Consider the following 72,089-nt stretch of genomic DNA (forward strand, 5'->3'; position numbering starts at 1 on the left):
TCCCCTGAATAGATATGTGGACACAGTTGGCAATGGGGTTTGTTGCAAGATAGGTTCCTGGGTTAGTGGTTCTGTTGTGTGGTGTGTGGTTGCTGATGAGTATTTGCTTCAGATTGGGGGGCTGTCTGTAAGCAAGGACTGGCCTGTCTCCCAAGATCTGTGAGAGTGATGGGTCGTCCTTCAGGATAGGTTGTAGATCCTTGATGATGCATTGGAGAGGTTTTAGTTGGGGGCTGAAGGTGATGGCTAGTGGCGATCTGTTATTTTCTTTGTTGGGCCTGTCCTGTAGTAGGTGACTCCTGGTTACTCTTCTGGCTCTGTCAATCTGTTTCTTCACTTCAACAGGTGGGTATTGTAGTTGTAAGAATGCTTGATAGAGATCTTGTAGGTGTTTATCTCTGTCTGAGGGGTTGGAGCAAATGCAGTTGTATCGTAGAGCTTGGCTGTAGATAATGGATCGTGTGGTGTGATCTGGGTGAAAGCTGGAGGCATGTAGGTAGGAATAGCGGTCAGTAGGTTTCCAGTATAAGGTGGTATTTATGTGACCATCACTTATGAGCACTGTAGTGTCCAAGAAGTGGATCTCTTCTGTGGACTGGTCCAGGCTGAGGTTGATGGTGGGATGGAAATTATTGAAATCATGGTGGAATAGAGACCGGGAGTTGATGAGTCATTACACAAAGTAAAACTATTTCCCCATTTTATTTCCCCCCTCCCTCCACCCTCACTGTTCCTCAGACGTTCTTGTCAACTGCTGGAAATGGCCCACCTTGATTATCACTACAAAGGTTTTCTTCCTCTCCCCCTCCCCCCACATTCCTGCTGGTAATAGCTCATCTTAAGTGATCACTCTCCTTACAGAGTGTATGATAACACTCATTGTTTCATGTTCTCTGTGTATATAAATCTCCCCACTGTATTTTCCACTGAATGCATCCGATGAAGTGAGCTGTAGCTCACAAAAACTTAAGCTCAAATAAATTTGTTAGTTTCTAAGGTGCCACAAGTACTCCTTTTCTTTTTGCGAATACAGAGTAACACGGCTGCTACTCTGGAACTAAATACAGTAGAATTTAAACTATTTTCCAATTTTGTCTAACCCGAAGTATTATTCTCCCCATTAATGCAGAAGTCACAGATTTCTCATTGCAAAGAATAATCTGTTTTCCTACTAAAAAAGACTGTGAAACCCATCGTTGTCATAATTAGAACGTTTAAGTAATCTAAGTATTAAAATACAGTGTTTTCATGCGGGTAATTCTACTGCATAAACTTTTTTGTCTGTCCCCCCCCCAAAAATTAGTGCAACAATCTTTCTTCTGTATTTTTTTTAGCTTAAAAATGTGCAAATAGTAAATCTAAGCTAAATAAACATAAGATTTACCATAGTAAAAGGAATATATCAGGACAAACAATACTGAATCAAACTTCCAACCACTAAATAAATCAGGATGAGAATCATTCAATTAATTATGGTTTTAATTTTATTTTTCTTACCAAAAGAAAAAAAAGAGTCATGAATTCTTATCAAGTTTCCTTAAAGACAGGTTGGCATTGGCTCTGACTTCTTAAAATTAAAATTATATTGATTTTTCAAATTTATTAAATAAATGTTCCTCCTCGAGTTTGCTTTATGAAAAGAAAAATGTTTTCAGTGCAGTTTCCCTTTTCAGCCATTGCCTGTACTTTGAATGTGGAATGCATAGCTGTGTCTTTCAAATTACCTGTACAAAGAGATTCCTGAAAAAGTGACTTATTTAAAATTTGCAATCAGCAGAACTGAAGTTTTAGTCTCCTCTGTGTTAGGCAAATAAGCAAACCTCAGTTAGTGGCAAGTTATCCCACATGATGTTTTATTATTTTGAAAATTGTGGATGAAATACTAAATATAAAATACATGCTGTTTGAGGTACCTGTTGTGTGAGTGGTGATGAATGTTCAATTGGCTCCTGAACTACTCGGTTCCTCTTTTTAATTCTTTCACCCCAATACAAAACAGTAATCTTGTTTTAATTGAGGTAGTCAAGATAGCAAGTATTATGGAGAGGCCATAGTCTTGCCATAGTAAAGATTGCATCCAGCTTCATTATATAGCTCTGGGTTAGCACCCCTAGAATTCTGGCTTGCAAAACTGGTTAGGCCTGAAAATTTTCAGATTTGTTCTGAAAGCAAATGGAAAAAGCTTCTATAAAGTCTGGAGGCCTTTTCAACTTACAGCATTAAAAATTATACTGTTTTGAAAGGTTGACTTGTGTAACATTTTTGTCTCCCACTAGCTCAAAAACAGCTTGTCACTACCACTGCACAATTTTCATATAGTATTATGTCTTTGAAAACTTATATACTGGCTAGCTTATAAGAAAATTGATTTTAATTAAGCAAAAGTTATTAATGATTTTTGTTGATAGCCTGTAGGCACTTGGTCTCATTCATTTCAGCTTGGAGTTATGGTATCAGTCCTGCTCCTATAGAGTTCACTGAGATTGGGATCAATCACTATATAGGTATATATCTATATCTATATGTATCTTAAATTTTATTGCAGTTTAGGAAGACCATAATGAACATAATGACCCTTCTATAACTGGCAGCTAATAAAGTTCTTCCTTTACCTCAGTGGTAGAAGCCTGTTTTTTTTTTGGCGGGGGGAGGGGAACGGGATGGAGACTGTATGGGATGGGGACTATAGGATCAAGGTTCTAACCTAGTCTTTTTAGGTGCTTGTTGTTTGTCCTGGAGAATTGGTAGCTTCTGAAGTGAACGTTGCAATGAGACTGATTTTAACCCCTCTTGTTGATCTTTTAAAAAAGTTCTCATACTGTTGTGTGTATGAATGTGTGGCCAATTTAACTGTATAGTAAATGTGTACCCTGGCAGGTGAATGCTGAATAAACTCAGGGCTTTAAAGAAACTTTTCCCATGGCCAGTCATGTTTTAAAATTAATAATGTGGTACCCTGCCCCTCCTATCATCTGTTCCAAAGGGAAAAAATGAAAAATATTAAAATACAACCAATGGGAAATTCCAAAAGAAAAATTTTTGTTTCAAAAGCCTGTTAACATTGCTTAGTGACATAAATATATTTCTCCCATCATGTAATTTACAAAACCCAAGCACTTAAAAGCAAGGAAATGAATAATTAAGAACATCCTAAATCTTACACTGCCCACATGATAAAGAAACGCATCAATCTTATAAAGTGCAAGGAAGTACCCATTTCATCACAATGCAAGAACTTCCACTTTGACTCAAAGCACATACTCTTGTTTCATCAGTAATTCCCAAACGTAAACTCAACACAAAACCCTTCTGAAAAACATAACAATTGTCTATATACACACTTATGCGATATATTGATCAGCCTCAAATATATACGTCCACCTGAATACCTAATTTGACCATCATGTCTTCCACTTTTCTTATTTCAACAGCATTTGCACTGTTTGTAGGATTTTACTAAAAATTTTTCATCAGTTGATAAAGATATCATCTGATGTTTCCAGTTTAACAGAATTTCATGAGAAAAAGTTTTAGATACCCAAAATCAGGATAAAAATAATGCATAGAACTGCCCAACATTCCAAAGGCCAGAGCTAAGGTTGTTGTGTTGTGATGAAATAAACATTTATGTGTAGCTGTTGTAATAATAATGGATGAAATCCTGATTCAACTGAAATCAATGGAAAAATTCCCATTGACTTCAATGGAGCCAGGGTTACAACCAATGTGACTCTCATATGATCCAGCCTCCTTGCAAATTTCAGGCAGTGGAAAGGTAGTAGGTTCTGGTCGTTGTGGATGAAAATACTCTACTGGGGTAAATCTGGTGGAGGTGGCTTCTGTGTCAGCTGCCCCAATTCCAGAGTACTGAGTACCTCTGGGACAGGGCATGGCTGACTAGAACTCTGCTCAACATTCCTTCACTGATGTAAGATCATGTAAAGTCTGCCTCGGTTGCTCAAACTGACATTGGGCTGGCACAGAATAAGGGAGTAATAACTGGCTTCCTGTAGCCCCTCTTTCCCGGTGTAGTGAGCCAGGCTTGAACACTGACAGAGAAATGAGTTTTTGTTTATCCAGTGGGCATTGTAAAACTAATGGCATTCTTATCTGTTCATTTCTTTATTTTTAAGTGTCTGGGGTTTTGTAAATGATCTGATAGGGTAAATATACATATGCTACTTAGCAATCTTAATTGGCTTAGGAAACAAAGTTTCTGTTTTTGTATTAATTTGTGTGAGACAGCTCATGGCATCAGGAAACGAGATGTGTAAAATCATTGTGCTGAGATCCTGATCTCCTCTTGCAAAGAACTGAGGTGTTTTTTTTCGTAGAGGTAAAATAATTCCACAAGATCAAATTTGGAAGTGTCTGCGGCATTGTAGAAGATAAATATAATTCTAGTTTTTGAAAGAATCATAATTCATTTACAGACTCTTTCCTCTTCACTGGAATTACATAAGAAAACACCTTTCTTGTGATATTTTTACAGGAAATACCAGGAAACTGAGCATTCCTACCTTATGGTATTTCCATAAAAACACACACTCTTGCTTTATTTTATTGAGAAATGCTGAAAAATAACCTTTCTTGTGTTACAGCAAAAGACCCCAAGAATGCCCTTTCCTTAACTACTGACAATACGAACTTTCCAAATTTCGTACCATTACCCTCAGACTTAGTTTATTTCTCAAGAAAGCTCACAATCCACTAGCTTGCAGCTCTGTGGAAAGCTTGTTCCAACACTGCACTCATAAGTAGAATGTTCAGCTTGGCTTCTGGGATTCCTAGGTTTATAAGGATGGTGTAATGTCCACAGCTGGTGGTCACCAACAGGTTTCATGGGGTCATGAAGAGGTTTCAGGAGATTGCAACTATCCTGTTTTTGATTTGTTTTTTAATGACTAGATGGAAACTATTTCTAACATTTTTTGTGTTGTAACATAGGGCCATATTATGGAAAATGTTGAAAACTGCTCTCCTAGGCTGATATCTTAGCATCCAAAATCATGGATGTTATAATAAGTAGTTTCTCATCCTTTCTCCTTTCAGATCCCTGCCTCTTTCCCTGGGTCTCTCTTTCTTTTGAAGGCTGCCAAGTTCCTTTTTCTTCTACATACCAGTCTTCTTTCCCCTTCTCTCATTAGGCCACTCTTTCTCTTGCTTGCTTCCCCCACCTGTATTATAAGATTCTTAGTCTGCCTTCAGACTACTCTTGATGTTCTCTGTCCTTGCCTCACAGTCTTGTTTTAAACATTGACATAATTTGTTCATAAAAGCCCAGGACTAAGGCCTTGTCTATACTACGACTTTGGGATATATTTAAAAATGTTTCAAACATGGTCATGCCCTAAACTCTTTTTGAAAACAGTTGGGTGCAGGAGTGTTGGAACAATTTTTATAGTGAGGGTGCTGATGATGGAAGCCGCGTAGTTGGTGTTTGTTACTACTTCAAGCGAGGGGGTGTGGTAGCACCTCCAGCACCCCTGGTTGGATGGGCCTATGAGTGGGTCTAAACCAGGAGTGAAAATTTAAGCCCTTTGAAGTCAATGGGAATTTTACCATTGACTTCATTAGAGCCAGAATTTGAGCTGTAGCTCACGAAAGCTTATGCTCAAATAAATTTGTTAGTCTCTAAGGTGCCACAAGTACTCCCTGAGTGTACAAAGTTTCAGAAGGACATAGTCCTGTGCCTGGAACATGATTTGGCCTCATCTGCATGCCTGGACAAACTATGCAAAACTGTCTGGAGGAAGCTGAATTTGGGAAAGTATTCAGCCAGAGGTGGCAGCATAACTGTACTGGGTGGACCCCAGGTATTGGGTGTCAGGGACACAATAGGCTGTGTTCAACTAAATAAGCATATTTATATAAACATTCACTACGCTTCTAGACACGTGGAATAGATTGAAGATTTGAAGCACCAAATTAAATGTTTACTAGTCAAACACTGGCGGTAATGTATGGAAGCAGTGTGAAGATTTCTTTACACAGTTCTCCTAATGCATTGAAGTCCTATTGTTATATCAGCTCTTCTCTGGCAATTTCTCCCGTGCTATGGGATGGAAGACCTGGGGGCCCGGAGGGACTTTCATTACACAAGGTGAATCAGCTAAGGGCTGGTAAGCAAATTCATGAAAATGTCTAAGGTGAAATTCCGTTCCCATTGAGGACAATAGGACTTTTGCCAGGGACTTTAATGGGGCCACGTTTCCAACTAGAAAGTTCTTAGCTCACAAATCTCACTTGATCACATCCTCCCAGACAAAGTGACAGTGAAGACTTGGATTGTTTATGCTGCAGGCCATTAGAGCTTCTCATACCTCAGGTGACTTTATGGATATCTTATTTGACAAATTGGAGTTAAATGCATGTTGAAAAATGACTTTGTACTGTCAAAGCTCATTAGGTTTTATGCACAAAACAAAATCATTATTCAGAAATTTGGTATTGCTTTACTAAAGTGGGCATCTATTGAATATCCCCAATGCAATTGTTCCTTCTAATATGGTAATTCGTTATCTGTATTTAATTATCTGCAAGGTGAAAGGTTGCTGGGCAGAGTTGTTCAGCCAGAGCCCAATGGAAATTTTTAAGTACTTTCACTCTGGGCTTGCTGTCTTTACAAATCAATCTTTCTACTAATGACAACCAATACTTTCATATGTGATTACAGACTAGCTCCATCTTTTCATGAGCCGAGACTCTTTGGAATCATATGTATTGATCTTTTTAATAGAAGTCAAGAAAAATGAAATTACTGTGGCTTCTTGTTGCAAAACTATGACAAATGGGAACTTGGAAAGTTATGGAAGAAATTTTTTTCCTGCTGTGGAATATTTTAATCACTAAAAATGATGGTCTTTTTAATAATGTTTGTCTTTCCATTACGCACATAAGCAGCAAAGCCAAATATTATTTTTATATTACTTTATGTAACCACATTTGAGCAGAGATATGTCAGAGCTACCTGCTGGGAAACTCAGGTAATGCCAAAGAGGATGTGGGCAGATTTGTATTTTGTTGGCATCTGCAACAAATTCAAAGCAATTTTTATAACAGCAATGTTTTAAAGGTCCACTCATAAGTACTTGTTTTTTGTATATGTTTTACCCTCCATTGCTTGTAATACTCTCTTGCAATCTCAAAAGGAATATTTCTTTCCCCATTAACTTAGTTCTTTTCCAAGTGGCACCCATGAGTTCCCCACCCCCGCTTCTTGTTTTCACTGTGTGGGAGAAAGTATTGTTGATCTGACCCCATCCCATTCTGTGACAAGATCTATGCAGCATAGGCAAGAGCGGTAACGCAAGAGGCCTACAGGCCTGCATCCTGTAAGACTTAGCTTAAGCTAGGAGCATTTGCATATGCTGGGCTGTGGTATTTTGACCCAGATAACGAACTAGGCCAACCTCTAGCCTAGCTCAGGTCCCTAGCTGTCCATCATATGCAGCCCCCCCCAAACCTGCAAAAGCCACTAGACAAAATGCTGCCGCAAGCAAACTATAGATCTTGATAATAACGAAGTGCGTCAGCACAGTGCTAATTATGAAACTGTTTATTTTAGCTCCTTATAAGGCTTTATTAACAATGCTTGAGTGATAAAAAATTAAGGAAATGTATCATTTGACTTGGATGTAAAAAAGTATATAAGACTGGTATTATAGGGGCAAGACAGAAAGAGACCAGGGTGGCACTTGCGTGTGACCATCTCTATCTCCCTTTCCCTGCATGCTTGTATTCAATAAAAGGACCTCAGACTGTTTGAACCAAACAGATGGTGTGACTCGTTTTCCACAACAACTGGAAATAAAATTAACCTGGCTTTGATTTAGGTTTCATTTTTCCCCTTGTTTGTAAACCAAGGGCTTGATCCATTAGTCTTTATACAGCAAAACTCGTATTGTATTCAAAGTGTAAAAACTGTAGGATTGGACCCCAACATTAGATTATGCTCTAAATACTGTTTGTACACCTCTGCAAACAAAATTGTATATCTTAATTTCTCATTCTTGTGCTATTTAGATGGCCAGCAAAAACATATTGAAGGTCCTACATAAACTGCAGTGATTCCATTAGTTGATTAAGATAAATCTCAGTGATTTAGTGGCCAACAAAAAAATGTGGCCAAATCCTGAGTGGTGCAAAGGATATATAATTCCCATTGATATTAATGGTAGTTGAGAGTTGCCAAGCACCAATTAGGATATGGTAGATAGATATTTAGAATATGGAAACTTCTCATCAAATTATACAAATCATGTTTGGGAATCAGGCTATTTTAAAGATCTTTTATAGATCGAGATGTATTGCAGGTGGAATGTGTTAGGTGACAACATGCTGTGACATTCTGTATCTAGCTAAAGAAACTACACTATTCCCAAATTTTTTTAGAGAAACCTCTGTTGAAGAGAGCTCACTGCTAATAATTGTTGTGAATATCTTTAATTATTTTCATAGCAAATAGTGAAAGATGATTCAGGATGTCTTGAAACCATCCATACAAAGCAAGTACCACCAATATTTTCTGTATCATTCTTAGGCTTCAATTCTGCAAGCACTTAATACACACGAATAACTTCCCACCCATGGTTCAATGAGAATATTCACCTCTGTGAAGTTATTCTTATTCAGACATGTTTGCAGAGCTGGAGCCCAAACCACTGATTATATCTGACGTGGAAAAGTCAAATTGATCTGCCTGGGCCATTTTAGTCACAAAATGAACGACTTTGGAAAAAAATCATATGGGCTCTGATGGCTTGTTTTGAACCGTAGGAGCTCATTTTGTCAGCTTGTTTAAATACAGCATCATGCTGCAATTATATGCTGCAAGGTAATAAATATTGTTAATGAAGTTCTGCGAAACTGTGTCTTTGTCAGTGTTTTCTGTTAGTACAAAAATCAGACACCAGCTCCCTATTGTTCTATGCTTAATGAGGGGAAAAACAGGACAAGAAGAACACTAATGTTCCTCCATGCTGTTTATTTTAGTTCAGCAACCTTCTGGCATACATCTGTTCAAACTACAATGTATTTTTCTACCATTCGTGGCAGAATATATATATAATGCAATATATTACAGTGTCACAATAGTTAGGGATGAAATAATACTTTTATTGTAATGCCTCAATTCTGCAAACATTTAGGGTATGTCTACACCGCAAAAAACAAGACAGAAAAATCCCCACAGCCGCCAGTCTCCGAGCCTGGGTCAAACTGACTTGGGGTAGTGCTATGGGGCAAAGAATAGCAGTGTAGACATTCGAGCTCAGGCTGGAGACAGGCTCTGAGGCCTGGTGAGGGGGGAGCTCAGAACCCTGCTCCAGCCTGAGCCTAAATGTCTATGCTGCTATTTTTAGCCCTACAGCAAAGCCCAAGTCAGTTGACCCAGGCTCTGAGACTCGCTGCTGTGGGGTTTATTTTTGTGTGTAGATGTACCCTTAGATACATGAGTGTTTTTAGTCAGGCAAATAGTTCCACTGAGCTCAAAGGGTCTATTTGCCTTAGTAAAATTACTCAGGTGTGTAAGTTTTGGCAGGATCCCTTGAATAGTCCTTATTTACTTGAGCAGTCTCACTGAAATCAACAGTGGTACTTGAGTCAGTATACAGGGAATATGTGCATGTATAAGGGTTTGCAGGGCTGGGCTTGTTTTGAATTTCTGAACTTTTTTACCCCCAGTAAGTCAAACCTTTGGGCTTGATCCTGAAAACCATTACATGTATGAGTAGTCCTTATTCATGTATAAGGGTTTGCAGAATCAGCCTTGTGATATTTTTCCCAGGGTGATTCTGTTTACAAACTTAACAAGAAAGGAAGAGTGTGCTACTTATTAGAGATAGAAGAACAGTCCAAAAACAAAGCAGGCATAAGTGGGTGGCCCATATGGGATATGTTGTATTTTCAAAATGTTATATCATATATGACTTCATATGAAGTTTTTCCTCTACTTCTCTCTACTTCTTTCAAAGTCAGTCTGCACAATTTTTCTTTCACTCTGTTCTTCTCCTCAATAAAATTATTAGCCTCTTCCTTAACTAGATAAAGAACAGGAGTAGCATTGTCTAATTGATTCACTGTTGTGAGACACAATTCTGCTTCTCACTTCAAAACTAGTTCATTAGCTCAGTGAAACAAGTAACGCCATTTACCTAGAAGTACCACAGTTTCACCTATTTAGATCTTAAATTTAGGTCATTGGATCCTTAGCTTTTCACCGTGTGTGACATCTTATTCATAAAGTCTATTTTTATTTAGATTTTATGGATATCATTATCCCTTGTATAGAGCTGCACATTTACACAGCACTTTATAAATATACCATAGTTGCTGTTAGAAAGTCAGCATTGCGTTGTAGGTACCACACAGGGGCACTTAAGATATCATAGGTTTCAGAGTAGCAGCCGTGTTAATCTGTATCCGTAAAAAGAAAAGGAGGACTTGTGGCACCTTAGAGACTAACAAATTTATTAGAGCATAGCTTCATGAGCTACAGCTCAATTCACTGTAGCTCACGAAAGCTTATGCTCTAATAAATTTGTTAGTTTCTAAGGTGCCACAAGTACTCCTTTAAGATATCACAGTTATTTTATTTCCTATTTGAAGTATAGAGAGAAACTGTGTTACCGTAGGTGACATTTGTGTGGTAACTTTTGACTAATGCTAAATTTTTAACGTTAACCAGTGTATAATAAGACATTCTCTTATCCTGAAGTGCTTACAATCAAAGGCAGACCCAGACAAACCAAGAATGAGAAGATATGAAACAATAATTCTGGGTAGAAAGACTACTGTGGAAGGGGAGATAGGTAGTACTCTTGGAAAAAGTAGCTATTATGTAGGGATTTGAAGGAAGAGAGGAGAGAGTGAATGCTTAACAGAGAAGTTTCAGAGTAGCAGCCGTGTTAGTCTGTATTCGCAAAAAGAAAAGGAGTACTTGTGGCACCTTAGAGACTAACAAATTGCTTATGCTCTAATAAATTCGTTAGTCTCTAAGGTGCCACAAGTACTCCTTTTCTTTTAACAGAGAAGAGAACTTAAACTGTTCTAGGTAGAGGAGGTGACAGGAGCTATGGCTTTGGTGATTTTTGTGTGTACTGCAAGTGAGTGGATGTGATAGTGAAGAGATTAACCAATTTTCACTGAGAATCTTGAATGTTGTCCACTGTTGTTGGATGGAAGACTGAAAGTTAGTGAAAACAGTTCAGTGACATGAAGTGCCAGATTCTGTGAACTCTCACAAAGAGTTTCAATTCATCTGAGCTAATTGGGTTTTTCCCCATTTCAGGGTGAAAGAGTCTTTGAAAAGAAGTTGGTCAGGGTTTACAAAGGTTGGGTCTAGACATTTATACTGTGGTCATCTTTGTGGTATCTGATACCTTCTGGTATGGCAGAATTAGTTAAATCTCTCCTTATTATCACAGAATGACCAAAATTCTAGTTATCTAAAATGGGAAAATATTTGGGCTTGTTGAAAATTTTTTGCTGAAACTGTTTTGTGATGGAAAATTGGTGTTTTGAGCAAAAAAACCCACCCATTTTTTCATGAAATGTTTGTCTACTTTCTCTGGAAAATTTTATGTTGAAAACCCAAATACCCTAACGCTAAAAAAGATTTGTTCCGGGTTTTTTTGGGTATGGGTGGGGTAAAGTGGGGGAAAGTCAGTCAAAACCCAAATATTTTAATTTGGAAATGCTGACATGGTGTCTCATGAGAATTGCAGTTCAAATGCCTCACACTCCCATTCTCCTCTGTGGACTGGGTTCCCCAGCTGGACTATCTCCCATGATGCACCATGATGACTCAGCAATAGGAGTAACTGTGCTATATTGTGGGAGATGTAGTCTTGCCAACGGGTCCAGTGTATAGTGGAGAGTGGGGATCTGAGGCACACTGGCAGCATTTCCAAATAATTTTTTTTGTTTTGGCTGAAAAATTTCAGTTTTCAGCAAAAAGTGTTTGGTTTTTCACTGAAAATTTTCAGTCTTTGATTTTCAGCCAATTTCCAAATTTTCTGCTGGATTTTTTCCCCCCAAACACCTCTAGAAAATACAAACACCCATGACATTTTGATTTAAAAACCTGAAAAACTCTAGTACCATCATGGTTGCCTTTTTGGCCTTTGACCATCCTTTGACATTTCCTAAAAATTGCCTAGCTAAAATAACAATCTTAGGGTTAATGTTCTGCTGACTAGCCTTAAATCATTCCCATTGACAGCTAAACATCAAAGCTATCAGTGACATGGGGACTATTTATTCCTTTATATACTCAACCAAATTAACAAAGATCATAGTAGCAACATAAAGCTTATCAAACCTCTATCTCTATTTAAGATTCTAATCCTGCTTCTGTTGAAGTCCATGGCAACTTTCTGACTACAGTAGAAACAGGATTGGGTCCGAGAGCTTGCATGGATGTCCTGTATGCAATGGAAAGTGAGTGTCAATGTACTGAAGGTTGCCGATGGCCAACAATGAGAAATTCATGTCTGTAAATGGAAGTGTGATAGTTGGCAATGGTTTCTCTAACAGAAATTGTTTTCCCTCTGGAATTTGATAACTGTTAATTCTTCATATACTTGGTTTCTGCCAACGTACATTGTACTTTTCACTGATAGGAAATTATATTGTTAAACTCCACATGAACTCCAAGTATTAATGTATAATACTTACCAGCAAAAACAAACTGCAAATGTCAGAGAAAATTTAATAATTAAGGGTAATAAAATAAGCTTGTTTTTGAAATCTTGCTTTATACATTTTGGATGGAACAATCAGTCTTGTTAAAATTAAGCCAGGAGTGAAACGCAGTGCATTGTTAATTGTCAAAGAATCAATTGATTTAACAAGGACATTGAAAATACTGCTTGGAAAAAACTTTAAATGTAAGTTTAGAGTATGGTTGATTTAATATTATCTCTCTCTCTCTCGAGCTGTCAATATATGCATATGATATATGAGGAAGAGAGTACTTGTTACTGTAATATGGTATGGGATTGTTATCTGTGTGAATTTGGGGTAGCTGTCTTATTCATGACTGAGCGAGGCTGGTCATCCTAACTGAATGTTAATAAAACCTTTGCAGGACATCACAGCATATCATCATGTCTTCTGTATTTGTCATATATTAAAATATTTTAGAAATTATGTATAACATTTAAAATGTTAGTGGGCCTTTATTTGATATTTCTCCACCTATAAAGCTAGATGACTTAATGACCAGAGGCCATGACCTCTTTCTATGAAAGACAATGGAATAACTCTCATTAGGCCAGATTCTCAGCTTCAGGCAAGGATCATTCAGCAAAACTTAGGGGAAGGGAGCAGAGCTGCCTATTCACTTTCCCACACCTCTCGCTGAAATGCGGTAGGTTGGCCTGCAGACACAAGTTAGAACAGCCTACAGAGAGGAGCAAGGAAGATGAAGAATGAAAGATCAGGAAGGTGGAGAAGATAAGGAATAAAAGTGGAAAGGTCATAGTGCTTTGGTTCTGCTGACTGAAAAGATGAGCAATGATGTGAAAGGAACAACAACATTTAAGATCTTAGCAGAAGAGATGTGACACATGGGTTATGAAAGGTGTGGGGAAAGGAGGGATGGAGGAAACAGCAAATGAAAAAGATTGGAGATGGAGAGAATCATTCTGGTCACTGGTAGCTGGCAAAGGAGAAATACAGAAGGAGACAGAATTGGGGATAGTGGAAGGGAATCAAGAAGGAAAGAGAAAGGGTAATAACGTCAGGAAGTTTGATAAGCATAAATGGTAACGTGCAAGGACTGAAAACGATTGTTAGGATGGCAACCTGGAGGAAATGATCAGATTAAGAGGTGTGAGATGATAGAACTCATCTATTGGACAACTAGCTATCAAAGGCAGGTTTATTGTCTGGGAGACTTTGAAGAAAGATGAGGGCAGCTGGTGAGGAAGATATGAAGTGGAGGAAGAAAATAGGACACAAGACAAATTGATGTGAGACAAAGGAAGGGGCGGGACCGACTGAAATTAGGGGAAAAGGATGGCTGTTTGGAGTAGAGCTAGAAAAATGGGTCTAGGGGGATCCTTTGCCATGTCCTGCTGGAGATTGAGCTCTATGTGAAATGCTGTAGCTGGCATCAGAGCAGTGCGTGCACAATGCTGGAGAATGTAGAGGTTTTGGCACGCTGCCACAAACACGCTGGATCCAGCAACTCACAGGTAGGAAATGGCAATTTAACAGCTGATAACTTGGCCAAACTAGGAGGCCACTGAAACTGCACAAACATTTAATTATTCTTGAATACTGTTGCTCTCTCTTTTTTGAGGCAGTTTGACAAACTGTGGATACTAGCAAAATATATATTGATGGAGCAAGTGGCAGTCTACTCAGAAAAGCTTCCTAGCAAGCTGTGTTCCACTTCAGAGTTTTTCCTGGGACATCTCAGAACTCTTGTGGACAATAAAGTGGCCAGATGTTCCTGAAGAGATGTCAGAGTTTTGATTTGAAGGAAGATGTCTTTGTATTTTTGTTCTAATGATTTCCATATGCCCTCTCAAATGAAGCAGTGTTTTTCATCTGTTTCTTTGGCCATCCACCAACTAATTCTGTATTAATCTTGAGTAAGTGTGACAGGTATCTCGCCAGAATCTTTATTATGATGAAGCAGTGCTGAAGAGGACTTCACTCAACTGTGAGATGAGAATGTGTTGGAGGGATGGATGGACTAATCTTGGCATTTTACAAAGTTCTGTGTTTATGAATGTGCAACATAAATGTACCGTAATCCAAGAAACTGGGACATATGTGGCTTCAGAATATCTATTGTGTGCCCTAATGTGCTATTTCAAATTCTGGCCCAGCTATACAGTTAGAGTGGGGGGGGGGGGGAAAGAGAAGGAGGAAGGGAGAATTGCAGAAAACTTTTATTAGTTGAAAAATGCAGATTCAGGTCAATCAAAATGTTTAGGAAATTCATGTTGATTTTGATGAATTGTTTTGGCTGGGAAAAAAAGAGAAATGTTTGTTGGACATGTCAAATGGGTCTTTTTCAAAACCGTTTTGATTTTTTAGGCATGGATTCACAAAGGGTCTTAAGCATCTAACTGCAACATTTAGGTGCCACTGGAACTCACAAAACTGAGGAGAAGTTGGCAGCAGCTGGTCCCTATTACCAATAGCACAGTGGTTAGGGCACTCCCCTGAGCGGTGGAGACCCAGCTGTGACACCTAACCACCAGGCCATCGAGTCATTCTCTCTTTGAGTCTCTCTAGCCTAATGAATATTTGTAATTGTGTAATACAATGTGGAACAGTTTCAACAGGAGAGACTGCGAGTAACCTACCCAAGAACAGCCAATAGCCTGGTGGTTAGGGCACCCACGTGAGATGTGGCAGAATTAGGTTCAAGTCTTCCCTTCAGAGCAATGATTCACACCCAAGTCTCCCAGAACCAAAGGGAGTGCCCTCACCACTGGGCTGTTGTGCATAAGAGTGCACCATTGCCAGGTTGTCTTCTTCAATTCTGTGAATGGTGCACAAAGTCCCCTTGTGACTCCAGACTTTTGTTTCCAGATCTCTTTGCTTTTATTAAAAAATGGATAAAAAGACTTGAAATCCAAGAGAAACACTTCATTTGACCTGAAACTTTTTTTTTGATTTTTAGAACTGTTAGTGAACCAGTTATTCACACCCAGCTCTAGTTCTTAGAGCCTGTGAGGATCCAGTTGCAGGACTAGGGCCTTTCTGAATAGTTGTAAATTTTGAATGATCACCCCAGTGTTGAAACTAGTGACTTTCTTATAGCTGCTTCTAAGTTTAGGCTCCTGCAGGATCATAAATAAGGCTGAGATTCTGTCATGGAAGTCATGGATTCCATGACTTTTTGTGACCTTTCTTACTTCCGCAGCAGCTGCTGCAGCTGACTTCAGGGCCGACTGAGCAGCTGGCTCTAGGGCCAGCTGCTCGGGCACCCCACAGCCATCTGCACTGGCTGCTGCTGGAGCGACCTGGGGCCAGCTGCTCCAGCAGTCCCCAGGGCCAGCCACCCCAGCTGCTGCTTGGGCGGTCCTGGGCAGCTGGCTCTGGGGACTGCGTGAGCAGCGTCTGGTGTGGCTGGTCCCAGGGACTGCACAAGCAGCAGTCCTGGGCAGCATCTGAGCAGCGGTCCCAGGGGCTGCACTGGAGCCAGCCACACCGGCACTGCTCGGCAGCCCCGGGCAGCTGGCTCTGGGGACCACCAGAATAGTGGCCAGTGTGGCTGGCTCCAGGGAGCACCCAAGCAGTGGTCCTGGGGGTGCCCTGGGGACTGTCCAAGCAGTGGTGGTTCCTGGGTGGCTGGAGGCCGTCCAGAGAGCGGCTCAAGGGAGCAGCAGCCAGGGGGGCAAACAACCCCCAGCACTGGAGTAGGGCCCCCTCCCCCCTGAAAAGGCCCCTAGGAATGTCGTGGCCCCAGAAGTAGAGATTTAGTCACAGGTATTTTGGTAAAAGTCATGAACAGGTCACGGGCCGTGAATTTTTATTTATTTTCTGTGACCTGTCCATGACTTTTACCAAAAATACCTGTGACTAAATCTTAGCCTTAATCATGAAGTATGTAAAGTATTTGTTTTTAATTTAAATTTAACTCAAAATGTAACACATTAAAAATGAGGTTTAATGGATTAGTATCAAATTCTGGAAGTTTTGCCACTGATTCCGATGTGACAAGTAGCCTGAAAACATAAGATAATAACTATTTACATACTGTTCAAGCAAGTATATAGGGCACCCATCAGTACCACTATTTTGCTCTCTATTAGGGCTCATTCCAACCCCCATTGAAAACTATCAAAAAATTCCCATAGCCTGAGTGGGCTTCTGATAGGCCTTAGAGCCTAGTCCTGTAAATACATGTGAGTAAATTTACTTTTGTGCATCAATGTTTCCAGGATAAGAATCCTTAGTGTAGACTAAGACTGGTAATACATTTTGCCTCTGCTGGCTCAGTTATGACCTATATTTGCCTACTGAGTGGATGATGACAACATTTCCCTATGGGAAAATATTAACTACATAACCTTTTCCCTCTCTTGCACATCATCATCATCATCAACAACATCAACATTGTCAGACGTCAAGTGCACCATTCTGATGTTAGCTCACATTCCTTCTGTTCAGCATATACCACTGCCAGTCACACCCTCTGGATTCTTAACTACTGAGTGCCACTCTTTGTGCGGCTCTGTGACCATTAATCAGGTTTGACAAAAAGAATGTATTTATGCACTGCTAAGGAAATCCTTGGTCAAGATCGCTTTCCCCTACTACTTGCTTGCTGCCAGGAAGCTCTAAATAGAACCTCTGTAGCATTTTTTTAAAAATTACTTCACATTGGAGTTCAGTTATGAACTTTGAGCCAGAAAAATTAACCTGTATTGACCCTGCTGAAATGCCACAGAGCTCTGTCAGCGATGACGTTTCAACATTGTGAGAGCATGTGCATATTGTTGATATTGTGACAAAATTCCTCCTCTGCCTTGGTGGGTCCTGCGCTTATTGTCAGATTTGCTTGCGTCAAAGATTCACGGCAGCCCTCAGTTTGGCCACTTTTGCTAGTGGCTCAAACCTGCCATTCATTCAGCTAACCTCACCACTGGCCAGCATGGGGAAAGGGAGGAGAACAATCCCCACAGTCTCTGCTGACCCACCTAGTGGGTCGGGGGACAGGTCAGGGACCTTCCCTTCTGCTGGGACCCACAGTCCAGGTCAACTCCTCTTGTATCAAAATAGGGAGTTGGGGGAATCGGGGGAACCCAGGCCCATCATCTACTCCGGGTTCCAGCCTAGGGCCCAGTTGATCCCAGCTGTCTACAGTATTTCCTGTAACAGCTGCACGACAGCTACAACTCCCTGGGCTACTTCCCCATGGTCTCCTCCCAACACCTTCTTTATGCTCACCGTAAGATTTTCCTCCTGATGTCTGATGATGCTTGTACTCCTCAGTCCTCCAGCAGTATGTCTTCTCACTGTCAGCTCCTTCTGTGCCTCTTGCTCCCAGCTCCTTGCACACACCTCACTAACTGAAGTGAGGTCCTTTTTAAACCAGGTGCCCTGATTAGCCTGCCTGTCCTAATTGATTCTAGCAGCTTCTTAATTGGCTCCAAGTGTCCTAATTAGCCTGCCTGCCATAATTGGTTCCAGCAACTTCCTGAATTATCTTACTCAGGGAAAAGGGACCTGCTTAATCTGGTGCTAATGTATCTACCTTCAATCACTCTCCTGTAGCCATCTGGCCCGACCCTGTCACAATATGTATAAGCATATAGATAGTGTGTGTATGTATGTATCTAATATACTGGAAACACTGATATTGTCTCACTCTCTTTTATAAAGCTTTTATTGCCCAGCAGTAAATCCTTTCAAAAGTTGTCTCTGCACTTTGTTCCCATTTAAGGTTTTATCAACACTGCCCACTCTTCTGCTGGATTTTGCCTTCTCTCACAATTGTATCTGGAGTGGCAGGAGTCATATGATGATATGTGTCATATGGGCCCAGCTGCTTGAATAGATTGCAAGAGAACTTCAGTTTTCATTTTTTTTTAAAAGTAAGCATCTAGCCTCATGGCTGTGGATAAAAGTGTGAAAACGTGAACTGAGTCCAGTCTAAAGGCCCAGAAACCAGGAGACAAATAAAATCATCCCAAATGTATTATTTAAAAAAAAGTATGATGTTGAAGCCGATTCTCTGATTTTTGTGGTCCGACTCATGATTTTTAAACATTAGGGGTTGCCAGTACTGCAGCTGAAAGGTGGGAAAAGGCTGAAATGAGAGTTTTCAACCAGCCTAGGTGTTTGTACATGAAAGACTATGAAAATTGGCTGAAAGAAAAATGGACCTATTTGCATTTGAGCTCATCTTCAGCAATAGGTTGGATTTTTTTTGGAAATTTGCTATTAAAATACAAATCTTTAACAACGGGGTGAGTGATTGATATGCTTGGGGAAAGAATAAACATATTTCACTTCAGATGAAAAAACAGCAGTATACTAGCTAATACTTTTTATGAACAATCAACTTTTAAAGACCCTTTTTTAATCTAAGTAGTCAATGGCTCCATGTATACATCAGTGGTATTCACAATAAGAATATGGGGATAAATTGAGAGGAGGAGGTAAGCCATGGATAAAAGCGGCAGTGGCAATAGCAGAGCAATTAAATGGATGTGGCATGTGAAAGAATATAAACTGTGCATCTCTGTGCTGCTGGTAAAGTCGAGAGTGTTGCAGTCATGGCAGTTAGTGGGGACAGGACTGGGGATGAGACAAGGTCTTTGGAGGGGAAGGGAGTGGAGCTGGTAAGACTGAGTAGCAAGAGCCTGTCAACTGAAAGACTTTCCATTCTGACTGGGGCTGGAGCTGTTGCTACATCACAAACTGCCCTTGCCCTTGCCCCCGCTCCCCTATTTCTAATAGGGATTGATATTGGGAGGGGGTGCTGTTCCCATAAATAGAGAGCCCTCCCAACTAGCCAGGACCCCAGGATCGAGCTAGGAGCATACCTTCCAATTTTTGTTTTTGTTTGTTTAATGGGGTGGGTGGAAAGTGGTGCTAACAGTGGACTGGTACAATTCTACACAATGTAAAGGAGGATATCAGAATCTGGCCCTTCATCTTTCTGTGTTTCAGCTTCCCCAGCTGCTAAATGGAATAAGTAACACCTCTCTCAGAAGTAGAAATAGTGTGTTACTGATCAATAAAATGCCAGGTGCTGGTCCTGAGGAATGATCACAGCACTGACAATCCCACTGTGGAAGACCAAGAGATGTGTTTATTGTTGTATATGCCTCAGGTGGCTTTCCCTTTGCCTAGGCTTTCATTTTTTAAATTAAATTAGTGAATTAGGGGTTTTGGATTGTGTGTGAAGGTTACACTGAGGGCTGGCCTTACGGAAAATGGCACCCCTGGCGAACTTGTATTTTGGTACCCCAGCCCCTCCTGCTTCCCTGGGCTCCCCAACCATACCCACATTTCCCCTGGCCCCTGCTGCCTTCCCACCCTCCCATTGCCCCTGGCTCCCCTACCACTCCTCTCCCCCCCATTGCTCCAAGATTCCTTTCCTGCCTCACACCCCAGGCCTGCCCCGTTCCTTGCCTCTTGACCACGGCACCCCCCTGACCACAGCACCCTGGGTGGTCGCCCATGTCACCCACCCATCAGTCTGGCCCTGGTTGTACTGGAAGACAGTGAAGGGAGGATGACCAAGTAAGTATTGTGGTGGGGCATGGAAGGAGTACAATAAACTCAGGTGTTTCTGAAGTTTTACTGACTTCTGTCCTCCTCAGGAACAATGCAGTTTTAATCTGTAGGTTCAGTTAATTGTCCTACAATGCATTCAGTAAATTGCACTGCTTATTGCTGCTCTTTATGAGGAAGAAAACTAATTGAACCTTTTTCTGCAGTGGGACAGAAAAACATATTACTGTGCTTAGATTCAACACGAGCAACAAATGCTGGTCTTTGTGGAAACATTCTATTTTTATTCCCTGATATCCTTTTGGGTAAACATTGAAACACATTGAATCAATTTTTCAAACAAACTTGTAAAACTGGAAAATACAAAAGTCTTTGATAAGCAGCATCATTAATTACGAGCAGCTACAAAGGAGTATTTAACCACTGGAGCATTTTGGCAAAAATACAAGAGACGTATTTTCCTTCCATACCCTTAAAAATAGCTTTTATAAACTCGGAGCTTCCTGTGATGGCGAGTTCACCATTCATCACCTTTATGACATCTTATATGTAGGCCAGGGATAAATCCATGGGCCCTAATCAACCACTTTCCTGAGGAAATTGGCCAAATCCCGACTCTTTGAGACAGGAGTCAGGAGATGAATCACAACAACTTTGCTATTCAGACAAATCTCTTTTCAAGTGCCCTTAAAGCTTTTTTTCATACACAGCTAAGACAGCCACACAGGAAACAATAATAGTTTAATCTCTTGAAAAATTTCCTTCCTGCACTGCAGCACCCTTTCAGACAGGTAGTCAAAGCACACCAAAGAAAATTAGCAACAGCTGATGCCAAGAGCAGGCTGTTACTTGAGCCTGTTAGCTCTGTCCCCTTTCCATGTGAGTACAGCACAAGAGACTACTCATGTCTGTGATTCAACCTGCTCCCAGCTACGTTCTGCTGCACATTAGTAACACTTACTGACTTTGGGAAATGATAATGGAGGAAAGAAGACACACTGGGCCTGATCCTGCAAACAATTACTAATGAGCGCAATACTTACTACCATGAATAGTCCCATTGAATTAGGTTCCAAGGACTGTGTATGCAGACTCCCACACACGTATGTACTTAGTAACAGAGCTGGTCAGAAATTTTTTTGGTGAAATGTTTTTTGATGGAAAATTCTGCTTTTGTTGAAATCAAAATATTTACCAAAACGTGTTTATTTTGACAAGTTCATTTAGACAGAATGCAATGAAGCACTGGGATATTGTCAGAACATTCTGTTTCAACCTGTTAGGAAGGGAACATTTTGATTTTTAATTTTGAAATTACTTTTCCAAATGAAACAAATTGGTTTTTATACAATTTTTTAAAGTTAAAAAAGGTCAAAATTGGAACAAAAATATTTCAGTTGGATCAAAATGAAATATTTCCATCAATCCCAAATTACTTATATTTTATTTCATGGGAAATTTTGAAATATTTTTTGTTCTGTTTTGGAATGGGGAACCCCCCCCCCAAGGTACCCAAACCAGAAAATCTAGTTCCCCAATAGCTCCAAATGGTAACTATTTGCAGGAGGAAGCCCTTAATGGTGTATGCCTAGAACAGGGAGAATACAAATAGGGCCAAGCCTTGCTCCCTAAGCCCAGGCAACGTACATTTGGGCTTGGGTTATTCTTTGTGCCAGGAGGAATGAACTCCTGGGAAATGTAGCCGTAACAGATGATTTACATGGCTGCAGGGGAAACGGCTTTCTGCAGAGCTGGGCTCTCCAGCACTTAGAGGTGTGCATCCCCTGCTCCAGCTCCAAACATCCTCTTCCCAAATCCACTAGGACTACATCAGTTCTTCTGCCTTCAAGTTCTTTGGTAGTCTTAGTGGGGGATGGAGTAGAGGGTGAAATTCTCTCTATGTGGCTACTATAACTGAATGTCTATAAGATGATTGGTAAAACAATGCTTCTATATTAAATGTCATTAAACTTATCAATACTTCTATGGAATTATTACTTATTATATATTTATTACAGTAGCACCTGAAGACCTCCAAGTGAGATCAGGGCTTCACTGTGCTAGGCATTATAAAATACATAGTAAAAAAAAATCTTGCCAAAAGAGTTTAAAAAAAAAACAACCCACCACCATGTCACAGAACCAAATGACTTACTGATGGAAAAGACTTATTTCCTCATCCAATCCACCCCCTGGGGACTAGTACAAGAATTTTACCTACAGTATATTTTCTTAATATTTTATTCAGAGTGGAAGGATGATCCAGTGGCTAGGGTTTTTGATCTGCTGGGTATTTTCTGCATGGCCTTGGGCAAATTACTTAGGGTATGTCTACATTTCAGTGTAAGCCCATGGTTAGTAGGACTCAAGTTAGCAGACCCTGAGTTTGTAAACCTAGGGTTTGAGCATGTACACTCATTTGTAACTCCACGTTAGGAATTGTTGAAGCCTAGTTCCCAACCTGGGGCTCCAGCATCTACACTGCATTACGCGGGCCCAAGTCCAACCAGTCATATCTCAGAATGCCCTCCCAAAATGTGTCTGCACTAGCCCTTTGCTTGTGGTGGAATATGGGAAAACTTGACTGTCCATTAAACTTGACTTGACTGTCCACAGGTCAAAGGAAATTAGCCCATGGGATTGTGGGATACCTTTAGTGGACTCCCAGGGCATGATTCCGGTGGTATTGAATCTATACTTCAAAGCAATAGGGCTTGAACCCTGGGTCCCGGCTTGACTCAAGCTCAGACCTTCCATCCTGAGGGGTCCTGGGACCCGGGTCTGAGCTCTGGGATAGCATGATTTGTGTATAAATGGAATGGGGGTTAGGCTTGAGCCTGAATTTGACCCCTGGCTTACATTGCAGTATTGGCATACCTTTAGTCTCTCTTTGCTTCATTGTCTGTAAAATGGTTCTAAAAGAAATTCCTTAGTTTACAGGGGTGTTGTGAGGACAATTTTTCAGATATTATGGTAACAGGGGCCATTAATTAATAATTATTATTTGTAAGCACTGGAGTGCTTAGGAAATTTAATTGAGGACCAAGACACCATTATGCAAGGTGGTGTACAAACACAGAATGAAAAGACGCCCCTACTCCAAGGGACTTACAATCTAAGTATCAGAAAAGAGACAACAGACGGATATAGACAAACCCTTACATAAATATTTTAGATTGATTTTTTTTAAATCCAGTCTTGTAAATGACTGGACTACAGTTACTGCACCACCAGTATCCAGTGATAGTTCAGGATGCATGTTGGGCTGTCACTTTTTGAGAATAAAGTGCAGAAAATCAATTTTATTCTCAAACAGGAAATAAATAATGTACTTATAGCCTGAATGCTTATTGGTTCCTTCATCTCATGTGCTGAATAGCTGTTAATTGCACTTAGTGACAAAGATTCTCCCTGTTATTTACTATACACAAGGATGAATCCTTGTTACTGATTACAAGAAACATTAATAGATTGGTGAGTTTTCAGGCCAGCACAGTCGGAGACTGTAAGAAAGATTTCTTGGTTTTGCAACAATGATGAGTTAGTGTCTGCTCCAGGGTAGGGTAGGTTCTACCTTGCATGGCTTAAGCCCCTCCCTCCCTATTTTTCAGCTTGTCTTACCTGCATATCACTGGAGATGATCTATATTAGTGTGTCCGATACTTGTCCATAGCGTGGTTAATAAGTTATGCTCAGGTGACACTACCTAATTTTACGGAGAAAATCTTGAAAAATTCAGAAAGATTGAGATTTTTTGAATCTGTATTTTTTCATTGCTTCACATTACAGCACAATGCTATAAGATTATCCCTCTATATTTTCCTGAGCTGTGATTTCTTTTCTTTGCAAAACACAAGCTTGATTTTGCATGACACATATGAGAAAAGAGTGAATAGCTACTAGATATGCCAGAAAAGAAAACCTTTTCAACCAGCAAGTTTCAAGGTCTTCCAAAGAAGAGAATCTATTGCTGACTTTGAGCCTGATTGTGTGCCTGTTGGACATTGGAAAAACTCCCATTGACTTTCGTCAGAGCTGAATCAGGCCCCATATCATTATCATCATATGAAAATGATAGAAAATAGAAAAATGTAAGTTACAATGAGCATAGTGAAAACTTTGTGTTGTGTACATTCCTTAGAAATAATTTAAAAAATGACTAAAAGAATTTGTCTTCAAAGCTTATTTTGGTTCATTCCTTTTAAGCTGTTCCAAATGTCTACACATACCTTTCTACATTGTACATTTGTGAATCTCTGTTTTATAAACAAAACAAAACAAAAAGACAGGTTTCAGAGTAGCAGCCGTGTTAGTCTATATTGGCAAAAAAGAAAAGGAGTATTTGTGGCACCTTAGAGACTAATAAATTTATTAACAAATAAATTTGTTAGTCTCTAAGGTGCCACAAGTACTCCTTTTCTTAAAACAAAAAGACTATTTCCTGTTGATTATTGAACGAAGAACATGAATGTATTATTTAAATGGGGACATTTTGGCTTGCTAAATAAATGTCACTTCACATGATCTTTTTCAAACATGTTATCAAACTAAAAGCAAATTTGAATTCCATTTTGCAGATCAAGGGCATGATTGGACTAGATGACCTCCTGAGGTCCCTTCCAACCCTGATATTCTATGATTCTATGATTGGGAGAGGCAGTAACAGGAAAATTAACAGTACAGTTATTCTGAATTTAAAATAATATTAATTAAATAGTGCAATATATGCAGTAAGTGAGTGATGGATCTGTCTTATTCAGAGAGCAAAGAATGAATGTAGAAAGTTATTTGATCTGTAAATAATTAGCTTCAAGCTCAAAATTTTGTTGTTATTTGAACCAATTCTGCCTCCCCTCCCTCCAGGAAAAACAGCACATACTGATCATGAAATGCACTAATCAGAAGCTATTTAAAAATAATTATTGATGTCTTATAACTATTTAAGCTGTTACCTTACCAACATAACCTTTTGTTGATAGCCTTCTGGTCAGATATATATTGTACTAATAATTCTAGAGGTGCCTTCAGCATTGTTCAAGACAGGTAATACTAGATTTGCAGGTCCTTTGTATCCTTCGATATGACAACTACAGTGCAAATGCCCAGTTAATGACAGTACTTTGAAATATAGCGCGGAGACTAGACCTTTGCCCTCAGAATTTGCTTGTCCTCTGAAATACAGTTAAATTTGCCAAGCCATATCTTGACTTCGTTGATATATCATGGGAAAGAAAACTTAAAAATAGATTTCACCTCTGCTGTTAACAAGTTTTGACCTTTGCTCACATTTGTTGGGGGAAAGTAGCTTATAGTACCAATTAACATGAATTATTAACTCCCACATTAATAATTAATTTATTAGAGGGCTAAAGGCATCTGTCTTTGCCAGCCAACACTATTGAAAGAAAATGAAGAAAACAACACAACCCTAATTATAACAGCTTAATGAGGATGTTTGGAAGATGTGATGGGATTCAGTCACTCTAAATGCTCTTTATTTCCTCTTTGAAACCACATTGGGTGCAAAGAGTCAGGCAGTTAACTACAGTTCCTGTAGTGTGGGATTTCTCCCTACTTTCTGAAGAAAGGAAGCCCAGGAAGGAGAGCTCAATTTAGATATTATTAAGGACTGACCAAGAATACCATTGCCTAAACATTATGAATGTTGTCTGTTTCAGTAATGAACTATGTCTGAATCACTAATGGACTGAATATGCTGGTGAGAAAGCTTCCATGTCTCAAAATTACACTTTTGTGGAGCTTTCTCGATTTCATGGGCAAAAGAGGTTACTTAGAGTACCTTTCACTGCAGACTGTGCTTTTGGACTCAGATGTGCAGATTAATTCTAATAAGTTTATATTATCTGAGTTCTCTTTACAGGTCTAGGTCGAAATGCAGGGAAATGAGAAAAAGAACATAATTAAATATAATGCCTCAGGAAATTTCAGGTGAAGGAAAAACAAATGAACAAAACCATTATTCTACAACACTCAGGTGTTATAATGATGTTTTCCATCCTCTCTACTGGAGTCCTCTTTACGTAGGCCCCTGGACCAGGTTGGCTGTGTCTTTTCAGTTGATGACTGTCCAGAATTGTCTATGATGGCAATGGGTGATGGCACAACGTTCATCAGCCACTGGTGTTGTAGTCTTCATAAGTAAAGTTTGTGGGTAAAAAACCCAAACCAACCCTACCCCACCCCAAAGCCCCCATAAATGGTGCATGAAACTAACAACTTTAAGCATCTCCACAATTTATTTTTTGCAATAGTTTTCTTTCAGTCCATGATGTTTCCTTTCAAAAACCTGCTGGACTATGCAATACGTTTTATTTTCCTCTGGGCCCTAACCACAAGCCCAATCACACACAGTCTTGCTTAGCAGATCAGCAGTATTAGACCAATTTAGAAAGACTAAGATGAACATCGAATTAATCAAACAATGCTCTTGGGGAAATGACCACTAATTTCAGATTTTTCATCTCCTGAAAATCAATTATTATTATGTTTATTGATATTGTACTTGTCACTACTTTCAGTATTTTGCTTGTGGTGACAGAGACTAAAACAAGAAAGATGCTTCAAAAGATGTATTAAACAAGTTATAATCTATTCCTAAAGCAGCAGAACTTGGTAAGCAACTTAGTTTGGGTCAGTAAATATGCTGCAATAGGAAAAACTACTATGGTATATTTTACATAGTCGTACATCATTTTATTGTCTTAACATGTTATAGCCTCACTTCAGTTGTGGTTTCAGGTTGATATTTCTCCTAAAAATTATTAACATGGACCCAAAGGGCAACATTCTGCTTTGTTTTCATGGGTATTCGAGGAGGGAAAGAGGATACAAGAAGAGTTTTCCTCTCCTCCGTAATTGGGCTGGAATGGGGCAGAAGATGGACTTAGAATTCTAAGGAGCACAGGAGTTCCAGCCAATGCACAATCTTACAGCAACATGGCCAGATCTAAACATTCTTTCAATGTATGGTACTTTCTAGCAGTGGGCATTATGGATAGAGTTCACTGCTTCTTATGCACCTGATTCAATGCCCATTAAAGTAAATGGAAGCCTTCAGTGGGTGTTGAATCAGGTCCTAATGCAGGGGTGGGCAAACTTTTTGGCCTGAGGGCCACATCCGGGTATGGAAATTGTATGGTGGGCCATGAATACTCATGACATTTGGGGGTTGGAGGCGGGAGGGGGTGAGGGCTCCGGCTGGGGGTGCGGGCTCTGGAGTGGGGCCAGAAATGAGAAGTTCAGGGTGTGGGAGGGAGCTCTGGGCTGGGGCAGGAGGTTGGGCTACTGGCTCTGGGATGGGGCTGGGGATGAGGGGTTGGGGGTGCAGGAGGCTGCTCTGGGCTGGGACTGAGGGGTTCATAGGGTGGGAGGAGGATCTGGGCTGGGGTAGTGGGTTGGGGCATGGGAGGGGGTCAGGGGTGCAGACTCCAGGCGGCTCTTACCTCAAGCAGCTCCCAGAAGCAACAGCATGTCCCCCCTATGGCTCCTAAGCAGACGTGGCCAGGCAGCTCTGTGTGCTGCCCTGTCCGCCGGCATTTCCCCTGCAACTCCCATTGGCCGCAGTTCCCGGCCAATGGGAGCTACGGAGGTGGCGCTTGGAGCTGGGGCAATATGCAGAGCCCTCTGGCTGCCTCTACATGTAGGAGCTTGAGGAAGAACATGCTGCTGCTTCCGGGAGCTGCGTGGAATAGGTAAGCCCCAGACCTCCCTCCCCAGTGGGAGCTTGAGGGATGGATTAAAATGTCTGGAGGGCCAGATGCGGCCCATGGGCCATAGTTTGCCCACCCCTGACCTAATGGAGCAGCAGCAAGTAGCCCCGCTGAGCACAGTGCCCCTGGACCCCCAGCTAAGCCTTCCTGCCACACACAGGCAAAATAGGATGGACTTCTTTAGCTTGGCTGCTACCACCCTCCACTCACTCTCCTCCAGGTGATAAAGAGGAGCAAAAATGGAATTTTCCCCTTGATTCTATGCTTATTATTAAACTCAGATGCAAACATAAAGATGAATTTAAAATCATTTTCACTTGCTAACACTTAAGTTCAAGATCTCAGTTGCAGACTTTTGGGTTACTTCTGTAACTACTGGAATGCGGGTATAGATTGTTGTGGCCCTCATGCAGGCCATGAGTGTGGGGAGGGCAAAGATATCCTCCCTCTCACCTCCTAAATGCCCCACTTAAAAGCCAGGCACAATTAGCTCAGAAGAGTGCAGCAACTTTTTCCGGCCAATGTTCTTAGGGGTACAGTGCCCCACAGGGGTGGGTAAGGCAGGAAAGCATCCCTATTCATAGAATTATAGAATCATAGGTCTGGAAGGGACCTCAAGAGGTCATCTAGTCCAGTCCCCTGCACTCATGGCAGGACTAAGTATTATCTTTTAGACCATCCCTGACAGATGTTTGTCTAACCTGCTCTTAAAAATCTCCAGTGACAGAGATTCCACAAGCTCCCTAGGCAATTTATTCCAGTGCTTAACCACTCTGACAGTTAGGAAGTTTTTCCTAATTTTTAATCTAAGCACATGCTTAATTTAAAAAACATCTATTTATGTCCTATAGGAGTCTATGGCATTTAAGCATATGCTTAATTTAAACCATGAGCTTAAGTTCTGTCCTGAATAAAAATAGGCTTAAAGGTGTGTTTAAAAAGCTCCCTCTTCAGGGAGGCACTTAAAGGTGTGCTTAAGTCACACTGACTTCAGCATGTACTTTGGTGGAGCACATCACTATGTATGTTCTGAATAGAGATGTGTTAGAATAGAATAGATGTCTGAATAGAGATCACACAAGCAGATGTGTGAGTGCTTTCTTGAATTAGGGCCCAGTGACCTGATCCTCAGAGGTATTTCGGCACCTAACTCCCATTGATCTGGGCCTAAATGCCCACCATTCTCAAGTCTCAAGAATGTCTGCTTGTAAACTGGGCAGCTAAGAAGTAGGGGGAGTTGAATTTCAGTCCCAATAGTTCATTTCAGTGAGTAGACTCCTGCAATAGAAAGGTAGCCTGTTAAACGGGGCAAAATACAGGATCATTAAAAAACAAAGGAGAAGCTTGCCAGTGAGTTCTATCTGTGTGCCCACCTTAAAAGAGAGCTGCAGTAGTTACTTTTATATCATCAACAGTGCATGCTTTGGGCCACATTCTAATCTGCTTACACTGCACAGCCTTTACCTTAGGAAAATTGCCGCTACTGAAATCACTGGGTAGGTCTAAGTCCTGTTTTATGCAGGAGTGCAAACTATATGATCAGTAATGGTCCCTTCTGACCTGAAAAGACCACGACTCTGTTAAAAGTTCTATTGAAATCAATGGCATTTCTTATAGAGTAAAGTGCTACTCAATGTAAATATGGGAACCAGAATCTGGCACTTTGAAATCAGGGCTAATTTTATTTATAACTATAACTTCAGGACAAAGTATAGTTAATGTTGCAGCATTATAGAAATGACTTCCCATTAAATTAGGCTTTCTACTAAGTAAATATTAAGATTCAGCTTTTATGAATTTAATAATAAGTTTGACTTTAATCATAAAATATATGAAATATTTCTATGGTTACAGACTGATAACAGCTAATACTGTAGCAGTCACTAAATCCTGTAATAAATCTCACTAAGGAAATAGCAGTATTGTAACCTTCCAATCACTATGCAAGATTTAATGCTTACTCTTTCCCTGTGATATAATGTAACTCTAGCTTGTCACAAGCAAAAATGTGCATTTATTAGATTTAGGAATTGTCATTCAATTACCTTAATATTCCTTGGTTTTAAAAACATAAAACAGTGCTCCAGTGGTTCAAAGAAACAGATGTTCTAGTTTGTCTATACCATGTCTAACTTAGGGTATGTCTACACTGTAATTAAACAGCCTGTTACTCCCACCCTTGTGAACCCGAGTCGGCTGGCATGGGCTAGCTGCAGGTTTTTAATTGCAATGTAGACATACCCTTAGATTCTAAACAGAGGCACTGGAACAATTTGTATAGTGGGGGTGCTGCGAGCCATTGAACCAAACTGTAAACCCTGTATATAATGGAAACCATTTTAATCTAAGGGGTGCTGCAGCACGCCCCGCACCGCTAGTTCCAGCACCTATGATTCTAAAACTCTTCAGGGCAGGGACCTTTCTACATGTGTTTATCTGTGAAATGCCATACACACTTGTGGTACAGAAATAATAATGAAATAAAACTACTCGACCTAGGATTGTCGACTTGGATTCAAGCCCATTTAGGTAAAATGAATTTGATGTTTCATAATTAGTTATACAAGCAGCTCAGAATGAAACAACACCCTGAGCCACATTCTCAGTTGATGTAAATGGGTGCAGTTCTATCAGTTTCAGTTAGTGAGTAGTGAGGAAGGATGGTTCAGTGGTCAGAGCTTCAATTTCTTGCTCTACCACCTGTTCTTAAGTCACTTAAGAACTCACTTAAACCCAGAGCCACAAAGGGATTTAAGTGCTTAAACCCCAGTTCTACAGCCTCCCCAGCCCCTTGCTCAGCTTGCCCCAGCCCCTTGCTCAGCTGCTGCCTGGCCCTGTAGGCATCTAAATTTCTGCTTCTGGGCATGTGCCCAATGCCTTGCTATCTCACACCTAAGCCCCAGTGGCATCCTCAAAGCAGGTGAAAATAGGCATTGCACTGCTTATCTCACTTGTAGGCATGCTCAGAGCACACTTCCCAGATCGGGCCCATTCAAGATTTAGTGGCAGGCAGAAGAGGTGGCATCTCCCTTAGAATTTTTTTATCCTACTGGTTACAGAATTCACCTGGGATCTGAGTTTAATTTCCCCCTCTGCCTGATGGGAAGAGGTGTCTTCTACCTTGCAGGAGAGTGCTCAAACCACTGAACTGTGGAACACTCTGCTGTGGGGCTCCCTCAGTCTCTCCTGTTGCAGTTCCACTGTGGAGAAATAATCAAATACTCATTAGAGCAGGGGGGACTGGGTCTCCCACCTCCCAGGCGAGTGCCCCACCCACCACGCTATAGAGACATTCAGTCTCTTTCTCACTCATGCCCCAGGACTATTTAAGTATTTGTACAAAATGGAAGGGCTTTAACCGGAGAGATTGAGGGAGCCCTGCATCAAAATATCCTATAGCCTGGTGGTTAGGAAATGCTTCTGAGAGCTGGGAGACCCCCAGTATTGAAAGAGGATAACAGGACTTCCCTATCTCATAAGAGTAGTGTGAGGGGATATATGGTAAAGACTGGGAGGCACTCAGATACTATTGGTAACGGGGACCACATGAATACTTTAGGCAGATAGATGCTTGCAGTAGCAGTAACAGTGACTGCAGGGCTGTGATGCGGATTCACACCACTGAAGAGCTGGCCCTATACCTTTCCTTTTTGGTGTGGGTTATTATACTGTGTCCAGCACTGGCGTGAGTGGACGCCATTGGCAGTCTCTGATGCCTGAAACTTATTAACTCTTTTCAACATAAGGCAATATGTGAACAAATCATTGTACTACTGGGCTAAATCTGCTATGTCTTCATGGAGAATGAAGTCCCTATCCCATGGAGCCTGTGAAGTTCTCTGTGGAAATTAGGGTCAGACTGGGGACCTGCACAGTATGCCTCTTTTTAGGCTGTGGAATTGAACTCTGTGGAAGTAGATTGCATTGGAAGGTGGGAGGTTTCGGACAAAGCAGAGGCAAGCTTAGAAGGAGCAGGCTAGTGATTCCATGGGTCATACTCCCTCACTGGAGAGAGCAGCAGTTTCAGGGGCTTCTGCAGGAACATTTGCAGAGTATCTCCATTGCCATTGTGCAGCTTGGAAAAGGATTCCTCCCTTCGCCCAACTCTAGGTAGAAGCCTACTGCACATCCTGGCCTCTCTAGCTGTGTGCTGCATCCAGGACTTGGCCCAATAAGGGCTAGACTGTACCATTATGCACAGCCATGAGCAAGGAAAGGTGCATAAGCTGTACCATTCCAGGAGTAACCCCAAAGTCATCGTGCCTTAGAGATGCTCATCTGAGACAGCTCCCTCCCTGCTTCTCCCTTCCTCCAGAGAGTAGTGATTTACTGCTGGGCTGAACCAGTAGGAAATCACCACATTTCTTGCACTGGCTCTGGCTCCGCTGTGCTGGCCAGCTTGTTAGGAGGTGAAGTCAAGGCTCCACCTATTCCTCAGGAGTCAGGCCTGGGTGCATGGTCAAAAAGGGAATCTAGTCTAATGTAAATATTTTGGGCCTTATCTATTATCTACAAAGCTGCTAGTGACTTTGGGAGTTATGAATGCAGGGGAACTGTAAAAACAAATATTAAATAAAGTTCAAAAAGTAGTGGGCTATCTCTGAGTAACAATTGGCTAAAATTCTCCTTACTTGATATCTAGTTTATTGCCTACTTTATTGATTTTGTTTGAGATTTAGTTGGAACAGTCTTTGCTTCTGTGGGGAGAAGTTAATCAATGTCTGAACGTGTAGCTTCTGATGTGAAAATAAACTTTCCAAAGTAGTTATATATTTATTTTTCTTGGAGTTAGTTATTTTGTTATACTGAAGTATACTCTTATACTGAAAGTCCTCCTAACTTCCTTTGTAACCTAAATCTGCATCTGTGACTAGTTAGCTGTGCAGTTTTAGTTGCCATTGTTTAGTAGTATACTTCATAATTCAAACAAATGGCTTGTTCTCTCTCTGCCATCAAAATGGAACCTCCCTACATTTGTTTTGGAAAACATGGATCTCAGCTAATTAAGAATTTGGGCTTGTTACTTGCACATAATAAATACAGTAGATGAATGAGAGATATACTAGATTATGAGAGGATCTGCCAAGAAGTTGGACATTATTTAGGCAGAGCACCATCAATATACAAAGTACTGTATTTATTAACTGGCTTTGACACCACTGTTAAACTTTGACTGCTTAGTGCTCCTGTACCTGCCTCTATCTCTAACAGAGGTGCATGGAATTATGTACAGTAGGTTTCCTTGTGTTTTGATGCAGCTTTAGTTTCAGGTTAATTGAAGCAGAAATGTTCAAATTTACTTTGATGTCAGATTCCTCTTGAATCCTAAATTGAATTTTCTTATCTTCTTCCCTCATGAATATTTTCAGTATATCTTGGACTCTTGCCAGCCCTCCCAGTCAAAACCTCAACTTCATTACCTGTTCTCCTTCCGTTATGTTCTAGATGGCTCTTGCTGAATGTCCTCTGGCTTCTCTATCACTCCCCACTCACTCTCTCCCCTTCTACTGCCATTTCCCCAGGGCTGATATTTGTCTAGATATTGACAAAGAGATTCCAGACTCTGGATTTTGCAAAGATGCTGTTCTTTCTTTTTTAAACTGAAGCTTTAATTAACAAGGTAAACTTCTTGCCTTTCACAATATAGGTAAAACAGGAATAATAAATGGTTATAACTAAGGAGTTTCCTACATATAACACCCTTTCTGGAAAAGAACTATAGAAAATAATAATTTAAAGGGGTTTATGAACAATCCTATAGAATTTAATAGAGAATTATATCTGTGCAATAGACATTGATGAGATGATTAACAAATCCTATAGAAAGCATAATTCTCTATTATATTCTATAGGTTTTTACAGTAATTACTCTAAAACCCTATTAGGTGGCTATAGAACTTCATTGGCTTTATCCTTATTACAGTCTATAGGATTTTTCCATAAGGAATGAATCTATTGAACAATTCAGTAGAAAAGAAATAAGAGAGGTTCAAAGAATGAGGCTTCTCGATGAAGCTGAAGAAGGGTAGGTTACTAATGGTTTTTACTTAGCATTTGTCACTTCAGAGAGGCAACAGCTGGCAGTGGTCAGAGTGTTGAGTAGGAGAAAGCAATAGCAGGTGTCTCACTTTACAGAAGATTGGTGTCAGCTGATGCTGGGAAGGACTAGAAATGAATTAGGTTACATAGAGAGGAAGGTAGGAAGATGAATCTTTGTCTACAACACCTCGTTGTCTTGGCCTATTGGTAAGGCCACATTGTGACCCAGTGCAAGGAAGAAAGGAGGAGAAAGAAGCAGGCAGAGTGTGCCTCACAGCTGCTTTCTGCACCTTACCTTCTTGCTACTGCGGACTACATGACCAGTGAATGACCTATGAATGGGTGCACAACAGGAATGGAAGTCAGGCCATCTGTCAAGGAAGGGGACAGGCTGGGGCAGGTGGCAGTTCTCACTTATGTCAGTTGCTTAATCACATGACTGAGTCAGAATATTTAAATACTGTGCCAGAGTTTGCCTTTTGGAGCTAGGCAATAAGGGCCACATCTCCTGGGCATCTCACTCACTGATCCAGATCTGGGTCAGACTTGGGTAGTGGCTGAAACATAAGTCTAGAAAATGGTTAGTGCTGTCTGGATGGAATGTAGTGGAAAGAAGAGGCACCTTGGCGAGATAACAGCAGCTGAGAGCGAGCGAGGAAGTCCTCTCTTTGGAGTGGATCCAGATCTCAGCTAGGCTTATTCCATCTTGAAAACTGAAACATCATTTTTGGCTTTGTGCAGACTCCTCAGCACATTAATCTTAACTAGGAGAAGAGAGAGGCACTTTGAAAAAACACATTGAATAATTTAAATGTTACAGTTTGGAAACCATTTCCCCTATGTCATCAGAATGTCCCAGTTAGTTTGATATAGATGTGAGACTGAGAACAACTACTGGCATAAAAGTCCAACACACTTACTTTCCTTAAATGTAGGTAGAACAAGAAGTATCAGGAGGCCTATGCCTGAAGACAGACAGACATATATGCATGCACTGACACACACACAAAGAGAGGGAAGAGTGAAAATTCATATTTGTTTTAATAACAAAGTAACTCAGAGTAAAAATATTTCAGATCAAAACCTATAGCTACAGTTACTGTATTGAATAATCTTGTGAGTTGACAGAACTAATGAACATGTGTCTGGTTATTAAGTTTGGCTCTTTAAAAGGACTCCAGTATCCTGAGCCTAGGAAACACACAAGTCATGGAAAAGAATTATAGAAGTAAGAATTATAACTTCCCTTTCCCTAATGGAGCAGTTAATACTGTACAGGTGGACAAGCTGGCTGTTTGTCATTACTGAGTTACAAATGATGTAACAATCAGATAAGGCAGTGTTTCCCAAAGGGTAGGACAAGATCTCTCAATTGTTCTCTGCAGTCTCAGCTTGTGTTTTGAAAAAAAGTCTGGTGTGATGGCTGTAGGAAAAGCTTCAAATCTGAAGCGAGTGTAGCTAATGTAGCAAGGGCCTGCCTGAGTCTGCAGAGAGCATCAAACAGTACCTCTGAGGTGGGAACTGCCCCATTCATTTCAGTGGCTGCCAACTCAGATACTAGTGACAATATCCTCATTGATAACAGTTTCATTGCTCATTGAAGCATATAAGAAAGGAGACGAAAGATCATACTATTAAGAGCTACACCAGTGTTTCTCAAGGCTGGTCAGGGTTGTGTGAAGGATTACGGGGGATCATGGGAGCTATCTAAATTAAGATGGGTAGGCCTTTAACACCACATGCCAGGATTTCAGTGGGGGTACAATTGGTTCCCTTTCCCTGAAGCTGGGAGGTGGAGATCGGGAGGAGGTTGGGGACAATCAGCTTTCAGAATTCTGGGAAACACCGAGCTAAGGAATTATTTCTGAGCTGCAATGAGCCTTCTCGTCTTCTAACAGAGTAAATCGATAGCTTATTAGCCACATTTTGAAGATGAGTAGCCGTGGTAGTTTGAGAAGAAGGAAGAGACGCCCATGTTTGTTGGTACTAAATTACAATTTCTGTCCACTGTTGGATGACTGCTTTGAGTCAGACCTTTGGCACCTTGCCAATGACCCCAAATCTCGTACTTTCATCCCATGACCTTAATCTCTTCCCCCCAATTTGGCTCCATATTATCTTTAGTAATGTTACATTGTGGGGGAGGAGGGAGCTTCCACCTGGCACTCTCTGGAAAGGCAGGTTGCTTTGGGCTAGTTATAGCAAGGGAAGTGAAGTATTTATCCTTTTTCAGATTTAAAGAAGTCCAAGATGGGTTCAGTTCATTCACTGAGCTTGTTCTTATTTCCCTGTTCTGGTTACAGTTTTTGCAATAAAAAAATGGAGGGATCACCAGTTTTTCAGATTGCTGTTCAGCACTAGACCCATGCTGGACAGTTCCCCATTAATAATGGCCATTTGCTGCAGGAGCAGAGGAAATGCAGTATCTACCTTTTGTCTGGTAGGTTTCTTCCTTAGTCTGACAAGCCCAGTGTCTTATGATGAAAAGAGCCCTTCAATGTAGTGAAAAAAGGCATGAAGGTGAAATGTGAGGGCTTTGTAGAATGAGATTACCTTCCTGGGATCTCATTTTTTGGGGGAAAGGGTGTGTGTGTGTGGGGGGAGCTCAGGGAGAAATAAAGGAAAGGGCACAAGCCCAGAGCTGGAGTGGTGATTATGTGAAAGAAGTAGAGAGAGAGAAAGTGTGGTTTGAATCTTAATAGAACCTGGTTTCAGTGCAGGAAACTCCAAAGTTCAAAGCTTGTTGAAGTGGAAAAGTTAAGAAGAGCTGCAGGATAGCATGGACAGCATTGAGTAGGGTTTTTGCCATATGTAAAGGAAATGAATTAACTTTTTATAAGAGGCATACAGATACTGTAAATAGCACGTTTTGTATACGTTAATGATTTACTATATGTCAGGCTCGTTCATGACGCATTCTAGTGCAACCCAGAACTCTGCATTTTTGTTACTCTCATGTTAAGGAGTATTGTTCTAATACACTTCAACTGTGGGGTAAGAAAAAAATGTAGTGCCAAATTCTAAAAAAGTAGCAGGCTCTCACAGGCCGGTGTGCATGATTTTAATGAGACTTGAGAAGCCTCCTTTGGAAATGAACAGCAGATTTACTGGTCAGGTTTTTCTCTCATGCCCCGAGATCCCACAACTTTGCATTGATCAGCAGTATAACCACCTTACTTGCATTTAGTTGGTACACCTTGTTTGGAGAAGTCCAGATTCATTTGCCCCATCTCTAATATAATGGGTCCTGAAAATGCCTCATTATGGGCCTGATCCAAAACTCATTGAAGTCAATGGGAGTTTTCCATTGACTACAGTGGATTTTGGATCAGACTCTCTAAAATTTTACATGAATCCCCACTAAAATAGACAGATCCCCTCTACACCCAGCCATACTGTTCCTTGATACATCCTGTCCAATACCTTCAAAAGACTTCATCACACTCAGCATTCAATTAAGATTTTAAATGTGAACTGCAGAATGCCTCTTGTATGTCAATACTGCAGTTGTACACACTCTCTCTTCCTTTCTGGTTCTAAAATCTTTATTGAATTTTCATCCATCATTACAAGGGATCCATTCAGCAAGGGAAAGGTACCATTTAGATGCAAGCATATTCAGTCAGAGGAGGTTAAACTCTTAATTTATTGCTTGTTAAACATGTCAATTTCCTTATCAGTGTCACTATTGCTGATATAGCACTGACTAGCTCTCTTGGAAGGCAAGCTCAGGAGCTGAGATTGGAAAACCATGAAAATGTACAGGGAGGTGGAGTTGATACTCAAGGTGGGTGTCAAACACTGCCAGATCAGAATTCTAGCCTTTTAAACCTACTGTGCACAGGTGGGAATGGTTACACAACATGAAAGGCATCGGCGAATGAGATCCTGTGCCTCTATCTACATTTCGCTGAAGTGTTAACCCACAGTAAATGTGAAGTCAAGATGTGCCCATAGAACTCTTGACTGGTGAGTTATTTGTGAGCTCTAACTACCTACTCTCCTGATTATTTTTTTTGCTACTCACTAGTCACCCATAAAATATTGTATGGGATTTTCACAGATGCTTAAAGGATCTGGATGCCAATAATTGGAATAGAAACTGAGCATCCAAATGCCTTAGGCAGCATTGAAAGTCTCACCTATCAGATAAGACATCTGCTATTTAAATGAAAGGAAACTTTAAAAGAGAGAGAGAGTCCAGTGCACTCATTGGCTTATTTTGCATGATATATTCTCTTTGCAGTTTGCACTCAAGAAGCCTTAAAATGAACAAAACAGTGCGAAATATACAGAAATATGTAAGTCTTCAAGGCCTGGTGCTGTAGATCCTCCCTACATTTCTTTTAGGCACACTTTGCTAAGCTTTCTGTTGTTGCCAAGTCCATCAAAGATGTCTCTGTTTCTGAAATGCAATGTGAAATTATGTATTGCCATTTATAGCTGACACAAGAAGCTAGTGCTTTGTCCTTTTGTTTCTGCTTGGTTCTTGGAGGACAGATTCCATGATTATTATGGTTTCTTATTATTTGTTTTACAGGAATGCCTAGAATCCCTAGCCATGGATCAGGAACCATTGTACCAGGTGCTGTACAAACACAGAACAAAAAGATGGTCCCTCCCCTCCCCAGGACCTTACAATCTACGTTTAAGATAAAAGACAACAGGTAGTTACAAGACAGAGTAGGGAGCATACGAAAACACTCAGACAATGGACAGTGGATGAGTCTATCATCAGCTGCAACACTGACTGAAGGACAGTGCAAAAGGACACTGTCCATTTGTATCTACTAAATAGGTGGGGTCTTCCCTTTGTATAGATTTGTCCTTTTCCTCCCCTTGTCACCCTACAGTGGTTGCGCTATTGGCCCATCTTGGAGTTTCTTTCTTTTTCTTTCTTTCTTTCTTCTTTCTTTTTCTTTCTTTCTTTCTTTCTTTCTTTTCTTTCTTTCTTTCTTTCTTCTTTCTTTCTTTCTTTCTTTCTTTCTTTCAAGATGCGGGGACAAGATTATAGTTTACACTGATTTTCATAACGAATGTTAAACTGTAAAGGGACTGTGACCTTTCTCACATGTGTTTTACTTTTGGTTTTGTTACCCCAGAAATGTGAGAGATGGCAGTGAGTGTTATAATGAGAATGTTCTTTTTCCTTCATATGTGACTAAAAGTTAATTATGAACAAATATGAGATTCTCTCAGTCCAGGCTGAGAGAAATGGAAAACAATAAGACAGTGGGGGAAAATGATGAAAAATGAATTAGATTTTTTTTGAAAAGGATATATATTAATAATCTAAATGATGTTGTTAGAATCATATATAAATTTTATGTTTAAAGATATGATTTGAACCTAACAGTATCCCTTTAATTTCAAAATTGACTGCTAAAACTAAAACCACAGCTTGTTTTTTTAATTTTCAATGTGTACCACAATGCACCACTTTTCATCATGAGTTTTTTAGCCCTAAATTTGTTTTGCACCACACATACAACTGCTTGACTCAGGAACCACAGAGAATCTTTTTAGAGTTTATAAAGCCCTGTTCTCTACCCAGAGGTTACTGCTGTCGCCAGGTCACATTCCTGAGTAAGAAACGCATTATAGCTACTTTTTACAAATTCTTCAGACATTTGCTTTTAATGACCCATTTTCAATTTTCTTTTGAAAGGCCTTGTCTCCATTTCCTTCCTCCTTTTGAAATAGACCTTCTCATCATTCTGGGGTCAGTGAATGAATGTAGAACCTCTGCTTCTTTGGATGTTTAAAAATTCTGCAGATAATGGCCAGAGATAGGGTAAGTAATTTCCTAATTCAGGCTTTTAACAAACAAACAAACAAACAAACAAACAACAACAAACAAACAAACAAACAACAAACACAACAAACAGATACTTTTATTCAATGTCATACGTTTTAATGTAGTTTAGCATACTGAGTTTTCACAGATTTGATCTCTTAGGTCAAAGAGTTCACACTCCTTTCATGACAATGTCCATAGCTCTACACTGCTTTCAAAGAGATTTTCTGTGCAGTTTAAGCCATTAAATTACAAACTATGCCTCATCTGTCCCTCCAGTGTTTCCTTGGCTGACCTTACTACAAGTTTCTGTTTTTTCAGGCAACTTGTTTTACATGTATTATTATTTGAAATATCTGGACTGACCAAAAAGGAATTACATATGGTGGCTTTAAAGCAACAAATTTGCCGTTAAATGCTGTCCTATGGCTACAGTTCTTTTTCAGGAGTCTTCTCTATGCAGCTCTGCTAACCCACTTGAATCCTGCCCACTCTTCTAATCTAGGGATCTTCTGTACAAAGACTAAAGCCTGATCTACACTAAAAAAGTTAAGTTGACCCAGCTACATCCCTCAGGAGTGTGAAAAATCCACACCCCTGAGTGATGTAGTTAAGCCAACCTAAGTCCCAGTGCAGACACTGCTAGATTAACGGAAGAATTCTTCCATCAACCTAGCTACCACCTCTTGGGGTGGTGGATTACTCAGTGCTGTGGCTGTAGTGCTTCAAGTGTAGATAAGCCCTAAGTTAATTGAGCTAAAACGTTCTGAAAACATAGAAACTTTGTGAAGTGGACTACTTCCAATGGCTTGCCAGATACTACACTACTACAGCCTTCTGACTACTGAACTATAACTCTGAACCTCTGGAGGTTAAATGTAAATTCACTGAATCTTCTCCAAAAGGCCAAACCCTTCTGAAGTCTTTCTCTGCAGAAGGAACTATGGGATAACTTGTGTATGCACATAGGGTGTGCACTGGGGGTGGGAAGGTGAAAGAAGCCTTCCTTCTCCCTTTGAGTGGCTTTCACAAGAGCCAGATACAATATTAGTACCTGCATTTAGGGAAACACAGAAACTGGTTCTTTCCCACTCCCCTGAGGAGGCACCCCGTCTAAAAGGGGTGAGGAGGAAGCAGGGACTAAGATAAAATGCTATATTCTTATTTCATATGAAATTGAAAAAGTTTGCAGGATTTTGGTCTCTGGCATTTTCAACAAGTGAGTTCAACTGTGAACTTTAGTGAACATGAATTTCACTTGTGTGAATTTCTTCTAGGGTTCTGTAACTGTTGCAGAGACTCTTAGGGGAAAGTCAGTGGGTCCACTGAAGTCAATGGTAAAGCTCCCATTGACTTAATGGGTCCAGGATTTCACCCTAAAAGAACAGGGTACAACACAAAATTTATGATATAATTTTCAAGATGTCCAGCCATATCTTCTTTAAGTAATCCTATCTTCATTTTTAACTATCCTGATACCCTGGTCCTTAGAATACAAATAAGATTTCTGTGTATTGAGTCCACAACCCACACATAACAGCCCAGTATATCTTCATTAACAAGAAACATTTCTATTGATTTCATTTTGCAATGTTTCATATTACACATAACAAATATGTATGGTCGCCTAAGTGAATTATTGCAATTCAATTTGGAATGATTGCATCAGGTTATTGTATTATCTCTAGGATGCCTCAGTCTCTGGGTGTCAAAACTGTTTTTATTTAATGGAATAACATGGAAAAGTTAATCAGAGTAGTTAACCTCTGTGGAACTCAAGGTCACATACATTCAGTCTCAGTCATAAATGGGGAGTTTTCATTTTTAACTTTTTTTAAAAAATAGTCATGTATGGGAAAAGCCAACATGGGAATACTTAACAGACTCACCCCTCTCAGTAAGTTTATTGGACTTTCCACCACAGAGAATTTCTATGTAAAGATCCTCTGGAACAAATAGATTTAACAAGACAAACGTCATTAAAATCTGTATCATAATTAAGCTTTTTGAAATTAATCCCTCCAAACAGATTTCAATTTGAGGTTTAACATCACTTTTGTACATGCAGAAAGTGAAAGAATTTGTTTTAAAGGAAAAAATGTGGGATGATGTTGAGATTGCAGTTTATTATGCTAGTAACAATTGTTTCACTGTTATTTTAACCTTCCTGCCTCCTCCTGATCACTTGCTTTATCCAGTTTTGTCTCTCCTCCTATGCTAACACTACACACCCTTGGGTCAGAAATGAGTCCCTAGGACCGAGGGATCCTGATTCCTGGTTGGGTGCCCCTAAGCACTACTATTGTATGAATAATAAGTAATAATATTAATAAATAATACACTTGCAGATCTATCAGACTGAAAATATAAACGTTTGTACCCCTGTACTATGGAACTCTCTTATAGGCCCTGTTACAAAGGCTATGGCTACACTGGTCAGTTAGAGCATGAATAAGGCCATAGGGAAGACATTTAAAATTACAACAGGAACAGTGATATGCTCACTGCAATGTTGTGAAACCAGCTGGGGCAGGGAAAGTTCACACTTCACTTGGTGCTATTATTTAATCTGTTGCAGGTGCGAGTGGTAGCAGTTTGTATTCTGATGGGTTTGATGTTTTGGTGAATTTTAAATGGAAGTGTAGATTCTGGCAAATACTTCAAACTTCATAGATGATCTGGGGTAAGAATCAGTCTTTGGAATGGAAAGATTTCTATTGTCTCAGAGATGGGCAACCTTGCAATGGACAAGTTGGTGTGTGTACAAAATGGGACTAATACAATTTCAATAAGAAAACAGGTTTTGGGTTCCCATTAACACTTCTAAACAGAGTACTTTTTAAAAAAATAATCATAGAGAATATTTTAACAAAGCAGAAAGGATTTTTGGTGTTGCATATGCTAGGAATGGGGTATTTCCTTTAATCATCAATAAATGCCTCAACACTGGAAGAGACAGAAGTCTACTAAGCAAGTCCATGTGCTTCACAAGTTCACTCCATCACCTCTGACTCTAACATCCACCCCTGTGCAGAGGGCCAGCCCAAAGTTGTGAATCACTTAAGTCTCATTACAGTAGGAAAACAGGGCATAGTGGACTGAAATGGAGCTCAGGTGTTATGTTGGCTCTCTGAAGAGGGTTGTATTTCAGCCATAGGTAAGAGCTGTCAAACTGCTGTGAAGCTTGGTGAATAGGCAAAAAACCCAGAAGGTAAAATGTAGCTGTGGGGACTCTGAAATCCTCTGATACATAGGTTAGGTGCTGGAATTAGGAGTGCAGGGGTGCTGCAGCACTTCCTGGCTTGAAGTGGTTTCCTATATATATATATACACACACACACACACACCAGGTTTATAGTTTGGTTCAATGGCTCTCAGCACCCCCATTATGTTATATCAATAAAAAAAAACCAGCAGATCTTAAAAGGGAAAAAGGCAAAATGCCACATTTATTGTGAATACAGAAAGAATCACAGTAAGTAGTTAGTTATAGCAATAACATTCCATTCAATTTCATATTTATTCACACATTCATTCATACACACGCACACGGGTTCTGTAAGGTTGTTATCAGAGTTACCAGCCTTAGAGTTGCTCATGCCAAGCCACTGGCCAGGTGGCTTGGATATAAGGAGGAAGCAGGGCCTTGTCAGATGCTCATCTGATGCTCTTGGAAGTTGGTTTGCAGAATCAGACTCCAAGTTCTCACTTTCTAGAGTCCATTTTATAGGAATTATTCTTATGCCAGTCTATGGGAATTGCTTCATCATGCTGTTGCTGAATCAATCAGCAGATGGCACATTCCTGATGGCTCCGTGCTGCCAGATGTTATCTTGTTCTTCGATTCTCCCATCCTTGAAGCTGTTGGGTAGATTCCAGTCTGCCCTCCTATGGTTGTTTCTACTTGATGCCTTCTTTGGCCAATTGACACTGGATTCTTAGTCTGGTTTAGTCTTAGTCTGATCATTTAGTTATTATCCACACCAAGCATCCATCCACATATATCCTCTATTCTATTTTAATCAAAATTGTTAACAAAGCAAGATAAATACAACAAAAGGGCGGGGAGTCTCTGTGTGCTGTTTCTGTTGTTACAAAGTATCGCTTTGAGTCTGTCCGTGTGTGAGTAGTTGTTGTTACAAAGCATTGCTTTGAGAACAGACTCTGTTTTAGGATATACTAACACAATTAGCAGTTTGCAAGTTTCACACAGAGAGGGAGAGAAACAGTAAAACCAAGAAACCAAAAACTAAGAGACCTCTTAATTAATAATACCCTGGAATTTAAACTATGGAGAATCAAACTCATTTGTGATTTTAATACAGTACTTCTTTAATATGATCCAACAATTATAAAAATTGTTCCAGCACCCATGCTCTGATATGTGGTGCCAAATAAGTGCCATGTACTATTCACACAAGATTTTTTTGCTGCCTTTTCTCTTCTCTGGCATCATCCTCTTAGTTATTTATATCAAGGTGGTGAGGCTGTGACTAGTTGATTGGACCCTTTGGAAGAATTGTCTCCAGTAGTCTAGTTCTGAATGACATTTACTTTTAGGTTCATCCTTTTTATTAACACCTTAAATTTTAACTAATGCCCTCCTGTGCAATAACATGTTGTTAGTCAGTGTCAATATTTCTTCCTCCAAATGTACAAGCAGTGGACACAGTATTCTGCTCGGAGTTTGTTAGAGTGCAAACTGACAAACCGTTTCGTGTTCTGGCCTGGATACCATTGCTGCCAAATCCTGCAGCTGCTGCACAGCCTGCTGTCTTCAAAGCCACAAAGTTCTGGGTAACTGTGGATATTGAATCCTGATGCTGATGACAATGGAAAGACATAGAGTCTCTGAGCTCTTTTGCAAACAAGAAGAAACTGCTCTCTGTCACTGTCACACAATGAATGATTTCCATTCATCAAAAGGTTTGACTGAATTTCAATCACAGCCTTATAGAGTTGGCATTGGTTTACTCCAGGGAATAAGGCTGTTTTCAGTGGTCAGCAAAAGAAAGGCTAGAACTGATCATTAATATTTTAAAAGCTAAACATGGAAATGACATCATGAATGATGTATTGTGCCTGCTGTTTCTATATTAAGATAATGATTTCTAAAGCCATCAAGATTTTTCTAGCTTGGGACATTTAAAAGAACGTTCCCTTAAATTCTTAAGCAGAAAACTGCGGGTCAGATTCTCAGCTGGTGTGAATCAGCCCAGCTTCACTGAAGCCTAGCCAATGCTTCTTCTCCCAGTCTTTTCTCCCCAGGCCAGTATTAATGAATGCAGCTTTCCTTTCTCTTCTCAGATCTATGTATTGGACTTGTTGTCTCTCTAGAATCTATTTGATTTTATTGAGAATATTTTGCTTTTATTGTTATACTTGTTACATACATTATATAGATTAATATGTTGATATTCATCCAAAATGTTACATAGATATGGCATTTTAGCATAGTAATAAGTTTTTGTCATTATATTTGCAATATAATACTAATCAGAAGAAGAAGAAGAAAAGTTCACATGAGACAAATTAAGACACCCATTTTAAGAAAACTATTAAGAGAAATATACATATATACAGTGAAAGAGAGTGATATAACCAAATAATTTGTTTTACAATTCTGAGTACTCTATAGCCATTTGAGAGAATAATAAAACAACTCTCCAGAATTTCTAGTTTAACATTGTTACTGATTTAGGTAGGATTTGCAAAAGTGCCTAAGTGCCAGATTTGCAGTGGTATTAAGGTGCCTAAAGATGCAGATGGGTGGGATTTGCATAAGCCCCTAAGTGAATTAGGCATCTAACTCCCATTGACTTTCAAGTTGATTTCAATGGGAGTTAGACACATAGCTGGTTTTATAATCCCACTAGGCCCCTACTTAGGTATCTGTAGCTGTCTAAGTCCCATTGTAAAGCTGGCCTAATTGACTTCAGAGCACAAGTCCCTTTGGAAAGTCAATTGACTGTATGCTCCTAAATCACTTAGGGGCTTTTGAATATCCCATCTTTAAGTAACATTAAAATTTGTCCCAGAGGGAAGATAGCTGGATAAAAGGGTAATTGTATACTTGTAATTTCAATGATCTTTCATCACTCATGAGATTATATATTTAATATAAAGTGGCAGAGCCACCATAAATGTGCTTATGTTGCAGTTTTTGGACAAGGAGATATGGTGATTATTCTGTGATATATACAATTGAAGCATCAAATCAATATGTATTTGAAATTGCACAGTTAGGCATAGAGTTCCAAATTTTCTTACCAGCAGGTTGTATAATGGCAAAATGCAAATCTTCTTTCTTTCTGATTTTATTATTTTCTTGTACAGCACCAGCCTTCTATGCCCAGGCTCTGAACACTCCAAGAAAACCTATTGTACTGTTTAAAAAATCAATTTTAAAGTTTTGCAATTTTATTTTCTCTGATAAAATTCAAGGATTCAGGAAATGTCATAGTTTCTGATACAGACAGCCACATTAGCATATATGTTTCATACAACATGAACAATATCAATTTAATGTTACAGTAGATTTCTGAAAAACACAGTTTTTGATAATGCAGTGAAACCTCTACAAAATACCACCCTGATTAGGCTGCTTCCTGTTAGAGGGGACCTCTCCAAAGTATCCATCAGCATGCAGAGTACAGTTCTGCATCACTGTTATTGGAGGGCTATCTCCATTAAGCTATGAATGGTGGTAGCTGACAAGCTTCATGATACACTTCACAGTACAGTTCCACAGTTATGTTAACCATTTTGGCCTAGATTTTCAAAAGTGATTAGTGATTTGGGGTGCAAAAATTTTGGGGCACTCAACTTGAGACACCTTAAAGGGTCTACTTTGTCAGAGGGGAGGGGTGCTCAGCACTTTTGGAGCACCCAACATCACTATACAGTTTTGAAAATTCAGGCATTTATATCCAAATACAAGTACATGTTTCTAATTTTTAAATATTCAGATAACATTTAAGGGAATTGGTTTTGTACAATGGATAAGACAGTGATTACACTTTTGACACTCAGGACAGACCAGCAAGGGTTGAAGTGTTTTGCTGAATCAGGGCTGAAATCATATTTGCTCTGAGAATATTTATAGGGAAAGGAAGGGATGCAAAGGCAAAATTGTGGAGATAATGGAAATTATAACCTTAATTATGGAGAGACTACCATATAATATTCTATAATATCACAAGTTAACACCCTGTCAATAAAACCACAGGCAAGAAAATACAGGAGAGGAAATGGAGAGGAAATGATTGTGAATAATGCTGATGAAAAATGCTTCCAAGAACATTTTAAAAGGGGAAAACTGAGATGCCTCCAAGCACTGTTCTCTTTCTAATCTCTCTGTTGCTAAGTTTTCTCTCTCTCTCTGACCATCACCTGGTCTCTTTCAGTGCTGTCTATCAGACTCCTCCCTCATGCACCTGTCACTCTGTAACTTCCAGTCCATTAGTATAAATGACTTCTTGTCTGCTCTCAACCTTCTCCTCCCTGTCTTCTCTTCCCTTTCTTCCATTCATATGGTTGTTAATTCTCTCCATTCCTCACTCTTCTCTTTGCCCTCTCTCCCATCATAAGGTCAGCCCTGCCAACTGTGAGTCCTGGCTCACCCCCAACATCTGCTTCCTCAGCTCCTGCTTTCATGCTGTGGAGTATCTCTAGCACAAATCCCATGACTTCCTCAACTACAAATGTGTTCTCTCCCACTTCAGTTCTGCCACTATCCTAGCTAAACAACTCTATGCCAATTTTACTGAATCTCACATCTGTGATATCAGCTACTTTTCCACCATCTTTGATTCACTCTTCAAATCTTCCAGTTCTCCTGCCTTTAGGTCTTTCTCCACACAGAATCTCACTCCTTCCTTTCAAGAGAAAATTGAAAAATACCACATGACTTTCTCCCTCTCCTTGGTTCATCTTCCCTCTCCCCTTCTTCTTCTACAAGTCTCTCCTACTCCTTCTGGGTCACAGGCACAGATGTTTCTGCCATCCTCCGCTAATCTCTCCACTTGTCTCAGTGACCCCATCCCGTCTCCTAATCTCCCTCACACATGCTCTCATCCCCTCTCTTACTCTTACTCTTCTTCTTAGTTTCTCACTCTCCTCTGACTTTTCCCCTCACAATACAAGTATGCTGTAGTCTCTCCCATCTTAAAAAACCCATTCTTGAGCCCATTTGCCTTGCTGACTACCGCCCCATCTCCCTTCTCCCTTTCATCTCTAAACTCATTGAATATATTGTTACTGTCTGGAGTTCCTCTCCTCCAATTCATCCTAAATTCTCTCCAAACCAGCTTCCACCTTTTATACTCCACTGAAATTGCTCTTGCCAAAACTGTTCTCAGAAAATGTAAGTGATATGATCTACAACTATTTATTCAACTATCAAAACAGTTTATGTGGCAATAAGTTCATATGGCAAATTTCCCACCTTAAATAAACTTACCAATTGCATTGTGAACTTTGGAATTGGGGTAGCTGAGAAATTTTACTTGATGGTGAACTGCTCCATTCTATGGATGGACCCAAAGCCTATAGAAGTCAATGGAAAGATTCCTGTTGACTTCACTGAGCTTTGGATCAAGCCTCAATTCCTTTGCATGTTGGAAGTATATATATGTGGGCTGAAGACATTTGAATTCGTTTTTGATACTATATTTTATTATTATACAGTCGTTCACTTGAAGTTGGTACTGTGTTAACAAAAATACACAGATTATTAAATGGTCGGTCTCAAAAATAGCTTCCTTTGCAGAAGTGCTATATCTTTCTTTAATTTCCACATTTTGGTAAAACTGCCTCATAAGATTTGTGTTCTCTGTTCTCACTGTACTACAACTGTCCTTCATAGCAGGTTGCCTTTCCTCTTACTGTTGTTTGTAAGTGCCAAGCTTGCAGCTCAAGTATAATAAATGTTCCTAGCTTCTTTCTAGTTAGTACACAGGACTCCTGGTTTAGGGGGTAATATTCTTGTCAAAATTCTTTTTCCTCTGGAAAAATTATCTACTTTTCTTACCATCGTACTTCCTTCAATGCTCCTCCATTTCATTTGTTGACTTCACTTGGTCACCTTTACTTTGATACCGTGTCACCTCTTACTTTGAATTTAAAAGTGTTCAGTACTTTGTCTCATGCTCAGATTCTTTCATCTTTACTCTCGCTGGGTTAAAGAAGAGACAACAGTGTGGACTTTCAGTGACTGAAAAAGATGGAGGACTTTGAGTGAATTTGCTCAGTAATGAATGAAAAAGCTTCACTGGCAGGATAAATTGACCAATTAGTAAACATAATGCGTAGGACATTTTTTAAGACAGCAGATGCAGAAGGCTGATATGAAGCCCTACATCTCAAAACAGGAACATGATGGAGTTCTAATTATTCTGCAATTGGAAGAACTGATAAATGAAACTGTCCATCCCCAAAATATGCAGACTATCCAACATGCAACTGATCCTGAATTTCAAATCAATAGGGTTTAATATTTCACTAGCAATCATACGTTTGAAAATCAATGCTGTCATGATTGGTAATGCTGTCTTACAGAAGAGACGCTTACGAGACAAAAGGATTGAAGGCAGTAGTCCAAGGATGAACTAACAAAGCAGTTCTGAAAGTTACTTTAGTTTATAAAAGCAAACTGTTTTACATAGTGGCTTAAACTTTGTGCCCTAGATTTTCATAGCTGCATCACTGGATGTCTAAGGCAATGGCAAGATATATACAAAAGGCCATGAAGCTATACAACAGGTTTTTTTAGCAACTTGAAATGTACATCAGATATGTTTGAAAACCAGCCAGTTGGGCATATACTAGTGTTCACTTGCAGCAATAAGTATTGTGAAGGCTAGCTATCAAAATTCAGGCACAGCCAACACCTGCCTAATCAATGCTTGCATACAATTGTGTCATGAAACACTGCCACACCTCATAGAATGTAGGAGGCATGCAAACTTTTCAAAGTTTGATATCTGTATTCTGGCTAGCTTTAGCCTATCATTTGTAAAGATATCATAGTCTCCCAGGAAAGTAACTTTCTTTCCACTGCCCTCCTTCACCCCCAGTCTCTGTCACATGCCTAGCCCTCACAGATAGATCTGAGGAAGAACAGTAAATACACATAGCAGGCCCTGCTCAGTGGAAAGGGCCAGGCTTAAAATGGGATGTGTTGGGCTGGTTGCAGATGTGGCCAGAAGAAATACTGACCTATGGGTATGAGTTGATCCCAAACACAAATCCACCATTCAAAAGTAGCGGTTTTCCTTTGTTTTCTTGACCTCTGGCACCAACACCATGTGAAGCTACGTAAGGGGGAATGATGTGTTGTTCAGTACAGATCTCCTAGGGAACTCATCAGGGTTTGAGGAGGCCTAGCTTTGAATGGAGGAAAGTTTTTTCCTCCATCTTGATGGGGAGAAGGAACTCAGAAGTACCAGATATAGCAAGGGCCTGAAAAAGGGGTACCACTGGACACCCTATTAGCCTCTAGAGTCTATTTCAGGATTTTCCCAGCTTGCTTCCTCATGGACCAGTAATCCACCACTCAGCCTCTGGAGATCCCACTGCCAATCCCCTGCCTCTAAAATTACTAACTCAACTTGGCTCATCTTCATTTCCGGCACTCTCTGGGGTTTAGTACTTCCAGGAAGGCAGAGAATAGCATCAAGACTCTGCCGGGTGGCAGGGGGTGGGGGTGGAGGTCTCTAATAGTAATTTGGAAGAATCCTAGCTCCATGAATCTTAAAGTAATAGTTATCTAGTTAACATTTCTACTCTGACACATTCTAGGACCATTTTAATTCCTCAAAAAGATGGCAAGTTGTTTCTGTAATTGATACCTTAGATATTCATTGTTCTGTGAGGTTTAAGGAATTGATAAGTGCAGAGAGGTGTAAGTTGATCCATAAATCAAGTTATCTGTGGTTATAGGTTGTGCCATCCTTTCATTTAAGTGACTTCTCTTCCTGAAAATAAACAAATAGATTTCCTTAAGCCAAATATAGAAAAGGAGCAATGCTTTCCACTTCTTTCTGAGAATACTGTCTGATTGTAACTTTACCAGGGCAGAGGTGAGTCTGATGTTATTTGAGCACAAGTTCATGTGTTGTTTTAGAAGTGCAACCTTAACTGTGAATTTTCTTGGTTTTTGATTTTTTTTTAAAATTCTCTAACGTTCTTGAAGGCTAATGCACTCTAATAACACAGATATGTGCCTGCAATCTTAACTTCATCTTTACAAAGCTTTTTGTGTGGGAATTTCTCTATAGATCCAGGTGTTCAGTTAGGGATGAACTTTCATCTGATTTTCATTTGGGCTACTACTTATGCAGTAATCATTGTAATGCATAGCTAATGCTGTGTTTTTCTCTCTCTCTGTCTCTGAGACTTGGGGACGTGTTTGGACATGAAGCTGAGAGTGGGTGTGCTTTGCTGTTCTCTCTGTGTTTTTGGTCTTTTGTGTTTGTTTAGTTTTGTGGTTGTGGGTTTAATTTTATCTGCCCTCTGGGCTGGCACGGCTAGTCCAGAGGGACAGAGACCTCCGTTTGTTGTGGTTTCTGAGGGATTAAACGGTGGCATTGGTTGTGAATTTTGCCTGCTTCTGTGGAAGAGTGTTTTCTAGCTGTGGGAAAGGTGATCAGGTTTAAAAACGTGAGGTACGCCTCCCGTATGAGCAAGGCTTTTGTTCTGTTCACTGCATGCTTAGCCTGTTTGAGCCAGTGGTTGTAAAAAGAAAAGGAGTACCGGTGGCACCTTAGAGACTAACAAATTTATTAGAGCATAAGCTTTCGTGAGCTACAGCTCACTGAGATGTTTTTTCCACCAAATGCATCCGATGAAGTGAGCTGTAGCTCACGAAAGCTTATGCTCTAATAAATTTGTTAGTCTCTAAGGTGCCACCGGTACTCCTTTTCTTTTTGCGAATACAGACTAACACGGCTGCTACTCTGAAACCAGTGGTTGTAAAGTGATTGTTGGGAGGGGTGTTTTTTCCCCCTGTAGTTCTCCTCTCAACAGCTGTGTTAAAGTCATGATCTCTAATGTTCCTGCTTTTTTAGGAAATGAGCAGCTGGCTAGAGACCTGCTGGGTTATGGTAAGGTCACTAGCCCTGTTCGGAGGATTCCTTTAGGCTGTAAAGCACCAGAGGTTTGGCATGTCTTGTTCTTTCATAGGTAGGATTTTACGATGTTAAACAATGCTTCCAAAGTATTAAAAGTTTCCCTGCAGTATAGGATTGGGAAGTGAGATTACATTACGTTTGTTACCAAAGAGGACATGACCTGTTTTCATTGTTTGAGTCTGACACATTTGCTTAATCAATGATCTAAGAAGAGGCAGGCTGCCCCTGGGAATGGTGACCCTGGGCCTGGGAATGTGGGGGTGTCTGAAAGGAAAGCACAGGATGGGATGGCTGTGGCAGAGACTGGTCCCAACAGGCACCAGATGTCTCTGGGGATATTGGTCCTGGGGGGGTTAGTGCCCCCTCGGGGAGATGGCATTGCTGGTTCTGTGGCTCCTGGCCTCTCGGCTTGAGCCTGACTGCAAAATGGAGGCTGAGCCTGTTGCTATGGCACCTGCAGCCTTCAATTGTGGCTTGCTGGCAAAACTGCAAAGCAAAGAACAGCCGTTGAAGGTGGAGGGGGCTCCAGTTTCTGAGAGTGCGATGAGGTGGGCTAGTTTTGTCAGTGCAATTGGGAAGCACACTGCTGAGGATGGTTTCTTGGTTGGGGACATGGAGAATTCTCAGGTAGTAGTTTTGCCCCCTTGGTCCCAGCAGCTCCCGACTCCTGCTCTGATGTCTCTGAGGTTACCCCCTTCCCCCTCGAGGTTGGTAGGGACTCTGAGAATGTGGGGGATGGCAAACTCATTGATTGTTGGTTCCTGAAGTCCCTGGGGCAGGGGGGATATACCTGGGTAGGTTTCTGGATGAACTAAGGAACAACATGGAGTAGAGGTGACAGATTGGTTTCCTGATCTTAAACTGGTTTTGTCATCTGGTCAGTATACCGTGAGTCGTGTCTGACAAACAGAAGTGGTACAAATTGAAAAAACTGATGACCAAGGCGGGTGTCTGTGTGACCAATGGAAATGTTGGTGAATAATGGATACAGGAGAATTTGGTGTTTTTGTCTGGGTTTTTTTTTTCTTTCCATGTCTGTCTTTTTTTTTTTTTTTAATTTTTTCTGATGAGTACTGGTCTGATAGATAATTTTGTATGTTGCTCTCTCAATGTGTCTGGGTGAAGGGATATTAAAAGAGTATGACTCTTTTTGAGTAACTGTCCCAGAAAAAGGTGGACATTTGATTTTTGCAAGAGATGCACACAGATACAGGCAACCAAACAGACTGGTTTGTTGCTTGGAGAGGGGATGTTTTTCTGAGTCCTGGTTCCACTGCAAGTGCAAGGGTTGTCATACTGTTTGTGGACAGAGTAAAGCCTGATTTGGTGGTTGTCTGGGAAGTTGTTCCAGGACGTTTATTCATTGTTCCAACTACTTTTGAGTAATAAGTCTTTTTTGATTAATGTCTATGCTCTTACTGTAGGGAAAGACAGGGTGTGTTTTTTTCAGAGCTTGGGTGCCCCTTTGACAAATTGCTTGACAAGTGATATTTAAATTTTGGGGGTCAATTTTAATTGTAGACTTAATGAGAGATTGGATAGGAATCTTTTGGAACCACACCCACTGTCTGCTCAGCAACTTGCAAGTCTTTCACAGGTTTTTGACGTGCTTGATGAGTGGTGACATTTTCACCCTTATGCGCACACTTATACACCTGGTTGAGTGCTAGTTCCAGCTCTTTCTCTATGACCCGTTTGGATGCTTTTTATGTTTTTACGCATCATTTGTCTTGTTTGCTTTCTAGTTGTATTTTCCCTGCTAGGATTTCTGATCATGGTTTGGTCTTATTTGTGTTGTCTCTTCTTTCTACTCAAGACCATTGTCCACACTGTCATTTTAACACTGGCCTTTTACAAAGTGTTCACTTTGGGGACTCTTTCGATTATTTTTGGAGAGCCTGGGGTGCCTCCCAGGATATTTTCCCCTTCTAGAAGCAATGATTGGAAGTGGGTAAAGTTAATATTAAATGTTTTTGTCAGCAATACACACAGCAGATAACCCTATGCATTCGCCAGAGTATGGAGGAGTTAGAGTTGGGAATTGTGGAACTTGAAAAAGCCTTTCATGGCAATAATGATGCTGGGTTGCATGAGAACTAGAAATATAAAATAACAGCTCTTGCAGGATCTGTTGGATAGCAAAATTCAGGGTACACTGGTTAAGGCCAATTTCAGGGCCTTTCTCAAATGGATGTGCATATTCAGTGTTTCTTCAGCCTGGAAAAGAAACATGTGGAACAGAAAATGATTGGCCACTTCAAGAAGTCATTGGGCCAGGTGCTTTCACATCCTGTGGAGACTAGGAACTTTGCTGTGAATTTTTTCTCACACATGTATGCTGCAGAGCATGTATGTTCATCTGGGACTCAGTGGCTCTTTACGGATCTTCCAAGGATCTCAACTTTGGATATGGACAAACTTGTACGGACATGACACTCTCAGAACTGACTTCTGCCCTAAATGGCTTTGCTGCAGTGAAGTCACCTGGTATTGATGGTTTGCCTGTTGAGTTTTATAAGGCCTTTTGGCCTGACTTGTGCCAGGTTTTTCAGGAGAATATCAGAGAGAAGATATTGACACTCATTTGTCATTGAGTGGTTCTTATCTTGCTGTCTAAAAAGAGGGACTTCAGGTATATGAAGTCCCTGCTTTGCTCTGACTATAAACTTTTTTCAAAGGCTTTGGCAAATAGACTGAAAACTGTGATCAGTTTGTGATCAGACCTATTGCATTCTCCACAGGTCCATTTTTTATAAACTTTAGTGTGGATGTAATTTCAGCCTCAAAAATGTTTGATTTGCACATTGGGTTTGTAACCCTTCTGCCCATCAGAGTTGGCAGCAACAAGGGCCGGGTTCAGTATCTAGGGGTTCCATTCCAATAACACAATGCAAAACCTGCTTGAGCCCCCACCCAGTGACCTGGGACAAATATATACCACCCCACTGGGCGCCTCTAGGAGGCAATACTTCCCCTCTCACAAACACAGAGTCTGAGTGTAGCAAAAGCCTTTTAATAACAGAGAGAAATGATGTGGCATTATGTTGGGAAAACACCATCAAAAGGATTCATACCACAACCCATGAGCAAAACCCATCCCAAGCAAATTGGGCTGTGTCCTTTCCCTTTGGTTCTTGAGTCCAGCAATCCAAAAATCCCCCAAAGTCCCAAAAGTCCAACAACCCAAAAGTCTCTATCCCTGGTCAGTGCAGCCCCAGAGTTCGAAAGTTTATCTGCAGAGTTTTACCTCCCAACCTGGGTGGAAATGGGAGAGTTAAGGGGCACCTTACATGGTCCAAAGTCAATTGCCCCACCTCTCCATGGGGCTGGGCTCCACTCCGCTTTACCAGCCATCCCATGAATCGCTCTGCTCTGCCAGCCCCCACACATGAGTTGCTCTAGCCATCCCACAAACTGTTCCACTCCACCAGCCATCCCACCAACTGCTCTGCAATATATCTTCAGGCTCCCCCACTACTTAACACAACACTCAGTGATTGCAGCTCTTAGCAATTTCAGCTTTTTTGTGATTTCAGCTTGTAGTAGGGGAACCTCAGTGCTAGTGCACCATTAGCCCAAAGTGAATTCAGCTCAGCAGCCTGTAACTAAACTCCTAATAGAATCAAAATTAGCTCTGACATTCCAGAGGGAAGGGAGGAGCAATTAGCTTGTAGAACTCTCACCAGGACCCATATCACCAGATAGTGATCATGATCCCAATCGCTCTCTCTCAATTTACTGAGTTTTGGAACCCAAGTCCCTTGCCTAGCAAGTGCTACTTAGTTGATGGTGAGTCCCTCCATCATAACAAAAGGCCAAGTATAGTTCCACTGTCCTTGATTCACATAATCAGGATAATAACAATTTATTCTTCCTACCCCAATAACAGAGAAACTGGGGATCTCACAGCAGCCAAAGTGACCATTTGGGCAGCTATGGGCTCATGCTAGGCAGTGTGGGTGTGCCTATGCAAATGAGATCAGCCCCTGAAGTTCTTTTCCACAACTTGCCACAACTCCCCACCAGATGTTAGGGTGGAGCTCATCCTGACTCTGCTTACAGGTTGATTTCCCTTGATCAGGAGAAGGCTTTAGATCACATAGATTATGGATATTTGTTTCTACTCTTTGTGCTTTTTGGTTTTGGCTTCATGTTTGTATGTATGTCTATATATCTACAGACTGGAAAGGGAGTGCTCGAAACATCGTTCACCTTAAGTAGACTATAGGTAGGTAGATAGATAGATAGAAATAAACACAACTAAACACAGTAACATTGTCAGCATATGCAGAGATTTTCACTAGAGTGCAAGCTGGAACAGGAAGAGAAAGGCCAGGAAGGTGTTTTCACACTATGCATAACAGAGTTCTATAGAAAGAGCACACGATAACCCAGACAGGGAACAACGTTGTCTGTTTTCCCTACAGACTGGAAAGGGGACTATAGTCTACTTAAGGTGAATGGCGTTTTGAGTCTGTAGGGGAATCAGACAATGTGACTGTGTTTATTACGCATGATTATTACTTTGACTGAATGTCATCACTCTTTTGAGCAGGCTTCCTCAGCTCGCATAAATTGGGGGAAGAGCAACATACTGCTGCTGTGGGTTTGGGTAATCTCCTGCCCTTTGCTGGGGGAGGGGATATTGTGGAGTCAAACTGGCTTTAAGGCACTGGGAATTATGCTGGGACTGGATGATATTTTGGGTCAGAATTGGGAGGCTGTTATAGAAAATACAGAGGTGAGGTTGCAAAGGTGGAAATGGTGTTTGCCTTCAATCTCCTTCCCAGGGCAGGTGTTAGTCATTAATAATTGAATTGCCTCTGTGTTGTGGCATAAGTGTATTGTTTTGGATCCCACTCCACTCTTTTTAGAAAAAGTTCAAAGGGTTGTTTTGGGCTTTTTCTGGGTTGGTCATCATTGACTGAGGCAGAAAATTTGCACCTGCTCCTTGTGGAAGGGAGTTAGGATAAAAGGATTAATCTTTTGAGGAAACTGTAGCAGTTTCTCAGAACTGTAATCTACTGTATGTTCTCAGGTTTCAGAGTAGCAGCCGTGTTAGTCTGTATTCGCAAAAAGAAAAGGAGTACTTGTGGCACCTTAGAGACTAACAAATTTATTAGAGCATAAGCTTTCGTGAGCTACAGCTCACTTCATCGGATGCATCAGATGAAGTGAGCTGTAGCTCACGAAAGCTTATGCTCTAATAAATTTGTTAGTCTCTAAGGTGCCACAAGTACTCCTTTTCTTTGTATGTTCTCAGTTACTGTTTTTAATGTATCTCACAGTTAATTACTAGTAGAGGTCCTGATTCAGGAAAGAATCCTTCTATTAAGGACAATGCTACAGTATCTACTTGAAGTTAAGCTTCAAGACAAGCACATGCTTAGATACAGCTGTGAATAGGGTTGTTTTTCTGAATCAGAGTCTGTACTGGCTATCTTTCAAGAATGTTAGGGTTTTTTAATGAAATCAATGGGATTTAAGCTCATAGTTAAAGTTAAACCCATGCTTAAGTGCTTTCCTGAAGGGAGGAGGGTCATAGTTTCCCCAAATGAACTGTACTATATAACCTTGTTCACCAAAGAAAAACAATGTGTGGTTTCAATGATACACGACATATTATCTGAACAATGGGTGAACAGCTGTGAGATTTAGAACTTTTGTATTCATGGGTGTATGGATGCTTTAGCGGTATTATCACTAGACTGATATTAGCTGACGCTGAAGTAAAAAATGAAGTCAAAAGGTAAAAGTTTATATGTCAGTCCGATTCTTCACAGGGTTGTCATGCTTGTGTACTCCTTTTATTGTTGGCTGTCCTTTCACTTCATAACTCTTCAGTTTAGCCTGGAAATGTCAAGGCTTATCTGTAACTGGCTGATGGTGACTAGCCTGCTAGAAAACACAAATGAGAAGTGTGTTAGTGGCCATGGTTTTTTTCCCATTGGGGTTTCTTTTTAAGGGTTTGTTCTTTAATAACAGGACCCATTTGTGTCATTGTAGAAAGATATGAAGGTCCTGGTGAACAGCTTTTTTGACACTGGTGCAGCACACTTCCACTACTGGGAATATAGGAAAAAGAATCCCCTTGTCTGCTAGTCTGTTATTGATGTGTGGGGAGGGCAAGCAAAGGGGGAATGCAGTGCTGCCACTGTGACATTGTTCTTCTCACTGTGGGCTCCAGTAGAAATTCCTTCTGGGACAGGGGTGGATTTTTGGGGTCAGGACTAAAGCAAGTGAGAGGAGCTACAAATTTTTCTCATCCCATCTGTGCCTAAGTTAATGCTGCTTTAAGATTTTATGAGCCTGACTCTCGGTGATACTAAGGCCCTTTTATACCACCATAGAGTAATCAAGAAGCAAGCCTGATGTCTGTTTCCCCCTAAGGGAAGGGAGTTTCCTGCAAGTGCGGGATGCAGGAACCATGCTGCCAGGGACAGTGCAGCAATTTGGAGAGATCACAGCACTAAGGGATTCCCTTTTCTCTAGGAAATGTGGGGTCAGGAGGCCACATGCCTTATTTTATCTGTGGCTCCCCAAACGCCTCTGTCCTCAGGAGAAGACTTGTAGGAAACTGTTGGGTTCACCTTGTGGAGTTTCTTGCATCCCCTGTGCCCCTCCTGTGGGCACCTCCCCTAATGTCAAAAGCTAAACTCCCATTGGCTTCGATTGGGGGCAGGATCAAGTTTTAGCATTTCAGCAAATGATCCAGAGTAGTGAGTTTTATTGTCATCCAACCTATTTTCCAAAGGACTTTTAGTTCTCATATCAACATAGAGGAAACAATAGATTTGAAACTACCAAATCTTTCTGTGATCAGAGCATTTTAATAAAGGATAATAATAATAAGTGGAGACTCCTATTCCTAGATACGGCAGAAGAAAGAGTGTGTCAGATTCCTGTGTGTCCTATGTGTTACCAGAACAGCAGCGAAAACTGAAGAGAATAGATTGGGAGAAATGTATTTAGGGTAAAACAATAAATACCAGGTCAGTCAATACCAGTACAATACTGGTGTAAATTGGCATGGCTCTATTGACTTCAGTAGAGCTATGCTGATTTACACCAGCTGAGGATCTGACCCAAAATATGCATGAACTGCTTTACTAAATGATATTGGAGATCGCTCATTTATGTGAAGTTAATAGTGAACACCTCCTAGGAGCTTTACTTTTCTCTGATCTCCGTCTAAGAGGAAAGGTGCCGGCAGAGACGTGAAAAGAAGAGGCAGCAGACTGATTCATATGATAGTATAGGAGCCCCCCCTTGATTTTATTCTCCATTGATTGGGGTAGATGAAGACCAAATAAATGGTGGGATAAGAGGATGTGGGACTGGGTGAGAAAGTAGGAAAAAGAGAGAGACACACACACAGGCCCCAGGAGAGGAATGTAACACTGAGGATGGGGGAACTGATTTGTATAGCAATTTGTAAATGGCTTTGTAATGTGGATCACCTCTATCCACCATGGCCAAGGAAATCCTGCCCTCAAGAGCGAAGCTTGAGCTTAATTTGGGATCAAATGATTCCAGTGCTAGGATATATAGGACTCTATATGAAGGCCTGTTCCTTTTCTGGGGTTGTCTTTGTGCTGTCATACAGACCCCCTGTTGGGCTCTTTGCTGAAAATACTTATGTGCTGTGCCAGTGTTCAAACCAAAAAGAGGTTTGAGGTGAGTTCTCTGCTTCTGATGGAGTTCACCCCTCTCTGCATGGTGCTAAATCACCCCTTTCAGAGATGATTTCCTAATTAACAATGGTGCAGGAGAAATTGGAATCTGGCCCAGAATATTTTTTTGAAACACTGAGTAAACCTTACAAATAGGTTCCCTTCATACAAATTTACTTGCCAAGTGCTGATGTCTGCTTCCTCGCTTATACTTAAGACAAAGTGTTATTTCAGGAGGGAGCCTGAGGCAAGTGCATTTCATATTTATCTGAAGATAGCAAGTTTTTCAAGTCGGTCCACACTCTAGAGTAAGAAATAATGGGCCTGATTCTGCTCTCACCCTGTTTTAACCCTGTTAGTTACTCTGATTTACAGCACTGGGAGTCCAGAGACACCATCCTGCTGTCAGTGTGAATCAGGAGTAATTCCACAGAAGTCAATGGAGATACGCTGGGGTTAAACTAATGTCAGTTCGAAAACTTGTCTCTCTCACCAACAGAAATTGGTCCAATAAAAGAGATTACCTCACACTCCCTGTCTCTCTTGTGCAAATGAGTGAAGATTCAAACTCAGTGTGTCCCCATGAAAGGTAGCATTTGAAAACGTACCAGAACAAAGAGGTACATTTATTTAGCTTTACTGTGGATTTTCATAACAAGGAGGCTTTTTCTCTCTTTCAGTAACTGTGATTGTCACTGCACAGGAGGAAATGATGCTTAATGCTACTATATAACTTGTTACCTGCTTTAACGCCAATTTGTGCCATTTAATTACATGGTACTTAGGCTGCACTATTAAATAATATGAAGTACTGTCTGAAACAGTTTTTGTGGGATCAACACCGAGGGAAAAGCTTGATAGTATATTTTCCTCTTTTAGAAATATGCACCACAGTGCAAATACCAGTGGGCATTCTCTTATTGATCTACAGATTTCTTTTTCCACCGTGGTTACTAGCCACGTCCTTTGCTGCTAACCCCAGTCATTTGTGGCTAGAAAATGAAGACACCCAAGTGTGCTATTGTCAGTCCCTATCCCCCGTCAGATTGAACTGAGGAATCTTTGAGAAAGCTAAGACTGCAAGGCTCTGTCGCCTGGCTCGAAAAGCAACCCTGATGCCGCCAGGCTTCAAGACGACAACATGAATTTCTATGATCCAAAAATTAGAGTTGATTGATAGGAGGATACTAATAAAATGTCATAGCTTATAGATGTGGAAGGACCACAGTGCCAGTGATAAAGTGAGATTGGTCAGTTTTGACAAACATACATCATAGCCTTATTATTGACAGTGGGAGATAGTATTGATTGAGCTGCCAGGCTTATCATATTACACAATTATGATATTAGATTTGCATTTTTAATTCTTTTAGAAGAAATTGGCCCAACGCAATTACGGGAGAAAAATGTTATGATGGAGCCAATGCTTCAAAAAGAAGACTTCAGAAGCTTTTAGGAAGATGCAGTCATTGTCAGAGAAAAGTTTTCCTTAGCAAAACCATGACAAGGAAACAATGAAAATATGAAGTCAATAAGCTTTAATGGATTTGTTCAAGGCAATGTGCTCCCAGGGGAGAATAAAGTAAGGCAAGATGACTGTTAAACATGGGCTGAAAGAGATGGGGAGCTTGATTATATTTAAGGACTTTGCACAAATCATAGAAACACATGTACGCAACCTATGAAATAGATGTGAATTTGAACAGAGAATAGCTTCTCTTTCCTATAGCACACAATATAAACCAGCCTATTTTCATGAGAATTTCATGAAATTCCAATGGACTCCCTTGGACTGATTCAGGAAGTGTGCTAGCACTGGAGGGATCAATCCATGTCCAGCTCCCCATGGTCAGAAGGGCAAGTCTGCCTCATGTAGGTGTTTTAGCAGTGAGGAGGGGGAAGATGACATTGAATCATATCCACCCCCCAAAGAAGCTACTGATTATGAGGCAAGAGGCACTTAGGTATTTCAGGACAGGATCAATCTTAAGTTTAATAGTCTTACACTCTAAACATCTTCTGTAATACTTTGTGATGGATTATTATATTACTTAAGGATATCTGAGCATAGATTTTGAATTGTATGTGTTCTCTCTCTAATTTAAATTTTTAATCTATAGTGGAAAAGTAGAGAAATAAAGAAGTGTTAATGACTTCTCTCTCTTTCTGGTATGGTAACACAAATTTTATATATTCTTTGGAGTCATTGCTAGAGAAAAGGCTATAACTCAGTGTCTACGCAAAACTTGCACATAGTGCCTATCATTGTAGTATCTAGTAACAAGATATTTTTGTGCAAAACATTTTGGACACAACTTACAGCTCATGTAATGTTTCTCTTGCCACAGTTCAACATATATATATATATATATATATATATATATATATATATATATATATATATATATATATAGAGTTTAGCACCAGGTCCTAACAAGAGATAATAAAAACCCATTTATAGGAAACAATACAACAATAAGACAAGACAGATTTCCCTGTTCATCTTCCCTGGAAGTTAATTTTCTGGCAATTATTATGTCTTTACTATACACTTAGAATCACATTCATTTACACTACAGGAAGAAGGATGATTTTTATGACTTTTTTTATTTAAATTATTGATGACTCAAACTATGAGTGATTCATTTCCTGCTTTCTCTGCAATTATAATTGATGAGACTCCAAGTCAGGTGGGGTGTATGTATGTATGTAGTTGGTTTGGGATTAGACGTTAGAACAACAGAAGCTGTTCTGTTAATTTTGCCTGTAGGTTATCATTCATATAACCGTTCTGTCTTTGCTTACTGGGAATATGGGAGATATTCTATCATTGTGTCCTAAGTGGCACAAGATTATATTGAAATAATAATTTCAGAGCAAATTGGTTTTTCATGAAGTGCTTATTTCCAGTTGATACTGTATAGCAAAAAGCAAGAATTTATATGGTGAGATTATTCTATTGTATAGACACATCATAGTTAAGAGCCAAAGTGTTATGGGACAGAAAGAGGATGAGATTGAAGTATCTTTGTTAACAAATGTCTTGGAAAAACATGGGGTTGGGGGCCTACCTCCCATTTCTGCCACACAAATTGAGGGGGAGATTTTCAATTAGTTTAAATTTCAATCAGGGCCAAAATTTGAACAACAGCATGGAGCCTCACTGGCCAGACTGTGTTGGAGATCACCGTATAGCTTAGTGCTGCCATATATCCCACAACCAATATGATCTTTGCAGGAGGGAAAATGATCAGTAGATCAGAATAGTTGTGGATCCACTGAACCCAACCCTGTTCCTCCCACAGTTTGTGTTATCCTCCTAAAATGACCTATGTGTGTGAGAATTGTGAGAAAGAATGACAGAAATCCCACAGAAGGCTGAACTTACATTTCCAGTTACAATGAGTTGGTTGGAGTAGATGGTGGTGAAACCTGCAACAGCTTCTAATCAGATGGAAATTCAAATAGAAAAAATATTGTAGGGTGAGTATTTTATGCTTTGACTACCTGTAACATTATGGCTAAAAATATTACCTGAGGTGTAGTGAGAGGATTGGCTGGAATGAGATGGTTAGAAGGGAGCTCTGGGCTAGAGGAACAGATTCCAGTTTGGCGTTCAGGAAATGATTGGTCATTATGAAAAAAACAGTTTCACTTGGCAGTTCTGTGGCAATCCTTGTTTATTGCCAAATGTGGATATTCTAGTTCCCAAATGAAATGTTAATCTGTTTTAACCCTGTCGGTTAGTCACGTATGTGATAAGAAAGTAGAAACAGCTGCTTCCATCTACAGAATAAGCATGACAGAGGCAGATTTGGACAGTTATTGAAACAGGAAAACTCGTTTATGAATTGACATGGGGAAATTTTGCTTATCAAATATTTGATGTATCAGTCATTTGCAGATCAGAATTCATGCAAGACTGTCTTGGATTCTGTGAGGGAGGCTGTTGTCCTTACGTAGCTACAATTTAGTATTATTCAAGTTAGTAAATAATTATCATAGTTCTCCTGAAATATCAAAGGCTTTGGTTGGAGCTACACAGAAAATTAATACATTTTACACTCAGTGTAAGTAAAGCTCTCCTGTCCCTTCTGGGATAACTAAAGAGTCTATCAACATTATGCTTTCAGTCATTCAAGTTCTGTAACTCTGTCACCGAGCCTATAGCCTTTTTGAGTTTCTGCTCTTAACATAACATGAAACTGTTACAATAAAAAGAGTCTAACAAGCTCTTCTGATATAACAAGAGTATTAGCTTCATTGATTTTCTGAGGCTGAAAACCCCCAGCTAAAATCCAGGGAAGAGATTAATACAACTGTCTTTTAATAATATTAAGTTTCCTGAAATCAATATTTTTTCTCATATTACACCATAGGTTGCTTCACACTAGTAACTATATGGGTGAATGGAAATCAATACAGAGCCTATGTATCTGCCAAGACATTTTCAAAGGCTGGCATAATGGAACATAGATTAGGAAAAGTTGGACTGAATGTTAAGAATGCCAATATTGTGCTATTGTTCAAGAAACACAGATCATGGAGTGCTCTGGGGTCAGTGGAACCAAGAGACATTGTGATGAGGGTAACCCATTTAATCTGTGATTGAGGTGAGTATAGGACTGTGAAATGATGGTGTTAGTGGCTTCTGTAAGCAGTGATGTGCTGTTGCAGGGGTCATATTGCAGCCCCTTCTTAAAATTCTGCTTCCAAACTCATAGAAGGTTTGGAGTGATTTCCCTATGTCTGAGAGAATTCACCCCATCTCTGGATACTGCTCAAGCATTTCTACCAGAAGTGATATATCCCTGGGTTTCATAAAAATACTTCCCAATTCCCAAGAGCCTATTTTCTGCTTTTCAAACACAACAGGTTTCACTAAACCTCAGGTATTTTCAAAATATTTCCACCCGGGGAAAAAAATAGTTCTGCTCCAAGAAGATCTTTACAGCCTCTCATCCTTTTGCAAACTACTATGCTTAAGAGTTAGTGCAAGAGATTCACTACAGTATTCCAGAAAAGAATAAAACGCTGTCAGTAAATGAACTTAAAAGAAGTTGGTTAGCACAGTGGAGTAACCTTTCTTCTTGGCTATGTTTGTTAGAAAGCCTTCTTTATTCAATCTCCCTGCAAGCATATGCATCACGGGGACCTGAAGTGTGTTACAGGTTGACAGGGAACCTTATGTGGGAGCCCTGGTTAAAATATCACAACACAACACTACTCCACAGAGAAACCAGTGAATTATGTGATTATCAGCAACTATTGCTATTGAGGCAGCCTGCAATGGAACATAAAATAAAACTATCACAGAAATCATCATTGCGTATATGCTGACGAATCTAAGAGGAGTTCACTGGGTAACAGAGCGGAAGGTTTCATTCTTCAATTTATCCTTGATGTTTTTAAAGTGTCTGTGATCCCGAGCTTTACAGTTTTTGCAGCCCCAAGCAGTGAAAATAACTGCTGCCGTGGACGGCAAAAGGAAGAAATTGCCGCCGATTTGCTGCCACAGCTGGAGGAACTGCCACCCCTTTCGAACTGCCGCCCCAAGCGCCTGCTTGGAATGCTGGTGCCTGGAGCCAGCCCTGTCCTGAGAGGACTTTAAATGGTGGTTATCTATAGCAGCCTTTAGAATTTAAGAAGAGAAAAGATGGTTTATGCTTAGGGCAGTGGTATTTGTCATGTTTTCTGTACACAAAGACCAGAGCCAGTGTTTACACAAAGATTTGGGCCACAGCCTAGAAAAGTCCTGAAAACTCATCACTGGAATGTCAGTGGAAGAAGTAGTTTGTGTTTAACAAACACACCAGACTTGATGGCCAGCTGCAGAACTTGAAGGCAAATTTCTCTGGGTTAACCTATTTCTAAAATCTACCATGTATCTATATCATATATGATTTTACAGCTTAATGGTAGTAATACTTAGCAGATCCCAAAGTAACTACCATATAACAGACACTCTTCATTAACAGAAAAATAAATACGTGTTTTTTCTATCTTGTAAATAAATTATACTTACCATGTGAGGAAATGTTCAAGAGTTATTATGTAAGATGACTGTCTTTATTGCATAAGATATTTCTGAAATGTAAAGTGACATCTGATTCCATTTGATTGTGTATATGTCATTTTGCTTTCAATGCAGTACCAGAAAGAATGTGTCCAAGTTCCTTATGCATTCTAGAGCTCGAAGGAGACTAAAGGAAAGTAGCAGCTGTATTGACAACTCCAGTAGCAGGAGCAGCATAAAAATTTTAGAGTGCGATGGTATTTTGTCATCAGCCCAGTGAGAGGCAGCACTTGCCAGATAAACACAAACAACATTTGTGTCAGCAGTAGAATATTTCCATGATGAAGTCGGAGAAAACCCTGATTGTAATGAAAATATAGAAATCAGATGTAGGCTGTTTTGGTAATAATAAAAGGCCTTTCTCTTCCCAACGTCTCCCCCTTTCCCATCACTGATGCTATAGCTCACACATATAATTAAGCACCAGGATTAAGAAATGATGTACAATATGAAATGGGGGGAAAAATCCCTCTCCAGTACATGGCTAAACAATCTACATAAGGTTAAGCAGTCACTGCTGGAGACATTAGGACACACTGAAGAACCCTATTTAGTATAGTAGTGTTGAGTACCTCCCTACTGTCTTAATAATAGGTTGTATAACTATGCAACCTATTGATCAAGAGTATTTGGGGAAAATGAGAGATATTATTATAAAATGGCTTTCAGTGTGCAGGGAAATGAATTGCGGACATTCATGTGAGGGGCTATAACTGCATTTGGATGAAGTGGTTTAGGAAAACTTCTCAGATTATACCAGGGGTCTCAAACATGTGGCCTGTGGGCCCCCCGCAGGTCCCCCCAGCATTTACCTAGAGCGGCTCCGGCCCGGCACGCACCGGAGGCAGGGCAGGCTCCCTGCCTGCCTGCCTGCCCTGTCTCTGCGCCACTCCAGGAAACGGCCAGGACCTGGGGGATGGCCAGGGGTCTGTGTGTTGCCCTGGCCGCTCCTCCAGATACCTCCCCCGAAGCTTCCTGGAGCAGCGTGGGAGCAGGGCAGGCAGGGAGGGAGCCTGCCCTGCCCCCGGTGCGCACCTGGCTGAACCTGCCCCCCCAAACCCCTCCTGCAACTGAACCCCCTGCCCTGAGCCCCCTACTGTACCCCACACCCCTCCTGCACCCCGACTCCGTGCCATGAGCCCCCTGCCACACCCCACCCCTCCTGCACCCAACCCCCTGCTGCACCCTGCACCCCTCCTGCACCCCCTGGGGGCAGGGAGGGGGGGGAGTTGGGATGGGGATTTGGGGATTTCAGGGAAGGGGTTGGAATGGGTGCAGGGAAGGGGTGGGAAGAGGCGGGGCAGGAGCGGGGCCTTACGGAAGGGATGGAGTGGGGACGGGGCTGGGGCAGTGGTGAGGGGGATGGTCAGTGGTGCGGCCCTCGGGCCAATGTACTAGTCCTCAAGTGGCTCTCGTGGTCATTTGAGTTTGAGACTGCTGGATTATACTGTACATCTGCTCCTCCACCTGTAACTCAGTCTTTAGTAGAGGAGGCTAAACAGGGGTCCCCTCCACCTCTTTCTTTCCCCCCAAAAATGATGGCTATCGCTGCTGACTAGTTGGTGAAAATAGAATCAGACCCTTCTGAGACAGATACACAGAGCTGTACAGTATATTTATAGCTGCTGCTGATCTGCCTGCAGTGAATGCCACACAGTAGCTGCTTTGATGCATTGGAGAAGGGAGCAGAGAAGGAGGGAGGGAAGTGTGTGTGTGTGTGTGTGAGACAGAGAGAGAGAGAAAGAACTCATAGCACATTTAGGAATCATTTATTACTTCTTTATCTCTCTCTTATTTTCTTCCCTTCCCCTAGCCCATTCCTTCTCCAGTTCCTGTGCTCTTTCTTACTATGGCATTGCTACAGTGAATATTTTGGTGGTAAGAGCAGGTAAATAGGAGGATGACTTACTTCTTTCTCGTTTCTGTCATCCTAATGGACACACCCCAGACATCATCCACAGCTGCAGTGATCCTTCAGCACAGGAATATTCAAAAGATCTATTTTTTCTATCATATAATTCTGTATTTTGCTAAGTAAAGCAACCAAATAACTTTATTTTTTTTAAAAAAGTAATTGCTGTTCAAGCACAGATTCAGCCGTATTCAACAGTCATAGCCTATAATTTTGAATCTCAAAGTTTTTGTCCACACTAACATTTTTGTCATATTTCCCACTGTTGCAGTAACACTGTTGCAGGAGTTCAGGTATAGGCAAGGCATCAGAATTCTAATAAAGGCAGTTGTCCAATTCTACTCAGAGCCAATCTAAGTGTTTTTAATTACTGTAAATAGTGTTATGCACATATGGTTTATGTGCAATACACAAGAAAAATGACAAAATAGCATATAATTAAAAATAGCCAAACTGCAGAGTGGATTACTTGAAAGAAACAACAGCAATGAGTATGCTATGCTTTGCCATATATATCTCACGGTGTTATTGAATAAATCTATGATTATCCATTGCATTATATATCTATATATATATAATTTAATTTTCTTCACTTGCTAGGATGAATGATGACAATATTAAAATATAGCAGGGCCTTCATCAGGACCTAAATTCCTGAGCATAGTGTTGTAATAAAATTCTGCGACTCTGGATGGAAGATGTCTATGATAAGCTGCTTTCACTGTATCATGGTTTTTGACTCTGAACAATCTGCAGTATGCATACAAGTGAAATTCTCTTCCGGTCCAGAGCAGAAATGCATTGTTCCCTAAATGAACAATTAGTGCTTGAAAAAAGTCTGAAAAATGGCTATCCCTTTGACCTTTCTAAGGTTTGTCATTTAGTTGACATACCCATTACCTCAAAAATCAAATGTGTTTGTCTAAACATTATTCTGATGTTTAGTTTGGGCACCAAAGGTCAGACAGCTGACCACTAACTCGCTGACAGTGATCAATTCAGTCTCAAATCTTGTCACTTTCACTGTTTATTCTCCTATCCATCTCTGCTTTGCCAGCCACCACAGCCACTTTCTGCTGCTGAGGCGCTTTTAAACCTAACAATAATCCAATTTAGAATTGATCAATGGGAATGTGTGGTCAGTAAGCAAAATGACAAAGTCTGCATACAACCGCTGACCACAATCTGGTGGTAATTTACATAGGGCTGTATACAAACTTAATATATATAAACAGCTCTCAACCACAACTATTCCTGCAAAGAAAAACGGGTGATTGGTCCCTAAGCGTCAACTGTACCATGATGATACTTGTCTTATGGAGCAAGTTTGTGTGACACCATAGTTCTGTCTGTGATTGATTGATTGTATTGTAACATTCTGACACAAAATTTCCTACAATCAAATACAGGGTCCAAGGTATTATTGTGCTTTTCCAGTACAATATTGTAAAAATCTAACCCTCTTACTGGGAAAGATGGCTAGAAACTATGCTGAAACAGTTACTAGGCTTACAACAGAACAGAACACATAACTACTCTGAAGACTAAATAGTGATTCCTTTTCAACACAGTGAAAAACAAAAGAGGACTTGTGGTTTTCAGTATGTATTTGTCTCAAAGTGGGAAGTGTCATAAACAGAGCATACAGGATTATTTTCACTGTATTCAGGTAGGACTTAATAGGACAATGTAGTAACAAGAAAAAAAAGTAAAACCTATTCCTTCTGGTTATACAGACAAAGATGTCATGCTGAGTTCATACCATTTATGATATTTAGGGTAATATTTTGGCAAATAAATGTGAACCCCCAATTTTCTAGGAACTTTTAAAATATGTCCCCTCCCACTCTCCTGACCTCCTCATAAAACCGCTCAATCTTCAATGTGTGGATGTAACAGGCCATAAAAATCCATGACAAATGATCAAAAAGTAGAACAACTTTGTATATTGTATGTACCAGCATTTTTCATTAGCTGCTAAATCTAGTGATACATATACTTTGCTTGGTTGGACGTATGATGATATGCAGAACGTTAGACTTCAACCTTGGAAATGTTAGAAAGCAGCTTTGGTTTGAGATTGATTCCCAAAGGTGGCTCAACAGTGGTTTACTCAAATTTGGGTTGAGTTTTCCCCAAAAGGGGAATAAAAACTTTTTGATCATATCTAGCTATCATTGAACTTTTGAGGCTGCTGTTTGCCAGTGTGTTTTGAGTCTGAACTATGTTTGCTGGGAAAGGTCACTTGATCCAATATGGCCAGTAGTTTTATTTTCTGTCCTGGCAAACCAATGAGCAGTTGAGCATTTGTGCAAACCCACTGTACTCAGACCAATACTTATTTGATTTTGGCTTATGTGGGGCAAAGAGAATTAAGTGGGATGGAGAATTCAGCCCCTAGTGTTTGTCTTCAAAATGCTACATGAGTTAGGGCCTAGCTATTTGAGAGGCTGTGTCATGATCTGTATCCAGTGTGGCCTATGTTCAGAACTTTAAGACTGATTGATACTAGGTTTACACTTGTGAAGGCTAGGGAGAAGGCATGGAATTCACTACCACCAAAGGTCAACCTGAGCGGGAGTCTTTCCCCTCTTATGGAATAAAATAAGACTAATTTCTTAGGTAAGCCCTCTCCTAGGAACAGAGTTGCAAAATTCCATGACAGGGAGCTCTAAGAATTAAATCAACTAGCTGTCATTCTGCTTAGGTAAGTAACTATAGTAGATGGGGAAAGGGTTCCTTTCTATCTTGCATGGTGGAATTGATGTACTTCTACATATATGCAATGGCACCCACATGCTATGGGGATGGATGCCTTGGAAATATGAGCAATAATAATAGTTCCAGCTGGGTGAATAATGCAAAATAGTTTCAGCAAATATTTGTATTTTTTAAATGAAAGTTCTTTGTTCATGTTTATGCTCTTTGAGAAAGTGTGGTTTATTCTCTTCCCTACATTCAGGCATGTACAATGGGTGCCATTGAGAACTGGTCTCACAGCAATGTAATCAAACCTACTGAAGTGTTTGAGGTATTTCCTATTTTAGTACAGGGAATACTGAAAATATTATTTATATGTTATAGCACCCTTGGAGTGAATAGAGAATTACTTACATAGAAAAAGGCATGTGTGTGGTAAAGGTAAGTATCTCAGTACTATAAATGTGCATTTTTAACACCACCTACTATAAGAGAAGGAAATTGGTAAGGAAATATTTTTTGTTTCCAAGCTTCTAAAGAGTTATTAAAATTATGTAAAAAATACATAAAATGTAACCAATATGATTATATATAAAATAAAGTATGAAATGTTGCTTCAAACAAATTCCTGACAAGTCTGATCCTGGGATGAATCCATGTAGTTTCATTTAATTCAGTGGGGCTATACTAATTAATATCACTGAGCCCATGTGGTTTAATACAGCCTATAGGTTTTTCTTTTCCGTATTTCTCTTAGGAGATAGATGCTATTTTTTAACTAAGAAAAGTTCTACTGATTAATTTAGAGGGTTCTAACTGCCTATCCTAATGTTAACGAACCACCGGTAGAATTTGAAACCCATAGACTTTCAAGTCTGATTTCTTTTGTACTGCATATTTCGTGTTTCTTATTGGAATAATAAACAAGTCAAAATATAACATTTAGATTCATACCAGCTTGCCTCATTTATAACTAAGCTCAATCATTCTCGCATATGTCCATCCTACTCAATGAACATTGGTTTGTTGTTAAGATAATAAAACATTTCAGCAATATAGTCATCTTCTGATGCCCTGTTCAATATATTTATAGAATGTAATTAAGCCATATCAGTACTGTGACAGCAAATTGATGACCTTTTAGTTATTTCAGGCTAACTGAATTCAGAATCGTTTTTTCAGACACCTTGAGAAAGCACAGAATGCTTTATGAATTAATTAAGTTAAAATATGCCAAGCTTCTTTTGGACTCCTCAATAAAATTGCTCCTTTGAAGTACTGTGTCTAGTTGGTACTGTGCACTGTTCTGTTATTATCTGAACAGATATATTTTCAGTATCAACTGTTGTCTTGCTAGGAAATTCATGCCCAATTAGTGAAAAAGTAGATTCTTTCAAAACAGAAGAAACTTCTGTTCTTATGCGAGACTATATCTGGGTATTATTAGGATTTACTTTGCATTGAGGTGGATTGGAGTTTTTCCCATTTACTTAAATAGGCATTGACTCAGGTTTGTATTGTGGGTGCTGAGCTCTTTTGAAAATCTGGCCCTTTGTGCTTGAATCTCTTGAGCTTTCAAGATTGAAGTCATCCCTCCATAAAAGGAACAGTACATCATCAACTGTAGCACAAGCTGCCTTCACATTCGATCAGTGTCCTACAGAGACACCTCTCAGGGTGAGAAGCTGGCCAGCCTGCTTGCTGGCTTTGTCCCTGATCTCTCTGCAGGCAGTGAACACAAGAATGGCAATTGTTAGGGTGGTTTTAGTGAAGCCCAAATCTCAAGTATTTGGAAGGTTCAGTTCAAATAAGTGTTC

Source organism: Dermochelys coriacea, chromosome 1 (assembly GCF_009764565.3).
Source record: "Dermochelys coriacea isolate rDerCor1 chromosome 1, rDerCor1.pri.v4, whole genome shotgun sequence".
NCBI classification, from domain to species: Eukaryota; Metazoa; Chordata; order Testudines; family Dermochelyidae; genus Dermochelys; species Dermochelys coriacea.